Below are 72,089 nucleotides of genomic sequence, written 5' to 3'. Positions count from 1 at the left end.
GATGTCAGATACTAAGGGATTCGTTTGTGAGACACCCTTTGGTTTCTCACACACCTCACTCCTCTATCTAATTCACCCTCTTATTTGTCACACTTCTGCCTTTTGATTCCTGTATTTTGTTCCATTTTCTCTGCATCGTCTATACATTTCTCTATGGCTTATCCCAGCTCTGCCTTTCTTCCTTGCTCTCATTCCACTCTCCTTCTACCACCCACTGTTCTCAATTTCTTGCTCTTCTTTCCATTCCCAAACCCCCTTGGGCTTCTTCCCCTTTCTGTGCTTTCTCACTCTTTGTCCCCAAACATTAACCTCCTTAACTCTAGCTACCCATTCTTCCACCTTGTCATATCTTTTGTAGCCACCTAAAAACTCTTCCTCTCTCCTTTCTCACTGATTCTTAATTTATCTGTTGTTTCTCTATTTATTAATTATTACTATCTTTACTGAATTAGTATGTAGTGAGTAGTGTAACATTTGTCTACCACTTTGGCAAAAGCACTTCATAGATTTCAATACAATACAAATGGAGCTGAGCTGGGAGAGCAATCCTCCAAGGAGGAACTGCGGGAGCCATGCACTAGGCAGGGGGAGATAAGCCTAAGAGGAAGAAGCCGCAAAGCAAGGAGAAGGAGAACCCGAAAGTGGTCGAAGCTGGATGGACTGCTTGGGACGCTCCTGAGACTCACCTCAGGGCACGCAATGCTCTGGTGTACTGCTTTGAAGGCAGGATGCACAGCCGGGCAAAGAGAGAGAGCAGACCCAGCTATTCACCAGAGAGCTATTGGAGCCTCGAGGAACAACACAGAGGCTGGAGAAATGCTGATACCTAAAGAGAAGCAGGTACACAGGTTTTCCAGGAGGGGTTGGAGGTCGAGTGTAAGCAAGGTGGTGTATACAAACATTGGAGAAGGAGGGTCTGGCACCCTGAATGGACATTGCGAGTCTGGTACACACACCCATTTGGAAACAAAGGTATAAGAGGGACAGGGAACCTGAGAAATCCGAAGAGAAGAGAATCATATGTTTGGCAGGAGAGTGAACCAAACATGTATGATAACGGACTGCAAGTCTGGAACCCACACTCATATGGAAGGCATGTGGAAGGCAAACGCCTAAAAGATGGAAGAATAAGACAGATCATGAAAGGACACTAGCTTTGGCAGGAGAGTGAACTAGGCTACATTGTGAGTCTGGGACCCATACTCACAAAACCCACAGGAGTATATTGGCTTGGGAGGAGAGTGAACCAAGCTATATTGCGAATTTGGGCCCCACACCCATTTGAGAGATTGAAAAGGTCGAGCACCCTGGAATTTGGTTTAAAAAATCCAATCATTTATAATGAACAGAATCAAGTTGACAAGATAGAGAATGTTGAAGTTAACCTGTGAATGCTCCAGTGACATTTGCCTAAGAAAATTAAAGGTGCTCAAGAGCCCAAAAGGAAGGCAACTGAGAAGGACTCTAGGGAAAGGAGCACAGTTCTAGCCTGGTAATCCTGCATTTATGAGCAATGTTTATTCCAACACCTTTCTTATTACCAGAGAGACCGGGAACTTTCCTGTTGGTTGAGAGCACAAAGAACACTTGTTAAGAAGAGATCATCCTTGCACAGTTACTTTAGATTCTTACCATTAGGGACAGAAGGAGGTTTTTCCAAATAGATAATGTTCACAGTTCCAGGGATTGACTCCCTTGCTCAGGTTTCTCTCCACCAAAACAAAAGTTCAAAACAACCAAGATCTTTGTAACCCAAGAGGATAACTGCCTCCTCTTGATGTAATTCCCTCCAGTGGAAATGACTCCCTTCCCCAAGTCTTTTCCACAATCTGTGTAATTCAAAATCCTAAGGTCATTACTCTTCCATGGGACTCTCTTTTCAAAGTACAACAACTTGTGTGCAGGCGCCAGACTGGCAAAACACCTGGTATGCTCTCAAGCCAGGTTCTCTCATATAGTTCCTTTTCACAATTTGGGTCTGGGTCCCGGACTCAAAAGACACCTGGTATACTATTTTATCAAATTCTCCCATTATTCCTGTATTCATTGTATTGACACAGTTACAATATTCGGTATCGCTTTACTCAGAACAATGGGTGTCAAACCCACTTTCATTTACTTCCGTTAATGAATGTCCAGCGACCTGGCATACTCCCCTGCTAGGCTTTCTCTTTATTCTTGTATTTCTTGTATTCAAACAGTCATTTACTTTCTTTATCAAATGTCCTAGTGACCTGACCTCCTTGCTCATGGTCACCTGACTCATGTAACTAACAATTATCAGTACTTGATGGAACTGCTGAAGTGCCCCTGTGACCCAGGTTCCCTTCTCAGGGATCACCGGCTTTGTTTGGCGTTCTCCGGACCCCTTGCAGAAAACATACAGAATTGCCCAAGCATTCCACCTCCACTTCACAGGCTTACCGGCTTCATCTGGTAGCTTCCACATCCTTTGCAGTTCTGCTGCTCTCATGAGATCTTCTCCGAGTTCAGGGGGCCGTTGGTACTGCTTCTCGGTTCTCGTGGTTGCCTGGAATGGTACTCTTCTCTTCCTGCTGTAATCCCAGCACAGTCAACCAGCTCCTACAGTCCTGCCTAGCTCACCATCTCCCGAGCCTCCTTGCTCCATGGTCTTCCCTGCGGCTCTTTGGCCTCCCAGCTGTCACTGAGACAATGAAGCCTCCTCAGATAGCATCTCCTGGATTCCCAGCCCAAGCTGAAAAGTCTTTGCCAGGGTTCTCTCATGTCTCATTGCTCACCTGTCACCCTGACAGCTCTTCTTCTCTGGCATTGACTTGCCGGTTGATTCTCTCTGCTACTTCAGCTGTTTCAACTTTAAACTCCTGCTTCAAGGAAGGGAGTTGTGTGGAGCCAATCAGCTTCCTTGGAGCTCGAGACTGCTCCTTATGGTTCTGTTGAGTATTCAGCTTTACTAAGCTCTCTTTCCCTGCCTCAGTCTTTATCATTCTGTTTGTTACAGAATATTGAGGGATACTGTCAGCAGGCTTCAGGCTTTATGGGTTGTTTATTTTATTTTATGTATTGTGCAATTGTTAGGAACTTATACATCAAGTAAATTGTGTTTCAAAGCGCCCAAAGGGGAACGGGGAGGGAACCTGGGAATGTAAGGCAAATATAATAATGAAAAAGCGAGGCGGTCCTACTACGCCTTGTGAGCATTCAGAGCGTGCAAGTGCAGAGAGAGAGAGGGGATGGGGATCTGGTGTAAGTGCTAGGATTACCATGGAGGGGAGTGCTAGGGAGTAAGTTGCAAGCAGCTGTTAAGTGACTGTCAGAGATCCCTTGGTAAGAGCGGGCAGCTGCAAATAAATAAGTGCAGGCCTGTGATAACATAGGCCAGTGGGCACCAAGGAAAGTGCTGGAAGTGGGCCGAGGTTGGAGGCGATTGGAGGTGGGAGGCCATTAGGCAGGTGGACACATAGGGTATACCTATACCTGAATGGGATGATAAAAGTTTGCTATCAAGCCATGAGAAATGGAAGAGATATCCCCAGAAGGAAAGGGTGATACAATGTCTCATCTTATGATGCAGGGCTCTCCCCTGAAGATTGCCTCCCCTCATGTGATCCTCCCTCAAATATCCACCCCCAGGGTCATGATCAGGTAGTGGCTGCCGTCTCGTGGCCACATGAGGAGAGGCTACACCTGGGAAAGGTGTGATAATATCATAAGATTTATCACAAGGCCAAACAAGCACTTCACCACTTTGCAACGGAAGACAAGGCTTATTATATGCAAAGGTCTCAGGCTGTCCTGTAGAACTGTATCTTAACACAAGGAGGTTGAGTGAAAAAGGTGAATCACCAGCGGACCCTCACATTAAGGGTGGAACCCTTGTCAAGCAACAACAGAGCTAGTGACTCCAAATTTATATCACTATTTTAACAGGGGGTAACTGAACCAAACACCGACCTCAAGTTAACGAACCAGCATCAACCTTATGGGCAATAGATTGAAAAGAGTCCCAACATTTTTTTGTTTTTTCTTAAAAGGAATTTATTTCAAACACATTTATATTAAATTGGTTTGATACATTAACACAATGAATTCACCTTTTATGGATTTAATGAACAGAGGAAATAAATCTATGGTAAAAATGTATTTTTCTTTTAGACAGAAACATTAGAGAACAGCCACACTGTGTAGGACGAAGGCAGTGCAATTACATGGCTTGGACCAATACACAGAAGAATTTAATCAATTCAAGATCTATATCATGAAAAACAAGCAATTTCAATTCTTCATTAGATTATCCACCCACTCGTGACATTCATACCAATCATACTCATTCATGAAGCATTATTCATTCATTCATTCATACACCAAATAAATGTCAACATTGCATAAAAACCAGCCCAACATGTTTCTTTCCTATAACGGGTTTACTCCATGGAAATTCTTCAGGGGCAATATCAAAGTGGGAGAATAGCATAGACGCAGAAAATCATAAAATGTCCTGAGAAAAAGATTTTCAGACGGACACTATCTGTGTGTCAGTATCACCGGATTCCCAAAGTATGATTACATGGAATTCCTCGTACAAGAGCATCAACAGTTTGTTCCCTGTTCTGGTTGAAAACTCCACAATTATTCCATCTGGAGAACGTTAGCTGTCAGGGACCAGCAGCAGTGACCTGCTAGTGCCCATGGTGCGAAGTCCTCAAAGGTGTATCAAGCATCCAGTGGGTAACGTGTCATAGCTCCCCAGAGCAAAAAAGACTTCTCAGATAAGTCACTGTGGAGCTCCAGGTAATGGCGTCCCTTTCAATGGTACACATTCACGGCAATTCGGTCAGCAAAGAATCAATCCTGCATACCCTACATCACTGGCACGGTCTCCAATGGTTGGCTCTGTGTTGGAGTCTAATCGAGTGTCGCTTCCTGCACAGTTCCACTCGCGAGTTGAATTCTTCAGTCCTCTGATTCCTGTAGAACTGAACTGACACAGAGCTCATTATGCCCCAAGAAGTTACAAGTCATATAGCGGAAAACCACAATTTATCATACATAGGTTACAACTTCATCCCACCACCCTCATTAGCTGGCATCTATATGATATGCTAATACCCACCTATAGTCCCTTTACCGATTGCCCACACCTTATCTAAGCCCATTCCCCTATGCACTTGGCCCACTACATTGTCACTATTGAATCATAGTACACTATTGGCTAACAGGTATTTTGATACATTAAGTAATCTTAACCGTCACGTGATGTGCACCCCTCCGACCCAAGCATGTTCAAAGAAAGACTGGCGATGCCAACTATGCTTTGATAAGACAATGGGCCTTCTCATTATACCAGACGCTGCAACACACACAAGCTGCACCTCTGACAGACATTATTTAACTAGCTTCACATTTACTCCTCCTATTTCAAAGCACGATACGTCTCAGACACAGGTCCCCCATTCTCTCCTTCAAATCCCAGGTGCACAGTAATGACGTGACCAGGTTACCACTCTTGAAGCTGAATTTCAGGGATTTATTTTCTTTTGTTGTGTGTCTACTTGTAATTCATATGGGATGACTGCCCCTTGGGTGAGGGCAGTAGTGCTCTAAATCATTGCCTGGCTTTCAAAAAACGTGTTTGTCCTAGTGAACAGATGAAGCTGGTCTGGGATGACCTTCAGTTTGTAAGATGAGTCCTGTGACCAGTAATTGGATCTTTTCTTGTGACAAGTCCTTGGTTACCCGCGGGCACGCTTGTGGGGCGGGGTCTTCATTGCTCCTGGGGGCGGCACATTTATAACTGTGAGATGGGATTCAGGAACTACCATGACCCATGAATGCAAAGTGGTTACTGAGCAGACACCCCTACAAGATGGTGGAAGGTGGAGGTATGCATATTTTCCTCAACACCATACACATCCATCAATGCCTCTGTGCCTTCGGTCAGACCAGGAATAAATAGGGTTTTGTTGCAATGAGTGTTCACCCCTACAGGTAAAGTACCATTTCGTCAGAAGCAAAAGGAATAATTTGCTGGCATCTGCACTTTTACTGGCTTCTCGCTTAACGCAATCCATGTCAGCTTTGGCACATAATCTCCTCATATTCTGTGACAGTTCTGATTGATTTGTGACACTACGTCCTTCAAGAACCCCAGTAAGCCCCTGGCTGCACAGCTCACTGTCACCCATCTTTCGCTGGAAATCAATGCACTTTCAACAATGGTCTTATTTTACAACGGGCCATTTCTTGAGGTATCAAAGAGCATATATTGGAGCTCTTCTTTGGCCTCACCCTACCCACCTTGCTCATGTTATTATATGACATGTTTCAAGGGAAGGTTCCCAACATCTATCTGCAAATTGCAGAAAAAGAGATGCTTTCAAATCAAACCAAAAAGGAAGGTTGAGGTGGACAAATCCTCCATCCTCAGCCTTCAAAAGAAAACAGGACAGACTGAGACCTATATTTAGATTAGGTCATGTGGCGAACTTTGCATAGATATTTAAATTATCTGAACCATTAAATAGCTAAAACAAAAAATAATCAGTCTTTACTATTACAATTGTTTCAAATCAACAGTATTCATATTTAATCCAAGTGTTTGTGCACGCATAAACATGGTATTACTCATTTAAACATTGTTCATACATTTGTGCATATAATCAGTTTTGAATACTGAAACCCAAATTATGCATAAAGGATGGGGAAAAGAAAGGAGAAAAATGGAAAAGAAAAACCTTACATATACGTTGAAATGAATCAAACAAAACCACCAAAGAACTCAATTATATAAAAACAAAAACAAATCAGCATTAAAAAACTGTGAAATGTCATAAGTTCAAAACACAAATTTTGTGGTTAAAGAACTCTGTATGATTGGGTTGGAACTGTACAAAAGAGTGGGACTAAAGACCACTGTTTGCCAGTCCAACATAAACAAAGATCGATCTTCGGGTCTACGTCAATAAGGTCTTGACTGCAGGCAGTATAAAGAATGTTTCAAAACCTTATACAATTATTCATGTTAGTATATACATTTATGGGCAACCAATATTACTATTGGGCCACTTCTTCATTTGGATGCATTGACGTTTCGGCTGGTGTCTGACATTTTAGTGACCAAAGCCTTCTTCAGGAACAAATTCAATTTCTTTTCAAGGACACTGCAAATAAACATAAACCACTAATGAATATGTGTGTGCCTAAATTGAAACACCACTAAATAATGTGTACAAAACTAATGAAGAGTACAATTCAAAAAATTAAAGAGAAAGTACAAGGGATCCTCCCCTGCACAAAGAGAGAAAAGGAGCATAATCTATGAGCAAACAAAGAACTAACCTTTACACATAAAGGTGCCGGACTGTGGCTTTTCAAAAGATTTCAAAAACCAACCAAGGGTAGACGATTCCAACTGCAATCAAATACAATACAGACAAATGAAAAAAAGGGATTTTCCAGACGATTAAAAAGAGGAGTTGAAAAGAATTTATATTTCAGTACGCTATAAGCCAGACTCCAAAATTCCTCAAAGTAAAGACAGGGAGCTAAAAATAGTCATATACATGAGCCAAATTAACTTCAAAACAGCAATTAATAAAATACCTACGCTCGCATAAGGTGAAAGTAGTGATGTAGTCTGTTAGAATAGCCTGGAAGATTAAAAACATACACTAAGTGTGCTAAAGAAATTGGGATATAGTGAACCCTACACCCTTCCAGAGAATGTGCACAATATCAAAATAAATGGTATTAGTGGTGGTTAGTTGTGAAAAGAAATGTAGCTCGCCCGTAATAGATTGAAAGTGAGTGGACAAATCCGCAAAATGGATAGATATGGAAAGGAATCCAGTTGTAAATGGTAATGTACAGTATCCTCTGTACTGGTTCACCGGGACCCCCTTCAAATCACATAGGAGAAGGGGAAATTGAAAAGATGTTCGTGAGGCATGAAGAAATTAGTTCATGCTTATAGATGATCATAGAACAGTGCCCCCTGGGCTCAGATGTGGCTCAGCATCCTGTAAATGGGTGCCTGAAAAAAGCAAGAAACCAGGCTGGTAACAAATACTGCCATGGACAAAAACACGTGGAGAAATCAGATGGAAAAAATGGAAATGAAATAGAGAAAGTGCTATCAAGAGCATCATTCATAGGGCCTCATTACGACTCAGGCGGTAAGGGTTTTACGGCGGCGTAAACAGCGCCGACCCTTACCGCCTGAGTACGAGGTCCCTTAGCGCCATGGCGGATTTAACACCTGCTTTTAGCAGGTGTTAAAATCCATGGCGCTAAGGGACCATGGAGTTAATTACGCCACCGTAATTTACGGTGGCATAATTAACGCCTTCCCCACTCCCATTATGCCCTATGGGGCAAAAATGGGAATGGGGAAGGGTAAATGGGGATTGGGGACTTACCGCCCCGCCAACCTCGGAATGGGGCGGTAAGTCCGCCAACCACCATGGCGTAAACGTAGTTTACGCCATGGTGGTAAAGTCACGGCCCAGGCGGTAACTTACCGCCTGGGTCGTAATGAGGCCCATAGTCAGCAATTGGCCATCAAGAACATGAATGAATGTGTAAATGAATAGGACCCCCGCAGAGCAGTGCTACAAAAGCCACGGTATCCTAATGTGGGACAGAGTCACTTTCATACATAAACGTGGCAAATATAATGTATATGAGCCTGCTGCACAGAGTGTGAAATTACAAAAAGACATTGGTACCTTTGAATCCAAATGAATGGCGTGCTCTCCGTGTGCTGCGCGAGTAGCAAAGAAACAGCAGGACTTCATGAGTCGTTGCAAACGCTGTGGATGTACCCCCGACTGGCGTTTCGGAAATAGAAAACCCAGGGGCGGGGGCCATTACTAAGGCAACACAAACTTGTTGCTGCTAGGAGCAACGTCAGGTGTGCATCGTGCGTGTATATCGTGATGTTGTCCAAAAGCCTTGCAGCAGGCGCCCTACTCAAAATAGATGACACAGCAAGGAAACCGCAGATGGAAAAAATGCCTCCAGCAAGGGTGTGTGTGAAAAAATACCTCCTGCAAGGGCATGTGTGCAAAGAAGAGGAAACAGACGGGAGAAAGATGCAGGCAAGTAAATATACTCACAACAAGCGTCATGGATATAAATAAAACATGTTGTACCACGTGTGCTCAAATGTGCCACACATGATGAAGAACAACATATGACTGCTAATCGTGCACATCTAATAAGAAAAAGGAAAAAAGAAGAAAAAAGCAATAGAATGGACCCATACTTGGATCACTCTGGAGCCAGGAATTGTCTGTCTTTGGGTGGTGCACATCTGCCATGGTATCCAAAATCATTCCCTTATATTGATTGTACTCTATATGTGTCTCAGTTTACCTGCTGGTCCGTGTCATCCCCAAATTCTGTACATCTGTGCCATTCCCATATCTCCCACCCCCTTTATATGCTCCAACCATATAAATTAAACACAGAGAGGCAATATAGCAAAAATTTAAGACAACATATACATCATATTATATATTACACAACGCTTGATTTCTTGAACCTGATGAGGGGTAGAAAAAACAAAGAAGCATGCATACAAATCAACACATTTCATGAAGCTATAGGGATTGATCAATTGATGTATCATAATCAAACAGGATATTAAGTGCACTGTTATTTTGCTGAAGGCGTTCTTCATTTAACTGAGAAGGTGGAGTGGTACTGAGTGCTTTCCTGACATCAGAAATGTGAACCCAGCACTGCAACTCCTTCACACGAACCACGTACAAGGTGGCATAAACAACGGATATACGTGCCCTGGAACTGATTTTCAGGCCACCGCCTCACAAAGTTTCTAACGTAGACCTGGTCCCCAGGATACAACTGTGGTGTTGGTAAACTCGCTGGATCTGTTGATGATGTTGCAGCTGCATCTTCTCTTCTAGGAGCAATCTGTTGAGACAAGAGCTTAATGCTTTTGGTTAGTTCCCTCAAATACCCCTGAAACTCCTCCCCCAATACATCTGCTGCCCTGTGAGCAGCTAATGCTGTTGGTGTAGGTGTGAGAGGTGTATGCATTCTTCTCCCTGTCACTATCTTGTGCGGGGCAAGTGGTGGTCCTTACTTGGCAGTGTTCTCAGGCTGAATAGAGCTAGGGGAAGACAATGCAGCCAATTCCTAATTGCTCCACAATCCTGTTGGCCTGAGAGTGATACATTGTGCACAACTTGTGTTGTATCCCTAGTAGGTATGCAATTTCCTTAAACAGATCATTAACAAAGTGCATTCCATTGTCTGATTTTAGAGCTTCTTTTTTTTAGATCTTCACTTCTACTTCAACGAGGAAAAACCTTGCAGACTAAAAATGTTGCTGCTGATTTAGCATCTGGCTCTGCACAAGGGCCAGCCTCATTCCACTGGGCAATGTGCAAACAACAACAATAAGATAATGGAAATTACTGTTCCTGTTTTACATGTCCCCATAATCAATGTGAAATTCAAGAAGGGTCTAGCAGGATTGGGCATTGTGCCGTGCAATGTTCTGAGGGTGTGTCCTGTACCATAAAGGTGATAAGTAGTACAATTCACCACAAATTCATTGACATATTCGTACAAGCTGGGGACAAACCAGTACTCCTGAACATCAGCTGCAATATGCTGCTTAGAAGTATGTGCTAGGCAATGCAGTTGCTCAAGTGCTGCCACTAGCAATTCCTGTGGCATTACTACTTTACCTGTAATATTTTGTCTCCATACCAAGACCAATGGTGAAAGTGAGCAGCCCCTTTTCACCCATATGTCCTTCTCATCCTGGGGTACCTGACCTTGAAATTTAATTATTTGCCTAAGGGGTACTGCTGTATTCAGTACTGCTAACTGCAGCTGTGGAATGGCTAGATCAGGATATATGGTGACATCCAGTTGTCCTAAATATGCTGCTTCATTGGGAATCCTATCTGCGGCATCATTGCTGAGTGAAAAGGGGTCTGTGTCTTGGGTGTGAGCAATGCATTTAACCACTGCCACTAGTTTCGGTCGGGACAAGGCATAAATTAATCTTTCCAACAATGCTGCATGTTGTACAGGTGTGCCATCTGAACTAAATCCTTTTCTTTTCCATCCAGACACCTCTGAATGTATGGTGGAGGTAACGTAGTGGAGTAAGAGAAAATTGTTACTAAACACCCTTGTGACACTTCTAATGCATCAATTAATGCAATCAGTTCTGCTGTCTGTGCGAGATATTGTGTTGGTAACCACTTTTTAACTAAGACCTCATGCTCCCCTTCCACAAGGCACATCACTGCTACACCTGTATGTGTCTGTCCCATCTCCTGATCGATCATCGATGATCCATCAATGAAAAGGTCCTCCCCTTCTTCAAGTGCATCCTCCCTTGACTGTATTAAATCATCCTTAGGATCTTAATATGTAACGCAATCATGTACTTCCCCTCCTGGCTGAACAGGTATTGCAATGAATGTGGCAGGGTTTAATGTACGACACCTCACAATGTGAATGGATGGACTTGACAAGATCATTTCATATGTGGAAGTCCTTTGTGTAGGTAGAGTAGACTTGGATCCCTCAAAAATTGCAAATACTGCATGCTCTACATATAGGGTTTGTGAGCAGCCCATTGTTATTTTGAGGGAACCTTTTGATTGTGAAGGCCGCAGTAGCCAGTGCCTGTTCACAAGGAAATTGACCCTGCATCACTGAATCTAATATTCCACTGTAAAAGGCCAAAGGCTTGTGCCCCATAGATGCTAACTGGGTCAACACTGCTGCCATGACCTGTCCATTGGAATGTGAAAACAAATAGAGGTCTTTCTTATAATCAGGAGTTGCTAGTACTGGTTCATTGTATAACGATTTCTTGATTTCTTGGAAACATGTATTAATTTCACATGTCCATGTATGTGTTCCATTTATTCTCTGTGCTTCCTTGAGTCTGGGCCGCAGAGGCTTTGTGTAACTATAATAGAGATCCATGCCCTACAATAATTACACAACCCCAGAAACTGCTGCATTTCTTTAACTCTGGTTGGCTGTTGTGTGTTTTGTACTGCAGCTGCTTTCTCTCTGGTAACCCTTTCTCCTTGAGATTATGTAATGTGACCCAAATACACCACTTCTTTCTGGTAGTATTTCATTTTATCTTTCTCTACTGTGTATCATTTCTCAGCAAGCAGTGTCAGCAGCATCACTGAATCTTCTGTACACTGGTCTTCCATCATGCTGCACACTAGGAAGTCATCCACATACTGAATGTTAGTGCTCTGTATGTATATGTCACCCAAATCCATATGTAGTACTCTGCTGAATATGCTGGCGGACTCACAGTACCCGTGAAGAAGTCTTGCCTGTTGGACTCTTTGCCTGCTATGCATAAACATAGTGCGGTATTCAGAAGCAGAGTGCAATGGAATGGAGAAAAACACATTTTTAAAGTCAATCTCAGTGAAATGTGTGGCTGCAGTGGGTTTCTTGCAAAGGATCGTGGCAGGATTCGGTACTACTGGAAATTAAGTTTCTACAATATTATTCAGTGACAGAGGTCCCATATCATCCTCCAACTCAACCCTTTTGCTTTTTTGACAGTATATATTGCTGAGTTGCATGGGTTGTATCTGAAGATACAAGAATACCATCCTTCCATAATGCCACAATTGTCACATGCATTCCCTCATCTACTTCTCTAGATAATGGATATTGCCATACTCTGTGGAACACTGCAGTCTGCTTCAACTTGATACATACTGCTCCTATGCTCAATTGAATTTCCCCCCAATAAAACCTGCATGTCCATTACTTTTCCTGATAAAGAGAATCACCTTTCCTTTATGCATTATTTTGTTGCACCTGTATCAACCATAAAAATGAATGGTTTGTTACCTGTCTTCACACCTACTAGGTTGGAAGTGATTGGCAGGACTGGGGATGCCAGAGCTCTCTCTGGGCTGTCCTAATCTGGATAAGCGTTTGACCCTGGGAACAGGAAGGGGTTACATCCCAGCACACTCGCCCCTGTATAGTACATCATGGTGCTGTGTGGCAGAGCATTTTAAACCCATACTTGGGGTACTGACTGTTGTGTTCGCTGCTGTACATATGCTGGTGCGGCATTTGGGCCTGGAGATTGCCTTTGATGTGGTGATGACACCTGATACTGATACTGTGTTTTTTGCCCCTGCTGGGGTGCCTGCACAGCACCTAGACCATACAGCACACTTGGAGGCATCATTCCTGATGGTGGATGATATGTAAGCAGAAATGCTTGTCTACTGGGGTAAGCGCAGGGATATTAAGAATGTGCATGTCTACCTCTGCATTATCGGCCCAAAATGACCTATTCTCCCACATGACCAACAAGGGACCAGTCCTCCAAATCTCTGCCCCATCCATCCATTTCCTCCTCCTCTTTATCCTTGAAACCCACCTCTCCCTTGTTGATAACCTCTGTAATTTGGATAACCTGGGAACACTTCTGTCCATTCCTGTGCCATCCTTGTGTCCACCTGTCATATAGGCGGGCTCACAATTATTGCTCCTTCTATACTCAACTTTGCTAATTTTGTCTGCACTGATTTAGCTTCAGCCTTCTGTGCATTAGCCACCACTTCCTTCTCTTTCGCTTGCTTTCTCCAACAATGGTGTGCTATTATTGCCAGAATCTCTGACCATCCCTTACCTTCATTCCCCACCACAAATCCTTCTGTACATCCTTTGGGAGACCGTTATTTAACATATGGCAACATTTTTCTATGTTTTTGTCCAATGGTTCCCCGGTCCCAGGCCTCCACATCTCCTGAATTTGGATTATATATTGTGCAGGATCTTTGTCTAGTTTAATTGTGTGCGCCATACTGAAATGTATATCCTCTGTATCGGGTTATGCTGCCCTTAAGGCAGCTCATACTGTCGCCCGTCAATCAGTAAAATGTGCTCTGTCATGATTATCATCATCCAGTTGTATCCCTGAGTACCCTGCTTTCCTTAAAATATTATTTTCTTGGTTTCCTAACAATGAAGCAAACAAACTTTTCATATCTCCTACCTCTAGTTTAATGCCTGCTCTCTGATTTCAAGTGCATATATCCACTTGCCTACTCCTGCTGTTGGTGATGGCAGGGCCTTCATCAAATTGTTTCTATCCATGTGTGGTCAGGCTACATATTGGCACCAATGCCACCCAGGTCTATTACCTGCACCAGGTCGCCAACCGCGGGCACTAAAATTGATTTAGTGCCCCAGCTAGACCTAAACCCTGACTGAAAACGATCCAGGACTCTGGAGTGCTCCATTAAAGAGTGAAGAAGGGGTGTGAGAAGAGTTTCTAGCAGTTTCATGGGAAACATGAGCAGATAGATTGGACAAAAGTTAGAAAGTCACACTCTAAGCCCCCTTCACACCAGTCTAAAGGGTTCCTGGACTTTTGGGTCTTGGATTGAAAGTCTAGTGGGACCTATGAGTGCATCTGTTGTCAGATATTACTCTGTATGTAAGTATGTCTATTGTCAGGTATACAACACCTGTTCTGTAGTCTCTCAAACTGCCCAAGTTCTTTACTGTCATGCTAGAGAAGAAATAATCTCCTATCACATGACAGGATGTGATGTTTACTCTCTTAGAGATGTATGTAATGAGACTGGAGTGATGGTCTCATATTAGGGGACTGTGGAGGAAAGTTTGGAATTGAAAATTGTATGTACTCTCCCAGTATAATGCTGAATTATATTATTGAGTAGGTACTGCAAACTGCCACGTTTAAAAAACTGTTTCTTGCTTATGTGAGGCAATGTCTTTGCGATGAAGATTCTTTGCCTAGTGTGTAGCTACACTCGCCTCCACATCTGTCACTTCTGGTGTGTTTCACTTTTGGCATATGTAAGCATGTTGTTGGGTCCCGCTTACTTATGAAAAGAGGCATTAGAAGAATGAAGTCAGACCGTGTGTGAATCTTTGAGGAGTATATTCAACTTCACTGAATCTGTCTCATTTTGCTGTCCTCCCTGATAACACTGTCTAACATGAAAGAATGCAGCTGAAATCAAAGCGGTGTATAGTGGGGCTTTGTCCCCTGCTTGCCACATTGTTTCAGTGTGAGTCTGTTGGTGAGAAAACCCTGGTATGCCAGAAGTCTGGAGATGGCTAGGAGCTTACCGCCCCAGCTCCAAAGGGCCCAACAACCCTTTACCCCCGAATAAACAGTGGACTCATCCAAGGGCAATTTAGAACTGTCCTTTATTACAAAAACCGTCAGGGACCATATAGGACGATCAAAATTATCCAGTAATCCTCAATTTCACAAGATGCACTTCACAGTTTTGATATTAAGTGGCGTCATTACCTGGGCCCTCCCCCAAAAACCTATCTCCTTTTCTGGTTGGGTGCTTCGAGTAGTATACACTATAGATCACCTATAGACACCTTAGGCAATTGCCCTTCTCATGTCAGGTGTCTAGTCTACCACTTCCACATGAAACTATCTATTACATTGTTGCAGGGTCGCAGACTTACCATTGGCCCTTGCCCTCTGCCATCCACCCCTGGTTTTCTGTCTCCTAATTGGTTGGACTGGTTTCCCCAGGCCTGGGACTCAGTTTGGTTCTCAGCCCTCTGTGTAGTTCTCCAAGGTGATGTGAAGTGACTCTGGGCCTTTTTACAACTCCGGTGGTATCCGTGATTGGGCAAGAACCGGGTCATGCCGAGTTCGGTGGACCCGGTAATTGCCCATTTGCGGGTGCCAGCAATAAGGGACTCCCCAACCCCATTTGGCCCCATAGGGCTGAATGGGAATGTGGAGCACGGATGCATCGGCACCATTCAGAATGGTGCCGGTGCATCTGACGTGCTGTGCTCGCGGGTGCCGCTTTACCCACCAGGTCAGACCTAACAGGCTGACATGTGCCTCCGAGAATGCCTCGTAGTATGGCGGTCCGGGAACTAGAGTACCGTGCATGCTTACCGGTACCATAGTTCCCGGACTGCCATGCTTATAATGAGGCCCTATGTGTCCCAAATGTATCTGGTAGTAACACCACCTTTGCCTATGAGAGTGTGCTCCACATTGCAACATTTCTTTCACTTCTCATCTGGGTTGCTGAGAACAGTTCCACTTCCCACCACAGGTGAATACCCATTGCCTAGTTCAGCCGCATCACTTGGTTGTGGACCACAAAATCGAGCTCTTTGGGTCTGTATTTATGATGATTTATTCTGTTTTTGTAAGCTGTGCATGGTTGCGAGAGATCTCAGTGGCTAACACAGCTACATCGTGGTGTCAATAATGACAGTCACTTTTAAAAACCCTCGGGTTATATAAAGTATAAAAAAAAAAAAAAATGATGACATCAGCACCGTGGCTTCATTGTTATTTAATTGATGCAGTGCATTACGGTGTTTGGATCCATGATTACCTTCGAGTCTCCTGTATCCGTGAGGACATGCACTGAATAAGGTTGGAATGGCTGTCTGAGGGAGTACCTCTCTGCATACGTGCCAGCCAGTCGTGCACTTAGGGGTCGTCCGAATAATGAGTCACTTTGGGCATTCTTGACTCTTCAGGCCGTCATGTTCATGGGGGTGAGGAGGAGCATTCATGGGACCCTCTCTTCAAGTCCTTGCCCTGTCTGGACCATCCCTTCCTTTGAAGTGGATGCGTTCCTTTGGGTATAAATGAACGGTGCACCGAGGAAGGGGGAATCTCACTTGTGGCAAAGTCTCGTACTGTCATTGGTATGTTTTGTCCTGTTGTTCGCTTTCTACTAATACATTGTTCGCTGATCCACTTTAATAGTCAGTGGTCATTTTTCCACAACACTTCTTAATGGGAATGGCTCTGTAAACCGGGTTGTGTAGTACAGTATTACATAAATGTACTTTTTTTCAGTCCTGGAGGGGTCCAGGGGCACCGCAATGTCCATATCCATTCTGGACCTAGGGGACCTTGATGATAGGAAGTGGCCGGATGGGGTCCCTTAACAAATCATCCTGAAAAGTCTTCTGATCAGCAGGGTATGTCACACAAAACTGTTTAACGTGGGCATACAACCCAGTCCAGTAGAATAGGCTCAGAAGGGTCTGCTGCATCTTTTCTAATCCCAGATGGCCAGCCATCACGTTGGATTGGGGTAACTCCATTACCTCCTTCTCAAACTGTTTCAGGAGTAGGAGCTTGCAATTATTACAGCTTTCCCCTCTTGGATATGCATCCACTGTGTACAGGAGCCAATTCCTGTCAATGAAATGGGAGATAAGGTCATCAGAGTTTGGATCTCAGGTTCTAAGAGTAAGGTGTTATAGGCTTGCTCCAGAAGCAGAGCTGTTCTATGTACTTGAGAAAATTATGTTGATGACAGGTCTGGAACCCATTATATTTGTGAGTCATTTCTTTTAACCTCTGTCATCTCTCTGGCCTGGCTTTTGCACACTTGTTCTCGTCTAGATCTTCCACTTCAATTTCTAGTAATATCTTCTAATAAACCACCTGAACTAGAGGATATCCGGGTTTGATGACGTTGGAAAAGTTCCCCTGATTAAAGAGGACCATCTTTACTTTCCCATGGTAGTTCCCATCGATGACGCTAGTACACCAACATCTAAGGATAGTTTATGGGAAAACCCAGATGTTGGTGCTATCTGCTCATCATTTCCTTCTGGTACTTCAACCTGCAAACCAGTCTTGACTAATGTCTTGCCTCAGAGTGACACTACCATCTCCTTTTCTCCATAGAAAACACATCTGGCAGCCCTGTGAGTGGTTGTGGTAGGGATTAGGGCCATCTTGGTGAGTCACACTATTCTCAGCATCCCTCTTGGTTTTAGGCAACCTATGAATTGGGGTCTGGGTATCCCAGAATGACACTACGTGTTACAGATGGACTTAGGAACACACCAACATTTAAAGGGACTTGCTAAGGGCTTTCACTCTCTATCTTAGTTTGGTCAACTCCCACTAACCCAGTCTCCCCTTTATCCCAGACCTGTCACTAGTAATCAGCAATGGCTAGTACCTAAAGAAATGTGTAACTGGATGAGATGGCTTAAAGGCAAACACCTTATCTATCTACCACTCCCCCATGGAACAATCTAGGTTATCTCTAATCTAAGTTCCCCAATGTGATGTAATGTAAGGGTGTATGTGCCTTCCAAACACTCAGGCTTCACTTGAATATACCCTTCTGCACTCTGTTCCTATTTCTATGGGCCTCAGTATGACTCTGGCAGTAGCCGTGCCGGTAAAAATGACACGGCTGCCGCCAGAGTCATTTCATTCCTGGCACCTGCCAATGGGTAATTACCAGGTTATTACAGCCCCAGCGGTCCCGGTAATTCCCCATTGCCAGGCGCAGGGAAAAATGACTCCCCGTTCTCATTCGAGTCCCATTTGACTCAATGGGAATTGGGAGGACTGTAGCACTGGCACCATTTGTAATGGGGCCGGTGCTACCGTCAAGGTCTGCGAGTGGGTGACGTTCCGCCCGCCAGGTCAGACCTGGCAGGCGGTAAGGCACCCGCTCTCAGAACTCAGAGTATGCCGGCCAGGTAACAACGGTGCTGGTAGCTCACCAGCACCGTTGTTACCATACCAACATACTCATAATGAGGCCCTACGTCTCTCTATCAATATCACTTTCCCTCCTAGTAGTCTCCTCTGTAATACACCACCATATCTCTTCTTCCTGACACTTCCCTCTCTATCCCTATAACATCCCTTTCTCTACTTTCTACCAACACCCCCAGATCTTACTCCCTACTATTCCCCCTCGCCCCTCTGCATACTACTACTAATGGCCCCTCTCCACACTACTACTACTTCACTCCACCCACACCTTCTCCCACAGTCCCTCTCCTTTCACTTCCTCAGTCACCATCTCATTCTCTCCCTACACGCCCTCTGCTAATCTCACTCAACACCTTGCCCACACACTCACACTTAAATACCACTTTCTCCCATCAGCCAATTCCTCAATCTGCACACTCCTTCAGTATTTTTCCTTCATGCTCCTCCACTCCAATCTTTCCACCTGGTCCGTTCACCCTCCATCTCCTCCCTTGTACTTACCAAAATAACCCACACTTCCTGCTGACAAAAGTTGCCTAACCCACTTCACCTCTTTGCTTTGTGAAATGTATTTAATTAATAAAATATTGTATATTCTCACCTGGGGAAGGTCGCTCAGCCAATCATATGGCTGGAACAATGGGCGAGAACAGATTGTGTACCATCTGCTGTGTCCAGCCATCTGAGGCCCTTCTGCGGCTGGGACCGTCTTGATAGTGGGGAGGCATCAGGGAGTGTCTCCCTGTGTCCTCCCCACATGCTCCGACCGAAGGAAACCAAACACTTTCCCATCCCTTCACTCTTCCCTACTTACCTTCTGAACCAGAACTTTGTGCTCCAGTCCTGGTGTGCCCCCCGGCCGCAGCTGCCACCACAGAAATCCTATGGAGGTAGTTATTTTTGGGAGAATGGGCTTGTACCATACACGCTGAGCCCATCAGCCAAAAAAGCAAAAATAAACCATTTGCACCCGGATGAATCCCGAAGTGTGAATGGCTATCATCGCTCGTGATGGCGGGCATTTAACGGCCATGACCGGCCCCATGACAGGGGGTGATTGCCATAAAATCACAATCCATTAGATGAAAAGTACCTTTTGCCTTATTAATAAGTCCTTATGTCATACTTTTCTTAACCACTTAACCAGGCAATTTCAGTGTACTTGCAATGCTCCCTGTCCAACCTCACGCTACTTCACACTGCCTGGACACTTCCACCAAACACGTTTGGCGAGTGTACCAATGTTGCTCCCACTCTCCAGTTACACGCTTCTTCACACTACTGAGCCTGCTGCACCAAATGACCCGTCACACTCTACTTAAGCTGTCAATGTCAGTGTGCGCGTGCTGTCATTGCTCCTCCTCTCCTTTCTCACACTGCTTCGCTACATACTACTCTGATATGCTCCCTAAACCAGGCAATTTCAGCAGACATACAAACATTGCTTCTACTCACCAGCCTCATGCTGCTTCACGCTGCCCAGAGTGTGTCACCAAACTCTGCACTTAAGCAAACATTTTCGGCGAGTGTACAAATGTTGCTCCTCCTTTTCAGCCTTTCGCTGCGTCACGCTGCCCAGACGGCTCCAGTATGCTCTACTTAACCAGGCAAATTCCATGAACATAGTGGCGTCGTACAGCTACCAAAGCTTTGCTCATTTGCACTCCCCAAATGTTGTATTTGTGTTTGAAATGTAGATATTCCACATAGGAGATATTTAATTCCATATATTACCATTGCCTATTGACTGAGATTTAGAAAGAAGTGATGTGTTTGGAAGCAGGTGTACAAATGAGTACATTTTAAATGCGATTTTTGGATGAGCAAGATCTGCATTCCCAGCGGATTCTATGGGCAAAATTATTCATTATTACCTTATCTCAAATACATGCACATCCAGCAGAGTCATGCATGTGAAGAGCCTAGGGACAGAGAGCTAACCTCTTTATGTTATGTTATTTTTATACTGTAACGCGAATGATTTGAAGTGCTTAATCTCCTCCCTCTCCTCTCATTCTATGTCTCTCCCTCTTACACACACACACAAACACAGGTCCCAAGTTCAGTCTGCAGTGAAAGCTGTGCTCCAGGATATAGGATATCTGTGGTCGCTGGGCGTCCCACCTGTTGTTTCCTCTGTGTACCCTGTTTCGATGGAAGTATTTCCAACCAATCAGGTGAGTTCTATCACCACTATACTCACCTATGATTTGTAAGGTTGTGTGAAGTATTTTCTTATGAAATGAAGCAAGATAGAAAGATGTCACTATGTGTAAACAGCCACAGATATGAAGAAGGGAATGGCCTGTTTTACATGACTGCCACACTGCGTCCGTATGAGTCTGTGCTTACTCTCTCTCTGTCTCGTTCTCTATCCTTCTCTCTCTCTAACTCTCTCATAAACAGACAAACACTTGTGCTCACACATGTACATGCACACATGCACACACACACACATAAACAGGCACACACACTTACACTTACACACACATATACTTGCATACGCATTTGGACTGGCATTAAGAAAACCATCGGGAACCATAAGGTTTCAAGGTATCCAAACCCTCTGCTCTAGGGGCAAGGTTACTTTGTTTCAGAATAAAACCATTCAATAAATCAAGTTGCGCTATGAAGTCAGGTTAAAGAGAAAGATACATTCACAGTTTCAATTCTGTCTCTGGGAAGTGGTGTTGCACTTCCAGAAAAGGCCTATATTAACAGCCTGGGTTCATGATCCAAAGGCTCTATTTTAAGGCTCACTTCTATGACTGTATTGACCTCTCCTGACCGGACCTGCGTCCCGTGATCCCCCTTGAGGTTCCTTAATCCACCTCATGCAATGCTGCCGTTCACGAAGCACGGGGATAAGGAGCGGATTGGTAAACTGAGTGTCCTGCAAGGTCTCGCATCAGTACTCAAGGTAACGAGTGCCTCTGGCCCTTGAGATGTGCCGTCTTTCACACAACCATGGTGGTGACCCGCCGATCATCCATACTCAGCTAAGTGCCCTAAAGCTTGCCACGCTGCCCACACAAAGGTATCTAACCCCCCCACCCTATCCAACCTACAATGCTGCTAATTCTAAGCATTACCCACCACAACTCACCACACTGATTAATACCTGCCAGGCTTCTCCTCTCATTACCATGCGTCCACTGCAGTTTATGCAAACCCACAAGCATCCATAACCGTGAATACTAACTCCACAAAGAACCCCTGCTTGTGGCTTTGGTACTAACACAGTGCCCCCACCTCTCCCACTTCACCCAGACCTTCCTCCCACCTCCCTAGCCCTCCCACTGGCGCTCCCTCAATGAATGACGCCCCAAGCACACAGCCTACCTCAGTGCAAAACTATTTATATTGAACTCAAGTGGCAGGTGATTGATCTCGATACCCTCCCCCACCATTCTGCCGCCTACTCGCTGCCCAATCCAACATTCTTCCTCTTTATCCTATATCGGCACTCCCAACAATGCTGTTACCAGGACCGTTAGCAATGCTGTTAGCAACCAGGCTACAAAGGGTAGCACTAACAATGCCAGATTTCATATATTTCACTGCCACAGTAGCAGCATCAGCTCGCCAAAGGTCTCCTGCCATCAACTTGCTGCCACCTGCTGGGCTATCAGAAGGAATCACAATGTCTGGACTTCCCTTCACAAAAGCCACCTCCACAGCCACTGCAGCACCAACCCTCCTGCCAATTCCTGCATCCCAAATGAAACCTGCCCTGCTCTTCACAGGCCCAGAGTGCTAACCCTTATCAACCTCCCCATGCAGCTCTACTCCACTCTGGCACTTCACCCATCATGCCCACTACTGACCAGTCACTGGTTTACGCCTTCTCAAGGTGAGCTCACTAAGAGACATTCTCTCCCATATGTGGATCCACCCACTTAGAGAAGCTACATGCCAGAACTTCCCACCTCAAGCCTACACCCTATGAACTCAGCTTACACCCACTAGGTGATGATAGACATGCCAGACTTTGCACCCATACCTGCTGCCAAATGCTCCGTCCAGAGTGTGAAATGAATCGCACCCCTACCACTAGGATCACCCAGCCTCCAGCAAATGTGTCAGGAGTACTCAACTGTACACTAATTAATGTCCACTCAGTAGGAGCACATGCCATTAATATTCATGACACCATCCCAGACCACCATCTCAACATCTTAGCCATCACAGAATCCTGGCTGCATAGGGCATTAGGCCCCCTGCTCTCACTAGCTATCCCCCCAACTACTCAATTTTCAGGTCATACTGAATTAACGCCCCTGGAGGAGGAATGGCACTCATTGCCAAATTATCTCTCCAGATCAGACCCATTACCATCCCGCCTACCTCAGGATATGAAATGCTACTCCTTAAACATTCTAACAATCCTCAATCCACCTACAACCTGCTTCTTCTATACCGCCAGCCAAACTGCCACAGCCACATCGACATTGATATTTCCCTCTTAATTACCCCAATCCTCAAACTAACTACCACATGTATTATCATGGGAGACTTCAACCTTGGCTTTAAGGACGTGTCTGATCATAATGCTACAGCCTTATCACAAGCACTAGGAGATATGAACTTCACCCAATAGTTATCCTCACTCACCCATGCCAAAGGCTGTATTCTGGACTGGGTGCTCTCAGACAAGGCCCTCAGACAAGGCCACCATTGAAGTCTCAGCCATAAGCACAGAACCTTGGTCTGACCACTCACTCATTGAATTTAGCATTTCCTCACCAACAGTTCAACCTCCCCCCTTCGAGCCCTAGACTGGTCCGTAATACCTGCAAGATCACTCATGAGCTGCTCAACCTCACCCTTCACAGCCACTCCCTAGCCACAAGATTCCACAAGACCTAGCCAACTTTTACCATCATTGCCTGCTACTCCACATTCTGCTTCTCTCCTCACATCTCTGACTTCTCTAAGAAGTCACACTACCTTACCAGCTGCACCTCCTCAGAGGTATTCTTCCTTTCCTCTACTCCCCCCAGAAGCTCACTGTCTCCAGAGCTCAGGTTCTCTCTAGGCTGGACTTCTTCAACAGCCTCTTTCTAAATCTGCCTGCCTCTTTTCTCCACCCTCTGCAATTCATCCAGAACAGGACTGCAAGACTTGTCCTTCGCCTCAAGCCCAGTGATCATATCCCTCCAGGACTGAAATCTCTGCACTGGCTCCCAGTGGCTGCGAGGATTAAGTTCAAAACACTCTGCATTGTCCACAAGGCCTTCTGGGGCCCCATTACCTTCAACTCTCTCCTGCTAAATATCTTCCTTCTCAAGTCGCTTATCCGCCTCCAACTCCCTCAGGGTCAGTCGCTTCCCCAAGCAACTAGTTGGTGGTAGATCTCTTTCTTTGGCTGGAGCCTCCCTCTGTAACAGCCTCCCTGCCTCTCTGAAAATTGAGGAGAACAATCTCCGGTTCCGGAAGCACCTCAAGACCTTCCTCTTTGCCCCTGCTTTCTCTCCTCCCCTCCCCACCAGTTGCGCACCTGCACTACCCCCTGGCAACCCTTGCATTCCGGGGCTGGTTCTGTATCCCTACAGCCACCTACCAGCACTTGACACCTGATGCCTGCACTTACCCATTCACCTGCCACCAGCTGGCCGCACTTCTTATTTATTGTTCCTATTTATTGTTTCTATTTATTTACTGTTATCCTATGTACTGCACTACCCTTCCCCCCTTCCCCTTCATACTTTTGCCCTTCCCCACCTCCCCTGCACTTGCACAATCTCAATGTCACCTGGCCTAGTAAGATCGTTGTCTGTCTTCACTCTGTTCCCCTCCCTTGCCTCGTTGAGCCTTGAAAAAATTGTGTATAGGCACATTATAAATGCCATATTATATCATATCATCATATCATACAATGGACCAGCATGCACCAATTAAATCCAAAGCCACTAAACTGCACAAACAACACAAAATAACTTTTCTCCATTACGATAGAGCTGGAACATCCTATCCCAAGAAGCACCCCAACACGCACAGACAAAGCATACTGTACACCAATTCAAGATGCCCTTGCCATTAAAATTGACTCACTAGTTACCAAAATGAGTGCAAAAAAATCCACACTGGTGGCAAAAGCCCCTACCCATGAGGATTATGAGCACCACCAACAGCTCCTCCCCCGCCCCCTGAGCCATTCATGTTCTCCCAAGTCTCAATGGAGACTGTTCAGGCTGCCATCTCGTCAATCAAGTCTTCGACTCCTGCCCAGCTCGAATAGTTCAGCTTGGTGCCCCCACCCTTGCACCCATCATTACACACTTTGTGAATGCCTCCTTTTGCTCAAGAAAAAGTCCCTACAAGTATAAATTCATCCTGGATCACACCTCTCTTCAAGACACCTTCCCTGGTTCGACCATCCTCACTTCTATTGTCTCCTCACTACTGTCCCTTTCCTACTTAACATACTGGACCGCATTGCCTATTCTCAAGTACATTGCTTCTTAGAACAGAACCTCATACTTGAAACTAGACAGTCTGCCTAAACACAGCACCAAAACTACCCTACTGGACTTTACAATCCAAATAGAACACATCAGAGACTCAGGCAACCTAGCCATCCTCCTCCTATTAGATCCTTTGACTGGTTTCAACTTGATAAATAACGACACCTTGTTCCCTCACCTAAATGTGCACTTCCACTTCTCCCCTGAGGCCTCAACCAGGATCAAATCATTTCTTAGTGAACGCATTACTAGAGTGTGCATTGGCAATTCCGCAGCTGACCCTATTTCAGTCTCCCTTGGAGTCCCCAGAGGGTCCTACCTGTCACCAAACTCTACAATACATATATGAAATCTCTTTTCAACCTCCTTGACACCCGAGGCATCATCTACATCATCTTTGAAGACACCACTTGAATACTCATCCCTATCACCAGCAACTACACTCTTGACACTGCTACCAATAACAGAATATACAGCAGCATCCAAAACTGGATGGCCTCCCACAAACTCTGTCTTAACGAAGATAAAACAGAGCTCCTTATAGTGGGCTCACTCTACCAGCTAAAAAATCTCGATAGTGCCTTCACCTCCCATTGCGTCGATGGCACTACTATCATGATTCTTAAGCATGTCAAAACTCTGGGTGTCCACTTGGAAGTTGAGCTAACCATGACCAGTCACATCAATGCATTAGAATCTTCCACAGACGACACCTATAGGCTCATGTCCCTCAGCAGACAATTACTTACCACCAGAATCTGCCTCACACTAGCGAGAGTACTCATCCTCAGCAAATTAGACTATTGCAATGTCCTGCTCATGGGCACGTCAGCCTCCAACTTGGACAAACTCCAACTGTTGCAGAACAAAACTTTGCACACAGCATTAGGCTGACAGCGATGAGATCACATTTCAGCAGCCAGGCTTGAGGCCCACTGGTGGCCCATCAAAGCTTGCATGTACTTTAAAACTCTGCCTCTTTCCAACCGCTGCATCCACAAATGGGCCGCCCTCTACCTCAACAAACGTGTTAACCGGAAACCACCGGTGTGTTCCATAACATCTGGCTCCAGCACTACTCTAGTCATCCCTTGCTTCAAAAACAAGAGAGCAGGAGGGGTCAGTTTCTTTGTCACTGCACACGCTCTTTGGAACACCCTGACAGCTCACATCAGAAACAATCCATCTTCTGCTTCATTCAAAAAATCTGTAAAAACCTGGCTTTATCACAAATACAAATAATGCTCTTATCTTTTGTCTCTGCCTGTTGAAACTGTTTAGCTGTAACTCTGGAACAAATGCAGTGATACTCCTGGGTGTGGGCGTTACCTTAATGTAATACATAAATAAATAGATGATTTTCTACCACATGCAGACCAGAATAAATATCTAATCTATCTTAACTATTGATTCACTTTAAATACACAGAGTTGTGCATTGCGCTTTATTCTTCTTTATCCACTCATCCATTAGCAATATACACAAAGTTTATAAGTAACATTAAATAGTTTTGAAACAAAACTTGAAATGGAGCTCCTTTATGAGCATGAGTCAATACTGCAAAACTTTCACTCTCCCTAACTTGAAACACCTGTGTAATCAGTCTCTCCTAATCTTCTTTATGCTATGTTATCTTGCATTTGTATAGTGCATCCTGTCATAGTTTATGGCATCAAATCGTTTTGCCTCTCAGAGAGGCAGAGGAGGAGTATGGTAGACCATTCAGCAGTGGTAGGGAGAATCAAGGTATGGTGGTAGGGATGAGGCTGAGGGATAGATAAGATGCACAGGAAGCCATGATAATTGTTAGAAGAGTTATGTGTACAATTGGACCAAACTTATCGTGGGACTCAATTGTATTCTAAGGCGTGCAGCACTGCGAGGTGAGATAGCTGGAAAGGAGTCGCTCTCTGTGCAAAGGGGTATGTCTAGAAATTACTGGTGAGCATGGGCATGGGCATGTCAAATCCATGCCCAAGAAAACAACAGATGACAAGGCCCTTAGGCTTACTTCCCTTACTTCCCTAGGCACCCAACAGATTTGGGAGTGTTTGTATGTCAGAAATCCACATTTGCCAGGTCTGCAAGAGCGCTCAGAAAAGGGAGCAAAAAAGATCACATTTTCTGGTTTACTCATTTATGTCACGGTGACCAAAAGCCTTTGCTTTTGTGCAAAGTGCTTAAGGACACAAAGTCTGAGTATGGCTAGACTTAGAGCCTTTCACAATGTAATGGTGAGCCAAGGCATGTAAAAAACCATGCCAAGTAAACACTGCGTGTAAAGCTCTTTGACATATTCCTCTAAGCCCAGCACAGTCACAAATGACCACGTTCTGTATATGGGTAAGCTGGAAACAAATATGGGACCATTTATCTAAGGGTGGGGTTTTGACCACCGCTTCCATGAGAGCAGAAGCTCCTTTTGGCCTTCCTGGCAGTTTCTGAGTCCTGCTAGAGCCTTTAAGGTCATTGGAATATTGGTGTGTGAGACAGGAATCCTCTTAGGCTGAGGCAGTGGTGCACTTATGAGAGTTCTTTTACATAACTCAGACTTTGACTAACCTTCTCACCCGGAGCTGCAGTTACTGTGTACTGTTAATACAGGGCATCATGCGAATCTTAGGTTAAAACCTAACATGGATAAAGTCTAGTTAAAAGATTAGATTTACAGGTCTACCTTCATTTTCTTTGTGTGTGTGTGTGTGAGTTTACCTGCTAATGTATGGCTGCTTGAAAATTAGACATTTAAAGCAAAACATTCTGACACTTCAACATAATATAACATGACCTAACCTGTTACGGAGTTGGCCAAAATGACCAAGTTGAAAAGCCTGAATGAGTGATTTGGCCGAATTTTGGCCGTTCGAAAATTCCGAAAGACCAATAAATTTGACCAAATTATGCATTCGGTACTGAGGGCTGCAGGGGTGTCCCCCACACCATTGCTCACTATAATGTGAGCAGGGGTTGCAGGGGTTTCCCCCGCAGCTGTCCTGAAAAAAAAAATGAAAAAAGGAAAGGACCCTGCAGCACCAGTTCTTGATCACGGAAGTGAAAGGGAACAGGCTTTGCAGGGACACAGCAAGTCGGAAGGAAGGTAAGTAGGGGGTTGGGGGAGTGTGTTGGGGGTGTGGTGTGGGGTGTGAGTAGGGGTGTGGGTGGGGGGTGGATAGGGGTGTGGGTGGGGGTGTGGGTAGGGGTGTGGGTGGGGGTGTGGGTAGGGGTGTGGGTGGGGGTGTGGGTAGGGGTGTGGGCCAAGTCAGAAATGTTCAGGGGAGAAAAGACCGAAGGTTATTTCAGAAAAATAATCTTCAGTCTTTCCTCCCTCGAACATTTCTACCTCGGTCTTTCAACCCCGATCCACCAGCTACTATATAAGGAAACTGAAATCATATTTTCCCTCCTAGAGACACTAGATCCACCAGAAGTAAGGACATGTGCAAACTTGATCTCTGCTGTTGCAGGAAGGAAAACCACAGAATTGAGGCCATCTCTGTTTTTCCTCACGATTCCGGCATCCCCTCCGCATCAACACCCGACTCACTCCCTCACTTCCACATTTCAAGAAGGAGTACAATACACTAATCTTTATGGAATGACTCCTAACACCTAGGACCACAGACCCTCCACTAGCCACCCTTCCTGAGATTGGTTGATGTGATCCCCACTGTTTCCTCTGCTGGTTGCTTGTAGATCCATTTCCGCCAAATTGCCTGCTTTCTCCCATTATTAGGTCCCTACTGCCTAGTATCTCTGCTTTCCCTATACTTTGTAAAGCACTATACCAACAATAATAAAAAATAATAAATGCTGTTCAGGGAAGGAATGAGGCTGAGCAGGATAAATACATGACAGCTTGCTGATTCTTGACATGTAATAAGAATGCAAATCTAATCACGCATTCTCTGCACGCAGACTGTGACAAAATGACTACTGCTCTGCAGGAGTACATGGATGAGGAGTGGATACAATTGCTACTTAGCCCCACACTACTACTAAACCAGCAGTGATCCCAATCCAAAAGATAAAATTGGCATAGTCTGTTAGGTATACCTCTTTCGCCTCTTTAAGGTAGCATGGCCCTAGGGCAGGTTATAGTTTTCAGGAGGTGTGTGTTAGGGAGAATTCTCCAGAATGGCTAATTTCGCTTACCTACTGAGTCCCTCAGCAGCTTTGCTGGATTTCTAGGATTTCTTTTTATCACCTGGTAAGAGTGTGAGCCTTTTTCCCCACTCTTACATATGTTTTGCTGTGTGTTTAACATTTTTGTGTTCATAGACTGTGGAGCCTCACCTACTCCACATGCATCATCTTTTTACTGTGTGTCACACAGCACCTTTAGTGCAGTGACACCGGGTTGTCTTTTTCAGACTTCCCCCTTTAAACTTTAAACATTGACTTTATTAGTCTTTTTAAATTCACAGACCCAGTACAACCTATTTTACATAGAGTACTGGAAAGGATTAGTAGTTATCCCCTTTTTGTCTGTCTCTCATGGAACATTGTTTTGTTCCCCTTTCTTTAAGATTTGGCTGGTGGCAGTGGTATCTGCCATAATTTTCCTTACACAGTCTATGAAAATAGCCTTGGTACTGTTTTAGGCTAAGTTAGTAGCCTCAAACTTTAATCCGCTGGACCCCATTAACTTTTATTTGGTTCCGGCTGGGTTTATTCGCCATTTCTTTTTGTAAAGGTTTTTCTTGGGTTTTACTCTGCGCACCAAACCAGGTTTGGTTCCTTTGTACGTCGTCCTTTGGCAGGCTTCTGCACAGAAGCCCTCCGTAGGCGCCTGAGAGTCTGGGTAGACAGGATGTGAGGGAGGGATTTTAGGACCCCTTCACAGGGTTCCCTTGGAAACCCAAGTTGCACTCTTGTTTTATTGGCTAGGTGACTGTCCTGCCATTTTGCTCACACTTCATTTTGATCTTAACTTGTCCAGAATTGATTGGGTGTTGTGTAGTATTTTAAGAGTGTGATTCTTCTGCTGCTTTATTTAGTGAACTGTTTTACAAATGAATGTGTAAATAAATGTATATTCTTTTACTCAGAAATCTTTAGCCAGTGTTTGTTTGAATCATAGTAATTGCTGTCCTTTGTGTAAATATTGATACTGCTCACTTGCTCTTGAGATAAGTCTGGCTGCTCAGCCATCGCTACCACTTTACTGTGTAGTGCAGGCTTGTACCAAAGTTGAATTTGTACTTGCACTTGTAGTCTTAATTGTGTGTGGTATTCCCAAAGAGTACTGCATATGATTCTGCCTAACAATTGCTAATGTAATTAAATCTCGTAATAAAAAAAGAATGATAACTCAGACAAAAATGTTCTCCAAGGAAAGATCCTTGGATCCAGAGGGTGATTCCCTTCCCCTGGATTTTTAAGTGGGATTGCAAGAGTGTCTCTTTATCTCACAGTTCATTTGTGTCTTCACTGGACTTACAAAGTTCTTTATTCAAACAACAAATAAGTATTTCTTTTGCTCTTCTTGTAACTTTTGCAGATTGCCTGGTATACTCCTCTGCAACAAATTTTGAGGGGTCAGTAATGCGAGGCGGACAAATACTTATGTTTTTATCCAAATTAAACACTTTATTAAAGATAAAAAGTGCAAATGAATCCTCACTAACCAACGCTATCAGGGAGTTTCCTAACTAGTCTACGTTCTAAGGGTAGAACTCCTAACATAAACAAAATTGGCCATCACACTAAACAACAATACATTCAAAGTAAATCATAAACAACATAAACAAATGAATAACCAACAACATGTCATTTGGATGACCTTCACCTGTCCCATATAAATCACTTCCAGAGGATTGCTCAAAGTCAATGTCCCAAGTGTTCAAATGGGAAAGTAACGTCTTGAATAAGCTCTTGTGAGTTCCAAAGGAAACATAAGTTCACCAAACAAAAATACACTGGTAAGAGTTCTTCAGCTTTCCTTATACACCACCGTTCAGGTAGTTCTACTTTCACTTGATACTTTAGAATTGTTAGGTAGCTTAAAGAAAATTCTCATCGACCTCCACAGGTAAGCAAGGAACTATTCTTTCTTAGGCTATAAGAAAAGGGCAGCCTTTTTGCCTCTGTCTTTTTGCCACCAATATAATCTTCCTCTGCTTCCAAACTGATTTTCTTTTCACTTCAACAGTTTCAGCATTTCAGATTGTTGATGCAATGTTCAACCATCTGACAATGTAAAATTCATGTTTTTCTTTTACGCACAAACACTTCAACTTGCTTCAGAAACATATGTGATACATTTTCATTGTATGCTGACCTCTTCACAATAATGAACAGTCTTTTACTCGCTCCTACTCTTACGCAAGTTAATCCATAGCGGGTAGCAGTTACCAGCAAGGGTTTTAAAGTGAACCTGAACACAGAACTTCACTCACTGGTTCTAGGAACACTGTGGTTGTGGGCTGCTTCCACTTCCCGACTTCTATTCCTTCTGCTACTATGTTAGGCACTCTTAGGACACACACCCCTCTGCAGCACTGGTGTCTGCAGTCCGGCCTTAACCACCGGGAGTCTCCTTTACTCCACTATCCCTTGGCTTGCTTCTGTACACGGGCTTCAGTGTGTAGCGCAATCACGGCTCTGCAATCACAGCCACTAGGCACACCTGGGAAGACCTTCAATCTCGACACATCTCTCTCAGTGCAGGACTTGAAGGTGAAATCTGATTTCCTCTTGCCCCGCGTCGCTTAAGTGAACACACTTCCTCATGAAGTGCAAGCCTCATGCTCTTTTTCTTCTATTAGTACTGCCAGCCCTCCAGCTCCTGCTCCAGCTCCATTCACAACTCATTCTGGCACACATTCTCTCATGCCTCTTAGATGGGGCAATTAACTTCAGGTGCAGGCCTTGATTGATAATTGCCTGACCCTGCGAAGGCTGTTAGACCTATTTGCCTGGCCTTCAATTCTACATACCTCTTCAGTCCTCTTCTCCATCTCAGTCCCAAAGGCATTCAGGAACATGCAGTTTATTTTAGAAGAATTTGATTTTTCCACTTCTTTTATTTGAGAGAAAGCCATCAAAAGGGAGGGATCAGGGGGAAACTTAAAAGGGGTTCCTTCAGTCTTCCTGGTCTGATTCTCCCCCCATGTGATCCTCCCACAGTATCCCATCCCAAGGGTCAGAATCAGAAAGCGCCTGCCTTTCCCTGGCCACATGAGGATGGTCCAAGATCAGGTTCCAGGGGAGAATCCCATCACATTCTACACAGAATCCTTTAAGGGTTTTTCAGATCCTCCCGTACACTCCGCTGCCAGGTATCTTCCCACAATGTTAGAATATTTACACAAATTCAGGTGCCTGGTGTACTTTTCTGCCAGGACTTCTTTCATGTGCTTCTCAGATCCACGGGCATCTTCACTCAATGTCAGCATTTCTTTTAAAACTTGTGTGGACTACCTGATGTACTCCCCCATCAGGAATCCTTCTATGGGTTTTTCAGATCCCCTGGTATACTCCCGTGACTGGTATCTTCCCACAATGTCAGCTGCCTGATGTATTTACCCACCAGGACGTCGTATTTGTTTCACTGTTCTTTTAACTATACCACAGCAGCATATACTTTGAGGTGCTTGGTAGATTTGCCATGGCAACAGTTGCTTCAGCTTTCCCCCAAACTGGCATCTCATGCATCTGTACTTGCTTAGGGTTTGTTGCTGTACTTTGCTTGTCTGTATTCAAATATTCTACTATGGGCATTGGGATTTGTCTGCATTCACACCACTTTTCAGTATTGTACATATTAGCAATCTCACATTGTTCAATCACTCCGTTGCATGCTTGTCGGTATGCCCCAGGGTCCTCAACCATCTTGGGCAGACTCACAAGATCTTCCCAGCATATATGACCCTTAGCATACCTCTGCATATAAGCTGACTCACTGGTTCAGCTACTCGCACTGTGCAGACATTCTTCAAGCGTCCCCAAAAGCTATGTGGTCATTCGTCGGCTTTCTTCTGTGGCCTGGTCTGGAGAGCGCTGCCTCTCTGCGTGCATCTACCTCCAGGAGCTCTGCTGCAGCTCACAGTGCTTCCATGGTCCTTCCACGTGATCCACCTCTCCTTCCTTCTCACCACACTGGTGTGTGTGTCTCGTGTTGGTGAGCTGCCTTTACACTGTTCTATCCCTCACTGCCCTTTTCATTAGAGCTGAGACCCTTTTTCAATGTCTCGTGCACTTTAGGTCCAGCAAAACAACTAGTATGGATGTTAAACTTCAGTCTTCTCCTGGTTTGCATAAACTCCTTCCTTCTTGTGAAAAACCAGAGTGTGTTTCTCAACCTAGTCCCCAGGGACCCCGTACTCATGTGGCCAGGGAAAGGCCATCACTTTTGGATCCCGACCCTGGGGGTGAACAAGCGAGGGAGGAAAACCTGGGTAGCGGGTCCTCGGGACTGGGGGAGAAGCACCTGATGGTGAGACATGGTACACCCCTTTTTCCACAACCCATCTAACCCGTATCCCTGCTGATTGTATGGAAAACTACAGCTCCCATAATTCCTCCCTACTTCACATTGAAAACAATGCTGAGACAACGAATGAGGCCAGGAAGATTACCTCTACTGACTTGCAATGGCTCTGTCCCTTTAATGAGACCATTCAGAGTCAGGCACGTAATCCTAACTATACACACCTGCCACTTGTTAACACTCCCTGGCAGGATAAAAGGTGGCACACACAGGCAAACTCTGAGCAAGACCGGTTATGAGAAGTAGAAGCTCCTTCGGGGCTGATGCAAACTAGGCTGTGGAAGTTGGAAGGTCAAAGGGCTGATCGGTAGTTACAGAGAACGAAAGAGAGCCAGGCAAGAATTCCATACTTCCCAGAAGCAGTAAGCATTCCAAAACTGAAAGCGAGTGAGCTGGAAAGGAGAAAACTTCAAGGTGCTTTGGAGCTGCCTGCTACCCTCCCGGGAGAATGGCGGAGTTGGGGCAGAGCATAGGAGGTGTTGGTAACGACCTTGACTGCTACATGACGGTGATGAAAGGAGCCCAATTAGCATGACTGGTGAGTTATCGAAGGCAACAAAAGCCTGATTATTTTTAAAAGCAAAAGCAACTGTTGCTGAAAGTAGAAGGTTGCACTTGTGTCGATAGAACGTTCAATAGAAAGGACAATTGTTGTATTGTGGGAAAGTATACAAAGTAACAGAGTGGTCGTGTGAGGCGGAATCACACATTCGAAAGCCTCTGTGAAATGTTCTGAATTGAAGTGCATTAAAACGGGAACCAAAGGCAAGAAAGTCCTTGCGATCCCAAAGGAAAGTTGTATAAGTGGAAAGCAAAGTATGTGAACTCTGGATATGCCAAGAGGGCAAAGTATATACACTTTTAAAGAGGCCAAGAGGGCAAAGTAAAGAGAATAAGAAACTACAAGTACCAAGAATCATTGGTGTTGCGAGGTGGTGAAGATTGATTGTTGAAGTGTTTAAAGAGAGGTTGAAGTGGTCATGCAGAGGTATATGGAAAATCCTTGCAGTTTCGAAAGTCCTTGACAGCAAAAAGATATAAAGATAAAACGTGGGGAAGGGAACCTCCACAATGTGAAAGACAGGCTTGAACCCAGCTGAGGGAAGCCTGTGATGAATTGTGACAAATGAAAGACAGTGGGGGACTGAACCCCCACAAAGAGAAAGACAGGCTCGAGCCCGGCAGAGGGAAGCCTGTGCTGAACTGTGAGAAAGGGAAAAGGTAATTGTAGAAAAGAGAGGCAGGCTCGAGCCCGGCGGATGGAAGCTTGTGTAGAAATTGTGGCAAAGTAAAAGTCAAGAGAAGAACTGTGTGCAAGACTTATAGAACTGTGACACCCACCTATCCTTTTGAAGAAACTCTCAAGACCCTGTTCTGCTGTACGTGGGGAAGGGAGTTGTTATCTAAGCCATTCAGGCATTTCTTTTAAGATACTATTTTTCCTTTTGCATTCCCTTTACATATTTGTCATTTAAGAAGGAGGGCAAGGTTTTTTTTTAGTTTTTTAGTATTGGCCTTTTTATTTTGACTATACTGACTTGGATAGTTTGTTATTTATTTAATGGTCGAGACTACTCCCATTCTAGAGTTAGGGCCAGTTAGGAATTTTATCAAACCTGTTGGGTGTCCTGACCCACGTTTAAGCTACCCTGCTACAACATTTGGTGCTGTGGGCTTAGAAAATTCAAGATGGCAGAAAACCCACATGTGCGCTGAAATCCAGGAAAGCTGCGCAGTTTGTGCGCCCACCAAAATGGTTGCCTCACTTGCCACCCACCAGTGCGAGAATGAAAGGCCGGGTTGCCATGAGGGAAATGGGTTGCCAAAGGAAAAACAGTAGCGCCGGTTAGCTTCAAAGCGCTTTAAAACCACCATTGGACTACCCGCACAGTAGTCTGAAACCATTGGGAATGGCAATGCTGATTGCCAAATGCAACCTAGAATTGTGGGGAATTCATTTCTTAAATCCCAAAAATGGGTGCAGTACCAGTACTCACCACTATCCAAAAGCCGGCGTTTTAAAACCACTCTGTGTGTTTTTCTGAAGGCAAGCAAAATGCCTATTTCAAACCTTGCAACATGTGCAAAATATTCACTGAACACCAGCAGACATTTGGCAGAATGGAGTTTTGTGTGCCTACAAAATCTGGGAAATGAAGAGCCCAAAAACAATGCTTATAACAAAAATGCTATGGAGTCAGCAGCTTAAGCCTAACTGAAACTGGATTTAAAACCACCAAAATCGAAAATGTTAAATTAAATGAGTGACCTATGTTTGGTGTCACATGCCTTTGTAACTGTTGAAATGTCATAGTTTTGCACTTAGAATCAGCCTTCTAGCTGCATGTGTAAAATTACAAGTTATTTTAAAAGCAACAAAAGTTAGCTGAAGGTCTGGCTTAAGGAACTTGATTTTGCCTAGCAACTACCCATCAGCAGTGAAACTTGAGTCACCACTGTGTTCCCAGGCCAACCTTCCTTTTGCTGCCCAGGCTAAGGATATGCCATCTATCTGATAATTGAATTTCCTGTGCTCTGCCAGAGAGTGAACAAAGCCCTCTCCACTCAGGCAAAGGTTTTTTATTACAGACGTCGTAAAAAGTGGCTTCCTCCTGGAGAAGCTGGGAGGAGCACTGCCTGTGAGAAGCAAGCTGGATTGGCAGAAACTGGAAAGACTGGTTTCTGTACCATGTGACCTGAAAAGACACACCCCTGCAGCAAGGATATGGTTTTATAAAAAGGGGGATAATTCATAGAGCGGACATGTGAAAATTTTATAAATGATACCATAATTCTTGTGATTTTTCTGCCCACAGTTTAAGACGTGGTAGGAACCGGTGGTATGTTCAGGGGGGTTTTAGCGGAAAAGTGGATATTACTCTAAATGTGTGCATGTTAAAAATCTGAAACTTCATCAGTTAATGTCCCTACCCCCTGCACACATGTATGTAAAGTTGGGTCCATGTCGGAAATTGAAAAAGCAGTTAAAAAGTCAATTATGTACACTCTTTGAATGCAAGCTCCGAGAATGAGCAGATTTGGACATAGACATGGCTAAATTCAGCCACACCATGTATATGTAATTTTAAACAAATGTGTACCTGTGCAAATATGTTTTTAGGTCAGATATAGATTGTGTGTAAAGTTGACAGGGGTGGGTTCTCTGTACCATAAACAGACCTCATCCTGATGACACTTCATTTCATTCCCCCAATCAAGTAAGAAATGGAAGTTTGACCAATTAGAAGCTGAGAGAGAGGTAGGGTCAGTGATGCTAGAACACACCCACATTCTAAACACATAAAAGCAGACAGTCAGGACACATAGAGAGCTTCAAAATCCATCTGCCGCTGGAAGCCCTGCCGGAAAAATCCATACTTACCTCCATCAACCTCCAGAGAGCCAAACTAGAGACTTCAATCTATCCAGAACTAAGAGACCAGACCAGAGAGACCCAGACCAGCAGAGAGAGTGACCAGAGCCCAGTCCAAAACCCTGACCAGATCCATGGCGAGGCCCATTTCACTCAAGAATATAGTGTGAGTACATAGCAAACTGTGTAGAACCAAGCTTTTAGTTTAAATTCATCTAATTCAATCTATTTAACCTAAGTAGAACTGCTTGATAGCTCCAAATCTGTCACCTGTCATTCTAGCTGCAAAAAGCTGCACTTGTCTTTTTGAAACTTTAAAATTTCAAATCTGAAAAACGACCTTTATTTAATCGCTCATATCTCCGCAACCGTTTGGGCTAGAGACTTGCAATAACTTTCATCTGAAAGGTTAGAATCGTGGCTTTCCTACGAACCTAGAACCGCATTCCTACCCCTTATAGTTTTACCGCAATCGCGGAACACGCATCTGCGAATTTTACCGCGATTTGCAATTTCTTCACATGTAAAAACGGCTGCTTGCCTTCCATTTGCCAGAAATTCGTTTGACCTGCTAATCATTCCTGCATCATTGCCAGTGTGAGCCTGGACTAATATTAACTAGATACCACTCACCCTGAACCTCTGAAAGGGAATTAAAAGCGTTTCCAGCATATTTTTTAATTCATTGCCAGCACATATCAAAGCAATTTGGGCCTGTGTTTTCAAACTTCTGTAGTCTAAGCTTGCTGGGGTGAACTTAATCACGTTTGATTGCATTTCTGAGAACTGTGTGTTTTCCTTCCATTTCCTTGCCTTGCATCAAGGGGGGGAGGGGATTGCCAGAGAAAAGTGATTACATTGTTTGGTTGAAATCATATTGAGTATTTTCTGTACTGCATTCATTGAATATTGCATCCACCTGAGCTTACATAAAGCATCCTCTACCACATTATACTTTTGTTCCTATTTACCAGTGTGCTACCTTATCCATTCATGTCAACTCATTAGTGATTATAAGAAGTGTGCTAGTGCCAGATTCTCCGTTGTTGATCTTTATCATATCAGATTAAGTGTGCTATTCAATTATTAATTTATTATAAAGTGGGATATATATACCTATTGTTTAAATTATCAAATAAACCTTTTAACTTGCAAAACAGAACTACTTCTTGGCTCAGTGGGGTCAGGGGGATTCCAAGAGAGGGGTGTTATATAAGGGTAGTCATCCAGAACGCATGAACTGGACCTAAAGATATCTCAATAAGGGTTTTCATTCAGTATTCTAGACTAGGCGTTAACTTGGCTGTAGTGCTGAATTGAATCCTCTTACAAAGTGGGGGCTCGAGCCGAGACGTTGGGTTAGATTTACCATTTGTGCAGATTAATACAGTGTGCTAACTGACGGGATACATACATCCAGTCGGATCACCACGCTGCATTACGCTGTGAAGCATTCCTCAAAAGGGACACTCCAAGAAAAGTTCTGTTCTGCAAAAATAAAATACAAACTTCTGTAAGTCAGGACAGAGACCAATCTCTAGAATGACGACCTTAGTAGACATGAAAATAGCCAGAGAGCACCTCTTGCATAAGCTATTTGTGAGAGGTGAATGGACCGAACAGGGCCAGGATGTGTGGTTGCAGGCCATCACACAACAGGTCACTGAAACAGGGTCAGATATATATAGAGATCAGGGTCCCTTACATGTGGCCCTGAGTGAACTATATATGGCTCCTAAAGCCAAAGAGGAACACAATAAGATTGCCAGGATAGCAGCATACCTGTACCTATACGTTGGAGACATGCAGGATAGATGTGCGGAAAGCCAAAATCTGGCAAATAGGCAACAGATGGCATTACAGAAGGCCCAATCTGATCTGGACTCTTCTGAGCAGAGGCTGCAGAGGAGCCAGGAGTCAGAAAATGACAGCAGACGGTACATCACTAAAATAAAGGAGGATATGGATGTGCTGCAAAAGGAAAAGTCAGAACAGGATACCAGATTTCTGGCCCTACAGAAGGAGCACCAAGACAGTTTGGACTCCTTACTGCAGAGCCAGAAAAAGCTGGAGCAACAATTAGACTTTAACAGGGCATGCACGGAGCAGGTAGCCACCCTGCAAAGTCATCTAGATAGAGTGAAGGTAGAGAGCAACAAGCTGATCTTGAAAGACCTGGATACCCAGGCAGAGTTTGATGAGGAGCGCCAAAAAGCTGGTGCCCTTCAACGGCAAAGGGACGACCTGGCGGCACAAATGCAGGCTCTTAGTCAGGAAAGAGACGCCTTAGGCCAGGAAGTCTGCCATTTAAAAAGGAAAATGGAAGAAAATCACCTGGCCCACCAGGGGCTGGGTGACCTCCAAAAAGAAAACCAGAACTTGGTAGAGCACACCAGAAGGGTGGAGGATGCTCTAGCAAGAAAGGAGCAGGCCAATAGGGACACAGCTCAGGAGGTAACCCTCCTGCAGCAAAGACTGGCCCAGTTCTCCAGGACCAACCAGGAAGCACAGAGGGAAAATGAGGCCCTCTGTCAACACAATGATAGGCTCCAGCAACAGGTAGCGATGCAGGAGAAACTGATAGAGTCGAGTAAGGCCTTAACAGAGGAACTGAAAGCACAAATGCAGGCTCTTGCATTGCAACAGGGAGCAGGGGCGGATAGAGATGAGGTCCGCTGGGAAAGAGAGACTCCTGACCATAACCGCAGGAGCCCTAACACCAGGGGCCTTCATCTTCCCCAGTCCCTGGACTCTACCACCCCCGTGTCCCCTGGCGCACATGAGCACAGGGCCACAGGGATGGCAGATTACTATCCAGCTAAGAGTATGGGGCTCATAGGCCAGTACCATCCAGGAATGGAGGGGTGGGCATCCGGGTATGGGCACCCAAGTACAATACAGTTCAGTGGGGAACCCCAGGAGAGTAGGCCCATTAAGGGCATCCTGAAAACCTCTGCCCAGTTAGGTCAGTGGAGGGGGTACCCATCAAATCCTGACAGCAAGGAGGAATCTGAAGACTCCTCTGAACTGCGCAGGACACAGGAGACCAGGTCCCCACATTCTGCCAGCCATTCCCAGGCTCGCAGAATCCGGGAAAACCTGGAAGAACAGACGGGAACCTCTGGGAGCAGTGCCTCTGAGTCCGAGGAAGAATGGACAAGGGTTACCCGAACCAAAAAGGCCAATAAGGCAAAAAGGGCCTTGCTTAAGGACCCCTTAAAGCAGATTAAGGCGATCAGGAGCGTCATCACGCCTTACCATAAGAACGCTAAGTATTCTGTTTGGGAGCACTTAGAGTTGTTTGAACAAATGATGGAGACTTTCCATTTGAAGGACAGCCAAAGCTGTATTCAATATGTAAAGTGGACATTCTCCCCGGAATACTCCAGTTTCTTTGCGGGGCTGGAGGACCAAAATCATTTAAGATGGTCCACATATAAGGCGGCCATCCTGAAACATTTTTCTGTTCACAGAAATCCTCAAGAGGCTCGCAAGGCGGCCTACAATTTGCAATGTGGGGAGGATCAGGCCCCACGAGAATTTGTGCAGGAGTTAAAGCGTGCTTTTGCGCAAACCACCAGAAGGGTGCGCACAGATAGTAGAGAGTTTGTCAATACATTTTTCCATGCCTTGCCCAAATATATAATGACCCAGCTCGTGAGAGATTTTCATGAGAAAAGATCTTTAGACTGGGTCATTGAACAGGCTACCCGGATCTATGAGGTGCAGAAGCCCATAGAAAATAAAAGCAATGCCCAGAAAAACCCCAAAGCCAACAGCACCCCTGCTGCTGTCAAGGTGGCAGAGGTAAAGGTCACCCCCGTTTTGGATCTGGAGATGGGGGGGCCTAAAAACCTACCTGCACCTAATAATGCTAGGCCCAGAAGGTCCTCGGGCCAGTCACAGACAGGGAGCCAGGGAGGCAGCCCCACAAATGGGGTCCCTCGCTCTCCTGACTATGTAAGTCCTCGCTACAAAGGTAACAGACCCATCCTGGGTTATGTGTGGACTCCTCCAGCCCAAGGGGGGGGATCCAGCCAAGCACCTAACCCAGGGAACTTCCCTCCAAACTTCCCACCGGAGGGCAGAAATTTACCAAACCCTGGGCAGAACTTTTTCCCCAGATATCCTCCCGACTTTCAGCCCCAAAACCATCCATCCTTCTTTCCTCAATTCCCTGAGCCCAGACCACTGAATCCGGGAGAGGGGAGGCCAAGGGTGGAGGGGTACCCAAATCTTCCCAACCCGGGGTACTACCAGAGGAGGGACAGCTACCCCACCCGGGATCAGCCCAGGGGAGAAAACAGGGCCCCGTATCAGCCTGAGCGGGTTTCCCAGTTAGAGCGCCAGGTTCAAAACATGGCGCGGGATCTGGGTCACATACTGAGGGCTCAGCAGAACCCTCAGATCAGCATGCCGGCGCAGAACGCACCCAACTCTGGACCTAGCGCTCCAGAACAATGACGGGGGCAGCACCCCGATAACTCACCGGTTCCCAGGGAGGAGGCACAAGTGGAAGGGGGGTGTAGAGCCTTGGAGGAAGCTTCCTTCCTCACTTGTAAACAGCCCCTAGAAACCCAGGAACCGGAAACAAAATCTCTTGCCCCTGAGAGTCTGCCTCCTAAGGAGCAGAGGGGGGGTAGGAGAAACAAAAGACCCAAACAGACTCAGTTTGGGGAGGAGGTACAGATCTTCCAATTTGAGGGAGAGGGATCCACAGAGGATCCTGGGAAAAGGATCTTCTCCTTCGGAGAGGGGGGAACTCCTCCCAAAGAAAAATGGGTCCCTAGGGATGCAAATCCAGACTGGGGAGATGTGGAGACTGAGCTACCGCCGCCCACCATCTCATCCCAGAACCAACAGCAAGAAAATCCCCTGGTTCAAACCCATCCTGGGGACTGCCTCCAAAAAGGGGGGGGCGGCCCAGAACCGGAACCAGGGGAACCCACAATGGCTCTGATCTCCAGTTGCCAACTTTTTCTTTCAGATTCCCAAGGCTCTCCACAGAATTCTGCCCAAAATTCTTTTCTCGCGATGTCTAAAACCAGAAAATTAGCCCACCAGTTGTCCAAAAATGTACATTATCTGTGCCCCCTTGAGGAGAAGGAGGGAAGATATTATGCACCGGTACAAGTACAGGGGCAGGGTACAATCTCGGCACTGGTGGACACTGGATCTCAAGCTACCCTTCTGTCCAGAAGGGCCTTTGACGAACTGAATGCAGGAAGGGGAGAGAATTACCAAATTCCTCTCACCTCTCTTCCTGGACAACTACAGAACTTTGACGGGAAGGAAATTCCCGTTGAGGGGACTGCAGACTTGGACATTAAAATTGGGCGACATAAGTTGAAACACCCGGTCATAGTGGTGACCCCAGAGGGCACCCCTTGTTTACTAGGGAATGACCTCCTGAGAAGGTTGTCACCCCTAATAGACTGCGTAAACAAGGTCCTCTGGACTCAGACTAGCCGACCCATAAAATTAAAACAGAGTGTCAACCATGTTAGTTTAAACGGCACATGCCACCTGGTTGAACAAAAATCTGACCAAGTAGAATTTCACTTCCAGAACAACCAAATTCCAGACGTGACAGTAATAGCAGTAGGACAACAGACTGGTGATGGGGGGTCCTCTCTATTTCTGAAAATCAACCTTCCTTCCAGTCTAAAGTGGTATTCCACGCTGGAAGGAAACACTCTGAAATTCTATACCAATCCACAATCTGAAGCTCCCACTCCTATAGTCCAGAAAGATGTGAAATCAGCTCAAAGCCTGGCTGATATTCAGCAAATTGGAGAGCAGTTGTTCATCCCTGTTCAGTTAAATGATGGGAAGGACTCTGTTCTCGCTCGAGTGTGTGTGAACAACGGTAAGAGCTTCATCGGCGAAGCCATGTTCCGCCAACTCCCAAAAGATCCAGCCATTCCCACCTTCAAACTGATAGACAAGTGGGAAATGGACATGGAAGCACCTGACTCCAAACATCTCCTGCCAAGCAGGTGTATGCTCAAAATCTCCATTGGCAACAAGAGCATAGTCCACAATTGTTGGGTCGTGCGAGACGTCCCTGCCGCCTTTTACTTAGGCAGTGACATTCTCAATCGCTTTGCCATTAGTTTGGACCTAATAAACTTCAAAGCTTGGTCCCGATTAGCGGATAATCCCATGGGCTTTGATGATCCAGAAAAAGCATTTAGGTCAGCTCAATTGCTACCTTATGCAGTTGAAATTCAGACTAAAGAGGAAGTCACCATCCCAGAAAGGACCCGACAATTCTCCCTGGAACTGAAAGTTAAAAGAGGACAAGAGTTGAAAAACCCTGATGCTTACATACATCTAAATGCTTCTTTCCAACAGCAAGGGTTGGGGGTAAACCCAACTCCATTAGTCAACATAGAACATGACACCATTCTAATAGAGGTGGATAACAGCGACTTAAAGAGTATTACTCTAGCCGCAGGCACCATTATTGGAATGGCGGTTGATGACCGACATTTCTCCATTGATCTTGTAAATGAACTGTTAGGACCAATCCCCAAGGACTGTTTTGACAGTGACAGTGAGGACAATGCAACACCAGACAGGATTTTTACCCGGCATGGGGGGAACTTCCTGGTGTACACTTCCTGCCCCTATGGTAAGGAAGATGTGACCTGTGACTTCAGGAGGGATGAGGTGATTTTCCAGGTCCATGAGGGCTGCCTTTCCCACCTGAAGCCTCCGGTCCAAATCAGCACTCTGACCAGGGACTTCTCCACCCAGCTGGAGGAGGCCGCGGAGATAGCCAAACCAGAAGTCTTTCCAGGCTTCAGGCAGATGGTGGAAGAGAGAGTCAACCTAGCTGATGCCTGTGTGACTCTGGAACAAAAGCAAAAGTTGAAACAAGTTTTCTTGGATTTCCAAGATCTCTTTGCGGTAGACTCATATGACTGTGGTCGCACCGACATCCACACCACAACAATCCCCACGGACCCTGGCATGACTCCAGTGTTTGTGAAGCAATATCGCTTGCCTCTCGCATCAATGGAGTCCCTTACTGAAATAATTAAGAACCTTGAGTCCCGGGGAATAATCCGTCCAGTCCACAGCACCTTCAATAATCCGGTGCTGGGAATATTGAAGCCAAACGGCCAGTGGAGACTCTGCGCTGACCTCAGGGAGCTCAACAAACGGGTCCACACTTCCCGATGGCCTCTTCCCTACATTGACCAAGGGCTGGCCCAGATTCAGGGGTCACAGGTATTCACTGCAATAGACCTGACCAATGGATACTGGACCGTGCCTGTCAGTAGGGAGGACCAATACAAGCTGGCTTTTACCTTTGGGGGCCAGCAGTACACATGGACCCGGACTCCCTTCGGATACCTTAACTCCGGTAATGAGTTCAATATTTTCCTACATAAGGCCATGCCCGACCTGGGTACGAGGGGTAACCTGGCTTATGTAGATGATGTCCTCATCAAAAGTTCATCTGTGGAGGAACACATAGCAGAGATCCGTTATGTTCTGACACAGTTGAGGGCCGCCGGAGCAAAACTTTCCTTTCAGAAAGCACAGTGGTGTAGAACCCGTGTTAATTTCTTGGGGCATGAGATTACTCCTCAGGGTCTCTGTCCCCAGGAAAAGAAAGTGGAAGCACTTCAGAAACTGAAAGACCCCACAACTCTGCGGGAACTAAGGAGCCTCCTTGGACTGACTAATTACAGCAGAAAGTTCATTGAGGGCTACGCAGAGATCACCAGACCCCTGATTCATCTCCTGAAGGGGGGGGTCAAGTGGGAATGGGGTCCAGAACAAGCCGAGGCAGTAAAACAACTCAAAAGAAGCCTCTCACAAGCGCCTTGCCTAGCTTACCCTGTCAGAAACAAGGAGTTCTTCCTGGAGACGGGGTTCTCTGATACGTGCTTGACGGCAGTATTATACCAAAAGCATGACAAGGTCAATAAAGTAATCTCCTATGCGAGCAAAACTTTATCCTCTGTGGAGGAGAAATTCAACGATTGTGAGAAGGCACTCCTGGCAACGGTGTGGGCATTGAAGAATTACCGCCCGTTTATCCAGGGGGAACACATCATAGTGGAGACTCCACACCAGCCTCTGCAATATCTCCAAAGTGATAGAATCCGGGCCGGAAATGTGAGTAATTCCCGAATTACTTCCTGGATTCTGTCAATGCAAGGCTTTCCTGTGGAGGTCAGATATGGCCAAAACAAGAAGAGTCCCCTCGCGCAAGGTCTGGCTGACTTGCATGATTGTGCCAGAGAAAACTGTCTCGAGGACGAAAGTCTAAAAATCAAGGACAACATGGAGGCATACCTTAATTCCCCCCACAAAGTCTTTGAAGAAGACAAGTGTGAGGGAATGCCCACTGTCTATGTGGATGGATGCTCTTACCATGTTGACAACAACGGGGAGAAAGAATTGGTGGCCGGCGTAGGGAATGCATGGGTGAATGAGTCCCCAGAACCCTCCGCTGGATACAAAATTGGCCCCCGAAGTAGTCAGGTGGCAGAATTGATGGCTGTGCATCAGGCCATCCTCACTGCTGTCCAACATCAACTCCACGAACTGGTCATAATCACAGATTCGGATTATGTACGGAACGGGTTCGTGGAGCACCTGGTTAATTGGAAAACCAGAGGCATGTTATGTGCTAACAACAAACCCTTGAAACATGGGAAGTTGATCCAAAACATTGATGATCTGGTCACCTCGAATGGGATGACCATCTATTGGAAGAAGATCAAGGGTCATTCCAAAGTAGAGGGACCAGACAAAACTGGAAATGACTTAGCTGATCAGCTGGCCAAAACCGGGGCCATCCAAGGGGATCTAATTGAGATTGAGTCCCTGGTGGGGGAAATCCAGGTCACTGCCATCACTAGGTCCCAGACAAATGCTCACAACGACCTTTCAATTGCACAATGGAGTAAGGAGACCCCTGATGCTGATTTGATTACCGCTCAGAAGGGGGATCCAATAATTGGTAAATTTTACCAGCACCTTGAGGACCCTGAGAACTTTCCCCTGACGGATACCGATTACACTGGGAAAGAGGACCTAAGAGTGTTGATGAAATGTCCAAAAATGTTCAGAATCCAAGACGGTTTGTTGGTAAGGAAATCCAAAGCTGGCCACGATCAGTGGGTGGTTCCTACCTCATTCCGAAGCCTGATGTTAAGTCACGCCCATGATGCGGCCACTGCCGGTCACAGGGGGTTTCACACAACATTGGAAATCTTAAGAGAGGTTGCATACTGGCCACACATGGGGCAGGACCTCGACCAGTACCTGAAGGGTTGCCTTGTGTGTGCACAATTTCAGCCATCATCCCTCACACACCGGGCGCCTTTACAAAAGAGGGGAATGACACTGCCATGGTCAGATTTACAAATCGACTTTGTAGGCCCTGTGATTCGCTCGGCTAGGGGGAATAAGTACATGTTGACTGTGACATGCTTGTTTACCAAGTGGGTGGAATGTCTCCCAGCCCCAAATTGCAAGGCAGAAACTGCAGCTGCCTTGATGATTAACCACATCTTTTCCCGTTTTGGTCTACCTCAAAGGATTGAGTCAGACAGAGGTAGCCACTTCACCAGTGAAGTAATGACAAAGATGTGGGAGATACTGGGGGTCAAGAGAAAGCTGCATATTGCTTATAGACCAGCTTCTTCTGGGGCAGTAGAGAGATATAACCGGACAATTGTGAGCATATTAAAGAAGTTTGTGGCAGATTCTGGGCCAAGTTGGGATATCCGATTACCTCTGGTCCTAATGGCCATCAGATCTACCCCTTCATCTGCAACCAAAATGTCACCATTTGAGTTGATGACTGGGCGCAAGATGGTGCTTCCTCAGCATTTGCTCTATAGGACCCAAGAGCAGACACTGATAAATGCCTCCACTACTCATGAGTATGTAGAGAATTTAAGGAAACACCTCCAACATGCTTTTGCTTATGCTCAGCGGAATCTAGAAAGATCGACTGATAGCATGAAGACCCATTATGACCTGAAAACTTCCAGGAAGGAATATCAGGTGGGAGACCGGGTCTATCTATACAACTTCCAAAGGAACCAGGCCAAGCAGCGCAAATTTTTGCCTACATGGAAGGGACCCTTTGAGATCGTCGATAAGATCTCCCCTGTGGCCTACAAAATCCACATCCCCAAAGGTCCTTTGGCAGAGGGGGAAGACAAGTGGGTCCACATAAACCAGTTGAAATGTTGCCATCCCAGGCACACTCTGCAACAACTGGAGGAATCCTCTGGAATCCTAGCGGGTACTGTATCAGACTAATTCAGTTCCAATCATAAAACCTACCACATCTAGTCTCTAAAATATTGTGATTTACATGAAACTGTCTCTAGTGATGCTGTTTTTTTTTTTCTCAAAATAAGAATGTAATGTTTCGTTATGATAAAATGCATATGCTGCCCCACTACCTCAACAGTGGTGGAAAAACGTCTATGAGTAGATATTGCCGCTTTTGCTTTATCATCCTAGGAGAGATGAAACCATGAAGGATGACCAAGAAGAACGATCCAGAGACCGGGAGCAGAGACGCAACGGGCCCGGGGTACCGCCCAATCTTCCCATCAGGACCGGCGAGGAGAACCGATCGATCAGTACCGGATGGAGAAGAAAACGCTGAACTGTGTCATCTACAGAAGAGGAAGAAGATTATGCGGACAGACCGGTGCATGGGTCAAAACCCTTGTGCACGCGACTCCCCATCGACTCAAATTCAAAGTGCAGTCGCGTGGGGGGGACTTGTTGGGTGTCCTGACCCACGTTTAAGCTACCCTGCTACAACATTTGGTGCTGTGGGCTTAGAAAATTCAAGATGGCAGAAAACCCACATGTGCGCTGAAATCCAGGAAAGCTGCGCAGTTTGTGCGCCCACCAAAATGGTTGCCTCACTTGCCACCCACCAGTGCGAGAATGAAAGGCCGGGTTGCCATGAGGGAAATGGGTTGCCAAAGGAAAAACAGTAGCGCCGGTTAGCTTCAAAGCGCTTTAAAACCACCATTGGACTACCCGCACAGTAGTCTGAAACCATTGGGAATGGCAATGCTGATTGCCAAATGCAACCTAGAATTGTGGGGAATTCATTTCTTAAATCCCAAAAATGGGTGCAGTACCAGTACTCACCACTATCCAAAAGCCGGCGTTTTAAAACCACTCTGTGTGTTTTTCTGAAGGCAAGCAAAATGCCTATTTCAAACCTTGCAACATGTGCAAAATATTCACTGAACACCAGCAGACATTTGGCAGAATGGAGTTTTGTGTGCCTACAAAATCTGGGAAATGAAGAGCCCAAAAACAATGCTTATAACAAAAATGCTATGGAGTCAGCAGCTTAAGCCTAACTGAAACTGGATTTAAAACCACCAAAATCGAAAATGTTAAATTAAATGAGTGACCTATGTTTGGTGTCACATGCCTTTGTAACTGTTGAAATGTCATAGTTTTGCACTTAGAATCAGCATTCTAGCTGCATGTGTAAAATTACAAGTTATTTTAAAAGCAACAAAAGTTAGCTGAAGGTCTGGCTTAAGGAACTTGATTTTGCCTAGCAACTACCCATCAGCAGTGAAACTTGAGTCACCACTGTGTTCCCAGGCCAACCTTCCTTTTGCTGCCCAGGCTAAGGATATGCCATCTATCTGATAATTGAATTTCCTGTGCTCTGCCAGAGAGTGAACAAAGCCCTCTCCACTCAGGCAAAGGTTTTTTATTACAGACGTCGTAAAAAGTGGCTTCCTCCTGGAGAAGCTGGGAGGAGCACTGCCTGTGAGAAGCAAGCTGGATTGGCAGAAACTGGAAAGACTGGTTTCTGTACCATGTGACCTGAAAAGACACACCCCTGCAGCAAGGATATGGTTTTATAAAAAGGGGGATAATTCATAGAGCGGACATGTGAAAATTTTATAAATGATACCATAATTCTTGTGATTTTTCTGCCCACAGTTTAAGACGTGGTAGGAACCGGTGGTATGTTCAGGGGGGTTTTAGCGGAAAAGTGGATATTACTCTAAATGTGTGCATGTTAAAAATCTGAAACTTCATCAGTTAATGTCCCTACCCCCTGCACACATGTATGTAAAGTTGGGTCCATGTCGGAAATTGAAAAAGCAGTTAAAAAGTCAATTATGTACACTCTTTGAATGCAAGCTCCGAGAATGAGCAGATTTGGACATAGACATGGCTAAATTCAGCCACACCATGTATATGTAATTTTAAACAAATGTGTACCTGTGCAAATATGTTTTTAGGTCAGATATAGATTGTGTGTAAAGTTGACAGGGGTGGGTTCTCTGTACCATAAACAGACCTCATCCTGATGACACTTCATTTCATTCCCCCAATCAAGTAAGAAATGGAAGTTTGACCAATTAGAAGCTGAGAGAGAGGTAGGGTCAGTGATGCTAGAACACACCCACATTCTAAACACATAAAAGCAGACAGTCAGGACACATAGAGAGCTTCAAAATCCATCTGCCGCTGGAAGCCCTGCCGGAAAAATCCATACTTACCTCCATCAACCTCCAGAGAGCCAAACTAGAGACTTCAATCTATCCAGAACTAAGAGACCAGACCAGAGAGACCCAGACCAGCAGAGAGAGTGACCAGAGCCCAGTCCAAAACCCTGACCAGATCCATGGCGAGGCCCATTTCACTCAAGAATATAGTGTGAGTACATAGCAAACTGTGTAGAACCAAGCTTTTAGTTTAAATTCATCTAATTCAATCTATTTAACCTAAGTAGAACTGCTTGATAGCTCCAAATCTGTCACCTGTCATTCTAGCTGCAAAAAGCTGCACTTGTCTTTTTGAAACTTTAAAATTTCAAATCTGAAAAACGACCTTTATTTAATCGCTCATATCTCCGCAACCGTTTGGGCTAGAGACTTGCAATAACTTTCATCTGAAAGGTTAGAATCGTGGCTTTCCTACGAACCTAGAACCGCATTCCTACCCCTTATAGTTTTACCGCAATCGCGGAACACGCATCCGCGAATTTTACCGCGATTTGCAATTTCTTCACATGTAAAAACGGCTGCTTGCCTTCCATTTGCCAGAAATTCGTTTGACCTGCTAATCATTCCTGCATCATTGCCAGTGTGAGCCTGGACTAATATTAACTAGATACCACTCACCCTGAACCTCTGAAAGGGAATTAAAAGCGTTTCCAGCATATTTTTTAATTCATTGCCAGCACATATCAAAGCAATTTGGGCCTGTGTTTTCAAACTTCTGTAGTCTAAGCTTGCTGGGGTGAACTTAATCACGTTTGATTGCATTTCTGAGAACTGTGTGTTTTCCTTCCATTTCCTTGCCTTGCATCAAGGGGGGGAGGGGATTGCCAGAGAAAAGTGATTACATTGTTTGGTTGAAATCATATTGAGTATTTTCTGTACTGCATTCATTGAATATTGCATCCACCTGAGCTTACATAAAGCATCCTCTACCACATTATACTTTTGTTCCTATTTACCAGTGTGCTACCTTATCCATTCATGTCAACTCATTAGTGATTATAAGAAGTGTGCTAGTGCCAGATTCTCCGTTGTTGATCTTTATCATATCAGATTAAGTGTGCTATTCAATTATTAATTTATTATAAAGTGGGATATATATACCTATTGTTTAAATTATCAAATAAACCTTTTAACTTGCAAAACAGAACTACTTCTTGGCTCAGTGGGGTCAGGGGGATTCCAAGAGAGGGGTGTTATATAAGGGTAGTCATCCAGAACGCATGAACTGGACCTAAAGATATCTCAATAAGGGTTTTCATTCAGTATTCTAGACTAGGTGTTAACTTGGCTGTAGTGCTGAATTGAATCCTCTTACAAACCAAATAAAATACCAAAATTAAAGTTTTCAAAACTTACATCTATTGTGTCTGTGTCAACTGTTGATACCATGCCTTCCTTACATCCTCTTTCTCGTCTCAGTACCAGAGGGTTTATGGTATGGTATGATGATGTTCAGAAATCTTACAAAAAGGTGCATCAAAACTGAAGATGATATGTATGAGTTGTGAGCGTGTGAGTCATAGATGAGGGCTTGACTAGAGTGATTTAGAGGAAAGGTTTTCTGACTTTTACTGTAAGGGGGAACAGTCAGGTGACAACATGCCTTTACAAACCCAGGTATTATAGGGTTTGCCTCAGGGGTAAGGGGGAATACACATCTCATCTGATGGAGTTAACACCTCCCCCGGTAGTTGTCTCCTCCCATGTAATCCTCTCTTGCATAACCACCCGCACTGTTGGGAACAGTCAGTGCCTGCCATCCCCTTTCCACATGGAAGGAGGTCACCGCTGGGGAATCAGTTATGACTGCACTGTTTGTTTGTTTGTTTGTTTGTTTTATTATTTGTAATGTGTGCCAGACCCAAGGGTATCAGGGTGCAGTAGATACAAGAATATGCAAAGCTTAGTTACAGTGAGTCACAAGGTTACAGGCAGTCATACAAAGCAATACATTACTACATATTATTATACAAGCAGGATATACAGATATCTAGAGAATATTACAGGTATTGTACATAGAAGTGAGGTTAGCGCCAAGGGATTATCGGCCAGGTGTTGTGAGTTGCATTTCAGTTACACAGTTGTGCGGTTAGTGGTCAGTGGATTTTAGCCATAAGATGGTATTGGTTCTGAAATTCTGATAAGGCTGGTCTACTCTTAGGGAGGGAGGCATGGACTTCCATAGTTTAGCTGCTTTAACAGGGAAGCTGTTGCCACCAATTGTCGATCGTTTGAATTTGGGGATGGACAAGCAGTCCAGGTTTATTGATCTAGTTGGTCTTGCGGATGTCTGTTTGTGGAATCTCTCAGTGAGGTAGATGGGTGCAGCGTTGTTAAGAGATTTGTGAGTGAGCAACGCAGTTTTTAATAGGATTTTGTCATTGATCCAGAGCCAGTTGTTCTGTCGTCTGCTCTTGGAGATGTGCTCTCTTCTGGAAATACCTAAGGCTGCTCTAACGGCATTGTTTTGTAGGGTTTGGATTCTGGTAATGATGGATTTGTTGGATCCTATGTATAGGGCTTTACAGTAGTCCAGGCGGGACAGGATGAGGGCTCTGGCCAGGATGGTACAGCTATTATTTGAGAGAAATGGCTTGCCGGTTCTAATGAGTTTGCACGTGTACGCCGTGGAGGACGCTAGCATGTTGACCTGTTTAGAGAATGATAAGGTGGAGTCAAGGTAAAATCCTAATGTTTTTACCTCTTGTGCTACCTAAATGAGGTTGCCATCAATTAGGAAGGAGGTGTAGTCGGGTCCTAATTATTTTAGGTTAGTTGGGGGTACCGAAGATGATGAGTTCTGTTTTATCATCATTTAGGCATAGACCATGCATGGCCATCCATGTCTGGATGATGATATACACTCTATTTATCAAGGCCAAATCCTTGTCGTAATGCCCTGTAAGTGGGAGGAGCATCTGAGTATCATCTGCATAGTTAGTGTAGGTGATACTAAGATGGTCCAGATCATCGAAGAGGGGCTTGGTAAAGATATTGTACAGTGTGGGCGAGACGCAGGATCCCTGTGTCACCCCGCAGGTGATAGGAATGGGATCTGCGCTGCTGAGGGCGAGAAGACCATCATTGTTCTGCCGCTTAGGAAAGATCTAATCCAGGTTATGGCATCTGTGGAGAAGTATGCTGCTGTGTCAAGATGGTTGCATAGGATTGTATGATCTACCAAATCGAAAGCAGCTGAGAGGTCAACGAGTAACAGTAGAGCTGAATTGCCACTGTCTCTAAACTCGTCGACTTGGGTTTTTAGATCGATGAGGGTGGTCTCAGTTCCATGTTGTTGGCAGAAGCCTGACTGTCTGGCTCCTAGCAGGTGGTGTAGTTCCATGTACTTTTGAATTTGCATGTAGGCCACTTTATCTAGTATTTTTAGAAGGAACAGGACTGTTGTGATTGGCATATAGTTGGTGGGAGTTCATGGATCAAGAGTGTTTTTTTTAGTAGTGGGAGTACCCACAATTCTTTGAGGTTAGTGGGGATGGTGCCGGTGGCAAAGGACGCATTGATGAGCTTGGATATGAAAGGTGACAGGTCTCGAGCCACATCTTTGATGAGTTGTGCTAGGTAGAGATCACCCTGGCAGTTGGTTGGTTTGAGAGATAGAATAATTCTTTCCACCTCTATGATAGATACTTTAGAGAAATTAAAACGGATGGGATGGTTTTCTGCGGTTTTCACAGATAATTTAGGTGTGGGTGGAACATTTAAAGATGCTTTTTTGGGGTATTTTATATTGTAATGTGGATACTTTATTAGCTAGTGCGTGTTGGATCTCTGAGCACCATTTTATATCTTTGGTGCAAGTGTCAGGTATTGCAATGGGAGACTCTAGTTCTTTAAGAATAGTAAATAATTTGTTCATATTTTGGTTAGCTTGGGAGATACGGGTGTCGTAGAATTCCTGTTTAGCTGGATTCATCACAGATGCTACTGGTGGTAACTCTGAATTACTATTGCTTAATTCCTGGTGAAAGAACATTTGATTGACCAAGAACTTACCAGGATCTATTTATGTTCATACAAAAATGTGCACTGTTTTGTTTCTCACTTAAAAACAAGAAAAGCACAAAGGGGCGCTGTTGCGCACATCTAAGATGGCCGCCTAGTTCCAGAGCTCCGGCTTCTATAAATCCTTCAAGATACGCATCCTCTCTCAGGGCCGCCCGCGGAATAAACGAAGCGCGTCGATCAGTGGCGTAAGACTGTGGGCACATACTGGGGAAAATTTGGGCCACTCCGCCGGACCGCGTTGAAGATACACCGTCCTGAAGATCCTGCGGATGGAGGCTGGGACATTTGCCGCCTGCGAGTTCCGGGCGATCTTCCCCTGGAGCCGCGGGGGGAGGGGCTGGACCGAGTCGGAGAGGCCGCGCTTCGACCAAACTCCTGGAGGTGATCGGACCAACACTGCTAATGTGAGGGTGCCATGTCGTATATATTGCCGTGCGTGCTGGGCACGGCGAACGCGGTGGTCCCCCCGCCAACGGCCACGTGGTGTGCAGCCGCCATGCTACGTGGGCCACTGTTAATCCGATTCCCGTGCCTGCGGAGCCACCCTTGGCTCCCCTGATATCTCCTGCTGGTGGAGTGCCCCTCCACGTGTGGACGGACGTTAAAAACAAGTAAGAACAAGTGGGGCAACGCATGAGGAGGGTGGACACCCCGAACAGCATCTGCCGAGGAGGGGACATTTTATCCGGCTACAGCCCTCCCTGGGCGATAACCTTTACACACCTCTCCTGCACGATAAGTGTGTCTAAGCTCACTACCAATCCTGTATAGAGTCTGTGCCATACTTTGGGGCGGACAGGGCTGGGGGCGCTGGAAGACGCGGTCTACTTGAATCTACACATGGGCCGATACGAGCAGAAGGGAGCACGCCCCAAGAAAACAGGCCCAATGGACTCCTTTGCAAATTCCCAACCCAGCGGGTCCGCGGCGCCCCCATTGCAACAAGTGGACGGTCATCCTGAGTTGCCAATGGAGGAGAGGGTGGACCGATTGATGGCCATGGTTCAGAACGGCTTCCTAGCGGTGAACACTAAATTGGATGACATAGGGGCAACAATCAGCTCCTTGAAGGCGAGGGTGGACAAGGAAAGCACACGGATTACTGAGGCCGAAGGCAGGATCGCTATCAGTGAAGACTCGATACAACAACATGGCCGCGATACTGCCCAGTTGAAAGGGGACCTCCGGAAAACCCTTGATAAATGCGAGGATTTGGAGGCCCGTTCCAGGAGGAACAATATCCGTTGGTTGGGGTGGCTGAAACCTTTGGCAAAGGGTCTATGGAACGCCAGGTAGAGGCCCTTCTGAAGGAACACCTGGGTACCGACTCCTTTTCGGACCATTTCCTTGTGGAGCGAGCACACCGTACATCGGCGCCTTCGCCCAGGACTGGAGCCCCACCTCATACAATAATTGCCCGCCTTCTCAATTATAGGGACAGAGACGCTATCCTGCGGATATCCAGGGAGAAGGGCACCCTATTCTATGAAAACAACAGAATCCACATATATCCAGACTTTTCCACCAATGTGCAATCACTTAGGAGATCCTATGAGCCCGTCAAGAGACAACTGAGACTCTGCCAGGTCCCGTACTCCCTTGTCTACCCAGCGAAAATGAGGATTAAGCATGGAGGCAGGGCTCATTTTTTTGAAAATCCAACCGAAGCCATGCTCTACATGGAAGCCTCCATCCCTCTACCGACTTGGGATCGGGCCGGGAACCAGAATCTGCCGCCCGGGGGCGCGGTGGAGCCCGACGACCCCGCGGGATTATATATTTTTTTGATGCCACACTGCTATAATGTTTTAAATTGAAGGCCGCAGGGTGGCACTGAATGGAAATGTTTGTTGGAATGGAGCCGTGCAGACTTCCTGGGTCGGTGGTCGTACGAGTGCAGCTCACACGCCCAGGAGTGTTCCTAGGTTATGGTTTTAGGGGTAAATCGTCCAGTTGGGGTTGATGATGCGGTAGGGAGTTGGGAGTGGAATAGGGATACGGTGTTGCCGTGCGGAATGCCGGACTTGTTGGGGGAACCCATGTTTCGGGTTGTTATAACGGTTAAAATAGAGAGCGGTTATGCAGCGGGATACCCATTCTCCCTGCAACAGGGGCGGGTGTGTGGACGTATGCCTAGTCTCAGGTACGACCATGACACAGGTCAATAAGGGCTTGAATGTTAAGCTCCTTTCCTGGAATATCCGGGGGTTAAATAACCAGATTAAGGCGAGGAAGATCACAGCATACATCACACGCCACAACCCTCACATTCTTTTTATGCAGGAGACACACGCGCTTGGGCAGGTCAATACTAAACTTTTACCAAGGTGGGGGTCACACAGGTACTATACAGAATACTCAGCACAATCCAGAGGAGTGTTGACTCTCATACACCCCAAATTGTGTTTTAAATATCAGTCCAGCAAAATAGACCCACAGGGTAGATACGTACTGGTGTGGGGGGAATTGGTGGGGCACCAAGTGCTTCTGATAAATACCTATGGCCCCAATTTAGATGACCCACAGTTTTATTGCACAATACTGGATATGCTATCATCATCTGGGGAGGCACAAATACTCTGGGTGGCGATTTCAACATGATATTGGACCAATCCCTGGATCACTCATCGACTGTCCCCAGAACCCCCTCCAAGGCCGCACTGGTAGTAACACAATTAATGGAACAGATGGGTATGGTAGACGCATGGCGTGCGAGAAGAAATACACCTTTTACTCGTCGGTGCACGACTCTCATTCGCGCATTGGCTATTGGATCGTTAGCCAGTCCCTATCTGGGGCGATCTCCCAATGTGATATACATCCCCATACCCTTTCGGATCACTCGCCGGTATCGCTTGACATTAACTTTAGCGACGTCTCCCCCCCGGCGAGAAGATGGAGGATGGCCCTGCAATCCTAAGAGACCCCAACATATGCAAATCGTTGCATATTGAGATTGCGGAGTTCCTAGAACTAAATGAGGGTTCGGTTGCCACTTATGCCACAATATGGGATGCATTCAAGGCCTGGGTCCGGGGAGCCATCCTGGGCAAGTCGACTGGTATGTTGAAGTCGGTATGTGAGGAACTGGGAGTGGCCGAGACAAAAATTGACTTGTTACAGACCGAGTACAGCATCACACAGGACAAGGGAACCCTGGCGCAAATACATACCACGCTAAAAAAATTCCACAAGTTGGCCCATAGAGAAGTTCTTTATATGGCTGCTCCAGCCAAAGCCCGACGATACGGGGAAAGCAATAAGGCTGGGAGATTCCTGGCCAACATGCTTAGAACTGATAGGCACCATAACCCGATCCCGAGCATACAGACACCGACTGGGGGGACGGTAAACAGAGACCGAGATATTAACTCTGCTTTTACTGAGTTTTACTCCTCCCTCTATTCCAACCACGATAAAAAAAACAAAGAGGGCACGTTTCAATATCTAGATAATCTCGAACCTCCCCACATTAACGGCCGAAACCCGTAATATACTAGACAGGCCAATCACATCAGAGGAGATTGCAGAGGCTATAAAAGCTCTATCGAGCGGCCGTTCCCCTGGCTCGGACGGCCTTCCTGCGGAACTATATAAAGAATTCTCCAGTGAATTGGCCCCAATACTGCTGAAAGTGTGGGAAGAGGCAATGAGCCTGCGGGTTCTCCCAGGAATCGATGCGAGAAGCAATCATCACTGTCCTTTTGAATCCCCGCAGACTGCCACAAGACATGGCGTCCTATCGACCCCTGTCTCTAATCAACACTGACGCAAAAATCTTTGCAAAAGTGCTGGCCACCAGACTCCTGCCATACATGCCGATCCTGGTTCATCCTGACCAGGCCGGCTTTATACCAGCCAGATCCACGGCTCTCAACCTAAGACGCCTATTCAATGTTATGGCACAGATAGACCCAGATGCCAAGGCGGCCGTGGTCGCATTAGACGCCGAGAAGGCTTTTGACTCTGTTTCCTGGGCATACCTCTTTCTGGTGCTGGAGCGATTTGGGCTCGGCCAGTACTATATCAACTGTGTCCGATTATTATATACACAACCGACAGCTAAGGTCCTGACTAACACCACTCTCTCCCCGTCATTCCACCCACACAGGGGGACCAGGCAGGGATGTCCCTTCTCACCCATACTTTTCGCTCTGACCATTGAACCAATGGCGGAATTCATACGTCAGAACCACTCACACAGAGGTCTTAGGATGACCGGCCCCCCTCAGATAATATCACTCTACGCTGACGACACTTTACTATATGTCCGTGACCCCAAAAAAAATGTGCAACACATCATGTCCGACATACATGAATTCTCAGAACACTCGGGTTATAGAATTAATGTACCGAAGTCAGAAATATTTCCCCTTACTGACGGCACGGGAGACCTAGCTGAAATAGAGGGATTTAGACCTGCCCGCACCAAGGTACGTTACTTAGGGATAATGGTCGCCAGAGATAAAACCCTGCTATATACGCACAACCATGGGGAACTGTTGTCAACCCTTTCGACCAAATTTCAGATGTGGGCTAGCCTTCCACTATCCCTGTATGGCAGAGTTGCGCTACTTAAAATGGTGGTCCTCCCCAAGCTCCTATATTACTTCAATAACATCCCACTTTGACCTGGTAAACCCTTCTTCTCGAAACTTAAATCACTCGCCTCCTCGTTTATTTGGAATGGGAAAACTGCCAGGATGGGTTGGGATAGGATGGTTGAGCCTTTCGTGCAGGGAGGCATCGCGGCTCCAGACTTCGAGCTTTATTATTTATGTGCGCAAGCGCAATTTGCAAAGCATTGGTTCGACCCAGAGGACACTGCCCCCCACATATTGATTGAAAAGCACTCTGTTCGCCCAAACAACATGCGCTCAGTCCTTCTTAACCCAAGCTATGGGGACATATGCCTGTTCGATCCGGTATAGACGACCACTCATGCTTGGGCCAGACTTTACAAGAGGCTGGGACTGGAATCCCCCTACGACCCGGAAGTCCCCCTGTGGGATTTCTCCAGCATTTCCCCCACATTTGACCGAGCCCTCCAGCAATCCTGGGACCCTAACAAGCTTTTCACACTACGTGACATGTTCCCGGATGGTGAGTTCTGTGACCTCACGAGCTTTACTGAAGCGGTGGGGAGGGGCCAGCTTAAACGCCTTCACTACTACAGGATGCGGGCTGCTTTCTCGGCGAAGTGGCCGACATTCCCGCAGGAATCCCAGTCCCATGCATTCATTAGGTCAATAGTGTCAATGGACGGTCACGGCAAGGTGGTCTCTATGCTATATTCATTGGTGCAGACCCATTCCCCATCGCGCAACACAATGAGAGAAATCTGGGAACGAGACGTGGGCCCTCAGATAGATGAGGTCCGCTGGGCCCGGTACAGTCAGCTTACTCGATCAGTGTCCATGAATGCTGGGCTCCGGCTGATTCAGTTCAAAGTTTTAAACCAATTACACTATTCCCCTGACAGATTAGCTAAATTTGTGGAAAATTGCACAGGAGCCTGCCCCAAATGTGACACCCCCAATGCGGGGCCTTATCATATGTACTGGTCATGTCCGTTAATTGTGGAGTTCTGGAAGGAATTTTCAGGGCTCCTTGAAGATATCACAGCCATCCCGGCGACTCTCTCCCCCCTGAAATACTTGTTGGGCGATATAGGCGAAGTAAAGGAAACCACGAGGCGATTATTTAACATTTCTTGCATTATTACCAAACGCTGTATTCTTAAATGTTGGAAGTCCTCCACCGCCCCAACCAGAGCCACTTTCTTAAAAGATCTTTGTATGGTAAATGACGATGAGGAATTATTTGTATTGTCGGTTCCGTCACCATGTCGCCCCAAAGATATTTGGTCATTGCTACGCTTTTAACTGTGCGGCCTGGACTCAGACCCTGATGCAACACCCGGGTCCTCGCCTTGACTTGCAATGTCTACTACTCTTGTACTGGTTGTTCTCATGTCTGAAAACTGTGATGTCTTCCTCTTCGCCGCCTCCCTTAAATTGAAGGCTGTAAATTAATTAAGCTATGTTCTGATATGTTTATATTGTATCTTGCTGCTGACCTACTCTCTCAATAAAAATATGTTCTAAAAAAAAAATGCAAGATAAGCACTGTTAAATAACTTAGGGTAATGCTGATGCAAATTTCATTTACAAAGAGTGACCAATCTATAAAGGAGCTACACCTGGGAAGAGACTATTTGATACAAAAAGAATTTGACTGTTGTAACTCAGACTTACTTCTGAATTAGTAGTGGATATTGAGGGGCAAACCTCAGTTCGGCTGGAAATCGAACTTATAATATTACATTCACTGCTGCTTCGATAGGTGTAAATAGGATTTGCGAAAGCCCGCAGGATACCGGACCAGCAGGGAAACTCTAATCCAGGAATCCCTCCTTTATGGTAAGATTAAACTATTATGCCAGGTAATACTGAGTTTCCCTGTGACTATTCTGTTCAAACAGTAAGATTGACAGGGCCCAGTTCAGATACATGATGTAATATTTGTTTCCTGCATACATCCGTTCCGCTCAGCAATCAGGTTGGCTTACAATTCCAATCAAAACTAGGAATTATCCACAACAAGGCGAGCTGAAACATATTGCCTATTACAAGCAGGGATAATGGCCTAAATAGATCCAAGTTAACTTAAACAACCTATGTTTTTAGAGAAATCCCAGCTATATTACACAATATGGACCGTTACTACAGTACCTAGCCGAGTGTTAGGGAAAGTTCTCAAGAATGTGCTAATTTCCCTTAACTTTTGAGACCCCCAGCAACTTTGCTGGATTTATAGGATTTTAATGTTCACCTGGAAAGAGTGTGAGCCTTTTTACCACTCTTTCATGTATTTTGATGTGTGTTTTACTTTTGTGTTCTTTGGATATGGAGTTTTAAAACAACTCCATAGGCATCATCTTTTTGTTGTGTGTCACACAGCACCTTCAGTGCAGTGGCACAGAGATGTCTTTCAGACTTCCCAAGGTTAAAATACCTTCTCTGGGACTGACTATTGTCTACCAGAGCATGTAAAGTTAAATTGACTTTACTACTCTTTTTAAATTTATAGACCCAGCACACACTATCTTCCTATAGTGTGCTGGAGGGGTTGCCTAGCATCCCCCCCGAGTCCAAACACTCATCTAACAGTCAAATGTTACCCTTTCCCTCTTGAAATGGCTGGTGACAGTGGTTTAGAACAAACTACCTTGATTTCTGCCGACCGCGAACACCGGTAGCTAAAAATCGAGCCAGCCATGTTTTTTAATATGGCGCCCAAGACCTATCTGTAAAAACAGACTCCTGTAATTTGTTTTCGCCGTTTCTTTAAGGAAAGGTCCTTCTTGTGTTTAACACTGCGCGCCAAACCAGGTTTGGTCCTTTTATTTGTTGCCCTTTGGCTGGCTTCAGTGCTGAAGCCCTCCTCTGGCGCCTGAGTGTCAGGGGTGGACAGGATGTGAGGGAGGTGCCCGAAACTCCCTTTGCTTAGTCTACTAGGAGACCTGAATGCAAGCAGTGTGATTGGCCTGCTGGGTGAGTGAGAGCTAGGCTGGAATGAATGTGGGAAAACTATTTAAAAGCAGGCCTCTGGGACTTGGAAAGCAGAGTCAACCACTGGAACGAGAGAACCAAAGACGAGCTGAAGGAAGACGACTGCTGCAACTTCTGGTCCACCGGTGAAGCCCTGCTGCAGGTCCGAATTGCCTGAAACTCCCTCGATAGAGAAGCCCTTCAAGGACGACTTCTTCCCTTGACTTTGGGACTCGCAACTCGCAAGTCACCTAAAGACTGTCTCTGTACCGGTCGAATTTTCTTCAGAGTGCTGTTGAAAACCAGATAGCCAGTGAGAAGGATACCAGTTTGTGGTCTTTAAGGCAGTCAGTGCCTCCCATTTCAGGATTGGTTGTGCATTGTAGTGTATTAGATTGTGATATTGAGATGCTCGTGCTAATGGAATGTTTTCCTACTGACTGTGTAAATAAATGTATATTTTTTACCAAGAAACTTTGAATAAGTACTTGTTCGAACCACTGTGCTTCCTAGTCCATTGTACTGCTCACTTTACTCTTGAGATACGTCTGGCTGCTAAGCCACTGTTACCACATTACTGTGTAGTACAGGCTTGTACCAAAGGTGAAATTGTACTTACACTTGTAGCCTTAATTGTGTGTAGTGTTCCCAAAGGGTACTGTATGTGATTCTGCCTAACACCCAGATTGGGTAAACTTTATAAAAGAGGTGAGCGCACTCCAGTACCATTGCATATACATATATATTGAAGTTCTTTTCTCACAACACTAACCACTCAGCTTAATTTAATTAATCACGGATCTCTCACATGCACAATACCCCAACTAAGCACCCAGCTCTTAAACCTTATATCTGCAAGTCTCTGACCATTAACCATTAGTTAGAGCTGATCTACTAATGTTGAATAAGAAATAAAACAGTGATAGAAGTTCACCACCCAACATTGAATCGGTACATAGGTGAAGCATTATCAAGTAATACTTGTGGGAGAAAGTTTGAAGATATACATTTGTCAGCATATGTTTTGTCACAACCAAAAATTACATGCTCTGATTTTCTTGTCTCCTTTTTTCCCTCTTCAATTATGATTATATACTTGTGTCACTGGGGCTTCTCAGGTTTTCCTTAGTGGTTTATTCTTTTCAATACGAATGCATGCTTATTGAAGACTTTCAAGATATACACTGTGTGTCATATTGTCATGTAACACTAAAGATAGTGAAGCCTTGTCAAAGACCATATGGAAGTGGAAGGTCGAAACACATGTTGGCATATGGATATTTAACTTTGAAATGAATTACATGGCTACCAAAGAATGGGATAAAATTACGACTGATAACGGCTACTGTAGAGCTGACCGATCCCACGTGTACAAAATCTAAGTGCTACTCAGCTACTGATTACTTCAGGACATGTGCATGGAAATGGGCGTTTTGTTTATGTTTTGTACTTGCTTATAGACTGTGGGCAAAGCCTATTTACGCCTAACCAAGCAGCAGCCAATCTAATATTAGAAGTTCAATGGGCAGCCAAACTGAGTTTTCCCCACAGTATACACTACTGTGTGGAACTCAGTCAAGCCGCAGCACGAGAGTGTTTGGAACTAATTTACAATGCAACTGTTTTCTACTCAGTCACGCCACAGCATGATTATGTTTTGAACTAATTTAAATACATTATGACAGAATACCTTCTAAAATGTGATGAAGACACTGCATCACTTTTTGTACCATGTGGTAGTACCAACCACGCTTTTAGATATGGTAAACCTGCACACAGAGACTTAATACACAAATGTATCAGATTGGAATGATTGTCCAAATGAGAAATTAATAAATGCTGGGAAAATGTTACAATGAATAACTATTTAGTGAGTGACAAAATACCCAGAGGTTTAATGATTTTAATTTTTCCTGACTTGGCACAGAAATGGGAGGGCAATCTCAATAATGGGTCAAAAGTTACGATTGAATTGGTAGTAGAACATGTGACTTGAGAACACAACCGTATAGTAGTAGAAATTGAAAACCTCAAAAAAAGAAATATCGGAAATGGACACTCAAGAATCTACTGAGAAGAATTATAGACCAATGTATGATATCTTAAAGGAATACCTAGATGAGGTGAAACTATGCAAATCAAGCAAGTTCTTTAGAGATTACAATGAATATATGGAAGATTGTGTCTATACTTTCCAATACAAATATAATGATAATACCAAACCATACTCTAAAGAGAATACGCCAGTCTCTTCACCAGGGAGTTCAGATGTAGATTCAGAACCAGATGGTGAGTGGGCCAGCTATAGTAGTGTCATAGCCAATGATAATCAGATAGCAGAAGGTCCCAAGACCGAGAACAGTTTTTTTTAGAACAAATCAAGAGATATAGGAGAGGGAACCAAAGGACAAATACAAAACAAGTAAGGTTCCAAGATCCAATCGAGATAGATATCCCAACTCATGGAAGAGTAGAAGAGGGAAGAGAGGGGGACAGAGACAATTCACAGATAGACGAAGATCCAACAGGAAGGCTTGCACGAGCGAGCTACAGGGAACAGCAAAGGAAAATGAGAAAGCTTATGTAGCCATTTATTTATCCGACAGAACATTAACACCAGCAGAGACCTCAGTTCTAAATAAGGGATTATTTTTTGCACCATTAATATTGAGTGATCCAGTAGATATTCAAGTTGATTTAATTAAACATATTAGAATGTTGAAGCTTAAGAATGTCTTAATGAGCAGAAGTGGCCAAGCAGAGCAAATGGAGGATAATGTTCCAATTAGTGAAATTACCGTCTCAGATATTCAGAATACAAGTTTGCTCTTTTCCATTGAAGAGGATAGCAAAACTAGCTTGTCTAACATCTTACAAGATCTTAATATCGTACCCCAAAATTTTCAAATGATAGAACTCTGTCAAGAGACAGATGAATACGTCATTCATGTCAACTGCCCCTCTCCCACCCAATACCGTAAAGGTGAGAAATGCTATGCACTAAGGCAACCATATCAGCCTTATCTCGGACAAATACAAGAAGAAATTAACCTGATGTAACTAAACATGGCAAGAGCAAGTGGCCTCACTGCTGGCACACATGAGTACAATATAAATGAAGCAGATGTGCATTCACCATGACGAAAGATGAACGCTAGATCAAACCATGCATTGAGACACAAAGAAAAATGCTTGCATCGTATAGACATGAAGAATATAACATAACCAATTTATACACTGAAATGCAACATGAACGATATACAATGTAGCTTACTAAATGTATGTATAAAATAAGGGCAGGGACCCTCTTTTTTGAAGGGGGCCTGAATCCAGAGGGTTTAAACAGAATTATCGAAAAAGGATGGAGTCAAAGGCTACACTTATCATTGACTCACCGGTGGTCACCTTTTGTAAGCAGTGGGGCTAGTTCAGCATGTGTCAGCTAGCTCTTTAAAAAGGATCACTGAGAGGTGGGAATGTTTACAAACAAGAACAAAGCATTTTATTTACATTCATAAAACCTTGAAACATTTTTTTAAAATAAGGTTGTCACGCATGTCATCTTTGTGCTGTGTAAAACAACTATGAACTTAAAAAATATTGTATTACGTTATACCATCCTTTCAGTGTTGGACATATATTTCACACAGTCTCAATTTTTACTAATTTTAACCCATTTACAAAAAAAGTACCTATGATTTACGCTAGTTTAGCCTTAACTTAATATGGTAGAGGCCTATTTAATTACAAAAGAAGATACTATGAGCAACTCCAATTTACACATGACTTACTAGAATTCATTTCGGAATAACTTCTTAGTGCATTGAATCATTCTCTCCAGGAGAAATTCAGAGTTACTCATAGTAATTTCTTTGTTAATCCACCCCGTTATTTTTGTCTTACTTTTAGCGTTGTCTATGGTAATCAATTCATGTTTCTGCTGAAAATAACAGATTTGTCATTGTCCTCAGATTCTGTAGATTGCCTGAAGTGCCCAGATGATGAGTGGTCGAACAGAAAAAGAAATAAATGTATTCCAAAGGAGATTGAGTTCCTTTCCTTCAAGGAGACACTGGGTTTCACCTTAGTTTTGGCAGCCATGTTTTTTGTCCTCAATGCCACCGGGGTGTTGTGGGTTTTTGTACGGTATCGGCAAACTCCGGTGGTGCGGGCCAACAACCTTCATCTCAGCTATATTCTACTTGCTGCCCTTATGATGTGCTTCCTTTGTGCCTTAATTTTTATTGGGCGGCCTGGGACTATGAGTTGTATGCTACGGCAGGTTATTTTTGGTATATCATTTTCCCTTTGTGTTTCCTCTGTATTGGCCAAAACAATCACAGTTGTCATTGCTTTCAGGGCCACCAAACCCAACAGCAATTTAAGAAGATTGGTTGGTTCAAGGACATCTTACTTCATTGTACTTGTCCCCACCTTGATCCAGTCTGTCATTGGAGTCATATGGCTCTGGACTACACCCTCATTTCCAGAACTCAACATGAAGTCTACCAATGGGAAGATGATTGCAGAATGCAACGAGGGTTCAATACTGATGTTCTACTGCATGCTGTCCTTCATGGGACTGTTGGCATGTGTAAGTTTTATGGTTGCTTTCTTGGCACGGAATTTGCCTGACAGCTTCAACGAGGCTAAGTACATTACCTTCAGCATGCTGGTGTTTGTCAGTGTCTGGCTCTCTTTTATCCCAGCATATCTCAGCACAAAAGGAAAATTCCTGGTAGCAGTGGAGATTTTTGCAATCTTGTCCTCTGGTGCTGGACTTCTGTACTTCATCTTTGCTCCCAAAATGTACATAATTTTCATGAGACCAGACATGAACACAAGGGAGAACATAGTTTCAAAGTCAACATTATCCAATACTAATAAATGATACCTTAAGCTTGAGTAATCGTTGCTTTAAATCTACACATTACACAGTCCTGATTTTGTCCCAAATAAGTAAATTTTTAAATGTATTGCTCAGTTTTCATTTCATTCAAAATAGACAGAAAATTCAATTCAGCATAAACGAAGGTGCTGTTTCAATGTTACTGTGAGATTTCTGATTGTATGAATAGACTACATCAATGGGCAACTACATCCGGTATTGTAGAGATCTTCTTCAATCATTAAAAAATGCCCTTCCAAGCTTTGCTCCATGTCTCTTGAAGCTGTTACCATTGCAGATCACCTTTCGTCTTCCACATCAGTAATGAACTGAATTGCCTTCTGTTCAAAGAACATCTTGGCAATTGCTCCACTCAATCCTAATTCTCTTCACCCACTGCAGAGCTCTACCTCTCCCCTGCCTTCCTTATCCAATCACGTTAGAATGGTGTTTTAACCTACCTGTAGCCCCCGGGATGCGCCACTTATTTCCAGTGCTCTGTTGCTTGCCAGTTCGTTTATCAATGTATCTATCACACACATACTGTGATGAAATGATGAAGTCCCCTTCCAACTTAGATGAATGGCAAGGGGGTGGCGGATCAAGGAGCTGGTGGCCACTCTAAGTCATTGGTTGATGGCCCTAGAAGCGGTATACCATATCCCCAGACCATCTCAACATGGTGCCCACGTTAAGGCAGAGATCAGTCACACACAGGAGCACACACCCCAACACCAAGGAGCACCATAGAGAAAATGTAATTTCTAAACCTCTTGATGATACCTCTAATGTTAGTATTGTTAGTATTGGTACACCTAGAGAACACTTCTAACTATTTGCCCATACCAAAACACTGAGCACGGTATTTTAATCTTTCCTTTAAGGGAAAAATGTTGCAATGTTCACAGCAAATGTGGAAATACACTGGACCTCATGACGAGGTTGACTGTAACCCGCCGGTGCGACCAGGGGGTTGCTGCCAACCCTGTAAAACAGAATCCAGCACCTGACTTCCTGGTGTCACCGGGACATTACAAGTCCCGGTGGCCCGGGATGTCAGGTGCAGAATTTTGTAACTCCCCATTCCCATAGAGTCCCAGAGGACTCTATGGGAGTGGGGAGAGGGAAGCACAGGCACTGTTACTAATGGTGCCAGTGTTTCTGTGAAAAGTCTGCCTACTGGGGTTGCTGCGCCTGAGTGTAATTGCCCCGGTAGGCAAAGTCGTAGTATGGCAGTCCGGAAACTAGGGTGCCGGTAAGCTTACCGGCACCCTTGTTTCGTGACCGCCACACTCGTAATGAGGCCCATTGTTTGTTTTTTTTGTCATTGCTGCTGAAGGAAAAACTTGAGTTGATCAGTTAGATCTATGCAGATTCCACACATTTTGTTTGCTGAATGGACATATCTTTTGCCAATTTTACAGCTTTTTTTAACCACAAAAATCAGGGAGAGACGCCACATTCCTCCTCCTTCCACTGCTCACTGTTCCCCTTTCATATACCGAACACAAACTTACCATCTATTATTTTGTTGTAAAAAAAGCAGCAAATAATTTGGCAAGAAAAATGGCGAAAGTGGCTAATACCATTCTGAGGATACAACATTGCACCCAAACCACAAAAAGAAAAGGAGCGTTGACCACGTGTGGGACAAAAGAAATGAAAAATAATCTCCCACTAGCACCACAAAGTTTACACAGTTAACAGTTCCCTGTGATGAAAATGTTAAATTCACATCGAACAGTTTCCATCATTTAACAAAGGCTTGTCTGATTTTTGATGTATATGCTGTTAATAGCTAGGGACCTAATTCATAGCCGTCATGAACTCCAAAATGGAGGGAAGGTGGCCTCACACACGTTTTGGGAAGTTTTAAAATCCAGGCCAGTTGCAGTTTTTGATGTAATCTCAGGCCAACTCACTTGCAGCCTACCTGACTACAGACACATAGCCCAATGACAGGTAATTCCATGGCACATTACACAGGTGCAAACTATGTGTCTGACGACCACCCATAGGGTAGAAGAGAGCATACTGTAAAAGCCAGCTTGCTCAGTGAAAGGATGTGAGGTGTCGAGAAGGAGCTGGAGAAAGGTGTTTGAGGGAGATTGGTGAGGTATACGTCTTAGGTAAGGAGAGAGAGCTGGGATTAGAGTGTTGATGGATGGAGGAGGAAGTTGCATTATAGGAAGTCTACTACCATCTAGAGAGAGAGTTATTGAGGATCTCAATGCTGAGGAGGTTAGAGGGGGGAGAGTTATCTGGAGAGAAAGAGTTGAGGAAGTAGAAGACGGTGAGAACCACTACCACTGGGGAGGTGAATGAGAAGAAGCTAGAGGGGGGAACAGAGTTACAAACCTGAGGTGGAGTGAGGAGATCAGGGCTACTTAATAGCCAGAGAGATCAGAGAGCTTCAGGCATACTCGGACTGCCTTGTGCAGACAGAAGAGGGGTGAGGTACAAGACGCTGCAATTTCAACAATAGGCAGGGAGGCTATCACAGAGGTAGCAATTATTGGAGTATCCCAGCGAGCAGTACCATGGAAAGCGAGGAGGTCAGCTGAGAGTAAACTCACCAGCACCCTCTCAGAGTCCATGGGAGATTGGACTGGTGTTGAGTAACATCGCGCTCTGTCTCAAAATTCTGGAAGGGGCCGTAATACTCTGTCAAGTCCGTAGTATGTTAGCCCTGGAGGATCCTTACAATGACCACTCTTGAAATTGACTCACAAACCTCAAAAAGTGAAAAAGCAGAGTGTTCCTTTGTCATTATAGCGGGGCCAGGACAAGTCCAGAGAAAGAACTTCGTAGGAGATGTTCATTTAGCTGACTATTCACTATTGAAGAATCCTTATTCTGTTTTTGTTGTGTAAATTAGCTTTATATTTTAAAAAAAATATCTAATGTATGTCAGACATTTTATGGAGCTTGCCACACATTTTGCCCATGATAATACATACATTTATATATACTTTGATCTGTGCTTTTATGGACATGTGCACTGTTCATGCCCCCAAGGATGTCAATGTCACCGGCATCCATTGCCTCCAGAAAATGATATAGAGGGAAGAATCCACAATCTCACAAATTCAACCCGGTGGCTGGAACAGTGGATGATAGATAATACACAATCAGCGGACGCTGTCAAAGCCACTCGAGGCCTTTCCGTGGGTGGTGTTTTTTTTTTTTTTTCAATGCAGGGAGGCAGCAGGGAGCCGTCAGGTTTGCAGGTTGGACACCTCAACACTGCACTATATAACCTGATCAAAACTAACAAACAAAGGTGAAATATCCCATTTCGGTACTGCAAGTCCCAGGGAAAACATTTGTATTGGTTCTTGGAGTTTAAAACATGCACATATGTTTAACGTTTTCAAAAACTCTATTGGAAGAAAATATCCTGTCTTGGTTTTGTGTGTGTGTTGATTTTATGAAAGGCAAATGCCATTCGTCCTGTGCAAGTTGGGTGGTTATTCAAAGCCAATTTAAAGAAATGTGTATATTGCACCTTGATATGCTAATTTCTGGCAACGTCACATTCGATTGCGTTTGTTGATGAGTCCCCCCACTTTCATTTTTAGGATTTGACCCCTGCCCACTATAAAAACCAAACGTTTGACATCAGTTTCGAACAGGACAAACATTAACAACGTTTTATCAACCAGCAATCTATGCAAGAAAACGTTTTACTAGGAAAATCCTGGGGCAGACACATCTCTCTGTTGAAACACTTGTGTATAGGCCTGTTATAAATGCCATATCATATCATACATGAATATGCACCATGAACAGGTTATGCATGCTCCCAGGCCTCAGTACTTTCCTGGAGGACTGCGAAACTCCTTCCTCACAAGTGTCATCTTCAGGTTAGCTGAGTTAGTCATCACCTCCCCAAATAACCTCCCTGGCAGAGGAAGTGAGGACGGCCACTGTTGAGGCCAGAGGCAGCAGCGTATTTATTGAAATGTGTGGACTGGGCCCTGATTCTCGCGTTATGATTGTCTAGCCATCTTTATTAAGATTTAGAGATTTACTCTGCATCTATACAATGTGCTCGTTTTCCTGATAAAATAGGGCACACCCTGGTGATTACCCTTCTCTGATGCATTGGTGTGCCAGCATCCTGGATGCATAGATACATTGATGTGGATCAAGAGCAGGTGAGGCGCAAGCTTGAAACCACACTGTTCACATCAGGGATCTGCGTCCTGTTCATACCAAAGATTGTACTTCTACATTGAATGTAACAGGTGTGAAGTTGACAAAACGGTTTTCATCATTTAGCACAAGCCCACACATACATAAAAACATTTGGGCAAGTTTAATACTGCTAAAGTGAATTAGAGGAATAGAAAACACAAATAACCACACACGCAGAACTTCACTAATGCGTTGTAAGTATGACATGTGTGGAAGGCTCGAGTCTATGTATGCACAGAACTCACACACGTCTTCAAGCAGCCTGGATGCCCCTGCTCTCACTTAATCTTTGTGACTGTCTCTGTCCTTGGGAGTTTGTATTTCTCTTTTAGATGTTATAGGACCATTGGGTTAAAGAGGGAGAGGCTCTTGCATCATAAATTATGTGGCATGACTCATGCCGACAAATCCAGAAATGGGGTGGGAGAGCACACCCTCTCTAAGATAGCGAGCCGATGTGGGAAATAGTGGTCACAAAAATGTGAACGAGTACTAGGGGGCAACACACTTCAAAGCAGGCCCATTATTGCTGCAATGATATTTTGCTCCATGTGCCAGGCCTGTTGGTGGAACAGGGTGTGCAGGTTCAGAAGGCTGTGAAACCCTTTCTTCACAAGTAGCTGGCAACAGCAGCACAAAGAGGAAACAAGCAAGATACTGTGGAATCTGTTTCATGTCACCCCTAACTTTGTGAATATTTTGGATATTCTAATGATACATATTTAAACATATTTAAAAACCATTCACTCTAAACTGTAAACTGTAAACTCTGAACCATTAATTCTATATAACTCGTAGCTCTATTTAACAGAACTAATGTTAACAGTTGTAACTGATCATGAAAACCGTGACTTTATTAAACCACTTTAAATGTGCTTTAGCGTTTTTAAAATAATGAAAATGTTCTAGAGTACTTAGTCACAGAGCAGATTTGTCATAGAGGGATGGGAAGTGGAGGGGGTTGTAATTAATTAATTTTTGTCTCCCACTAGCACAGCTATCAAACCATGTTGGCGCAGTCTGTGTTTCTAAGAGAAGTTGTTCCTTCTGCTTACCAACCAGACTCTTCGCTACTGTCTCGGAGACAGTGAACAAGAAATGCAGATGAATACTAGATGGCAGTAACAAGTGGAGGTGGAGGGTGTCTGTTTCCAGCTTTCAACTGCAGCTGGACAATGCAATGTCTGTGGACATGAACAGTCAGGTGTTAGTATTGTAGCAAAACAGAAAGGTGATGGCTGGAAGGTTTTGAATTAATCATAACCACGGGCAAAGCTCTGGGCAACCCTCCAGACCATCGTTTTTCAGCCTGCCAAGCCATTACAGAAGGGGAAAAACCATATGCAAATCCGGCTTGGTCCTACCCCAAAAGGGGCAGTCCAGCCGAACTGCTAGGTCACATCCCTTCTGCACGAGACCACAAGCATCCCCAGACATGTTTCAGCCTTTTTGGGCGTCATCAGTGAGGAGTAGCTTGGGTCTCTAGGTCCGGCAGACTCAGGACCCACGTCTGGGCATACCCGTCCCACTCAGGGTGACTTTAGCAAAACAGAAAGGTGATGGCTGGAAGGTTTTGAATTAATCATAACCACGGCAAAGCTCTGGGCAACCCTCCAGACCATCGTTTTTCAGCCTGCCAAGCCATTACAGAAGGGGAAAAACCATATGCAAATCCGGCTTGGTCCTACCCCAAAAGGGGCAGTCCAGCCCGAACTGCTAGGTCACATCCCTTCTGCACGAGACCACAAGCATCCCCAGACATGTTTCAGCCTTGTTGGGCGTCATCAGTGTGGAGTAGCTTGGGTCTCTAGGCCCGGCAGACTCGAGACCCACATCTGGGCATACCCGTCCCACTCGGGGTGACTTTAGCAAAACAGAAAGGTGATGGCTGGAAGGTTTTGAATTAATCATAACCACGGGCAAAGCTCTGGGCAACCCTCCAGACCATCATTTTTCAGCCTGCCAAGCCATTACAGAAGGGGAAAAACCATATGCAAATCTGGCTTGGTCCTAC

General features: G+C 44.9%; 1 protein-coding gene across 1 annotated transcript; it reads left to right on the top strand.

Moving 5' to 3' along the window:
- The first annotated feature begins 15,670 nt into the window (after window positions 1-15,670).
- On the top strand, window positions 15,671-65,878 carry LOC138568720 (vomeronasal type-2 receptor 26-like). The gene is made up of 3 exons (XM_069646503.1): window positions 15,671-15,691; window positions 20,586-20,709; window positions 64,959-65,878. Exons 1-3 carry the CDS (start codon window positions 15,671-15,673, stop codon window positions 65,876-65,878), a joined length of 1,065 nt encoding a protein of 354 aa, XP_069502604.1.
- Window positions 65,879-72,089: the final 6,211 nt, after the last annotated feature.

The sequence above is a fragment of the Ambystoma mexicanum genome, chromosome 2q (genome assembly GCF_040938575.1).
Source record: "Ambystoma mexicanum isolate Mex_15411 chromosome 2q, UKY_AmexF1_1, whole genome shotgun sequence".
Classification (NCBI taxonomy): domain Eukaryota; kingdom Metazoa; phylum Chordata; class Amphibia; order Caudata; family Ambystomatidae; genus Ambystoma; species Ambystoma mexicanum.
The sequence above is the reverse complement of the archived record's forward strand: the minus strand, read 5'-3'. Positions and strand labels throughout refer to the sequence as shown.

Excerpts from the sequence above, each read along its gene's own strand:
- LOC138568720 (XM_069646503.1), top strand. The coding sequence starts at position 15,671 with ATGCCGAGTTCGGTGGACCCG. Across the intron at positions 15,692-20,585 it reads TGCCGAGTTCGGTGGACCCG|GTCCCAAGTTCAGTCTGCAG; the intron begins GTAATTGCCCAT and ends ACACAAACACAG. Across the intron at positions 20,710-64,958 it reads AAGTATTTCCAACCAATCAG|ATTCTGTAGATTGCCTGAAG; the intron begins GTGAGTTCTATC and ends CATTGTCCTCAG.